Genomic DNA, 71,493 nt, shown 5'->3' with positions numbered 1-71,493 from the left:
TTCTGCTAACTTTGGGTTTTGTTTGTTCTTCTTTCTCTAGTTCCTTTCAGTGTAAAGTTAGATTATTTATTTGAGATTTTTCTTGTTTCTTGAGGTAGGCTTGTATAGCTATAAACTTCCCTCTTAGAACTGTTTTTGCTGCATCCCATAGGTTTTGGATTATTGTGTTTTCGTTATCATTTGTCTCTAGGTATTTTTTGATTTCCTCTTTGATTTCTGCAGTGATCTCTTCGTTATTTAGTAACGTATTATTTCACCTCCATGTGTTTGTGTTTTTTACGTTTTTTTTCCCTGTAATTGATTTCTAATCTCATAGCATAGTGGTCAGAAAAGATGCTTGATATGATTTCAATTTTCTTAAATTTACCAAGGCTTGATTTGTGACCCAAGATGTGATCTATCCTGGAGAATCTTCCATGCACACTAGAGAAGAAAGTGTAATATGCTGTTTTTGGATGTCCTATAAATATCAATTAAATCTGTCTGGTCTACTGTGTCATTTAAAGCTTGTATTTCCTTATTAATTTTCTGTTTGGATGATCTGTCCATTGGTGTAAGTGAGTCGTTAAAGTCCCCCACTATTACTGTGTTACTGTCGATTTCCTCTTTTATAGCTGTTAGCAGTTGCCTTATGTATTGAGGTGCTCCTCTGTCAGGTGCATATATATTTGTAATTGTTATATCTTCTTCTTGGATTGCTCCCTTGATCATTATGTAGTGTCCTTCCTTGTCTCTTGTAACATTCTTTATTTTTAAGTCTATTTTATCTGATATGAGTTTTGCTACTCCAGCTTTCTTTTGATTTCCATTTGCATGGAATATCTTTTTCCATCCCCTCACTTTCAGTCTGTATGTGTCCCTAGGTCTGAAGTGGGTCTCTTGTAGACAGCATATATATGGGTCTTGTTTTTGTATCCATTCAGCGAGCCTGTGTCTTTTGGTTGTAGCATTTAATCCATTCACGTTTAAGGTAATTATAGATATGTCTGTTCCTATTACCATTTTATTAATTGTTTTGGGTTTGTTTTTGTAGGTCCTTTTTTTCTCTTGTGTTTCCCACTTAGAGAAGTTCCTTTAGTATTTGTTGTAGAGCTGGTTTGGTGGTGCTGAATTCTCTTAGCTTTTGTTTGTTTGTAAAGCTTTTGATTTCTCCATCAAATCTGAATGAGACCCTTGCCAGGTAGAGTAATCTTGGTTGTAAGGTCTTCCCTTTCATCACTTTAAATATGTCATGCCACTGCCTTCTGGCTTGTAGAATTTTTGCTGAGAAATCAGCTGTTAACCTTATGGGAGTTCCCTTATATGTTATTTGTTGTTTTTCCCTTGTTGCTTTCAATAATTTTTCGTTGTCTTTAATTTTTGTCAGTTTGATTCCTATGTGTCTCAGCGTGTTTCTCCTTGGGTTTATCCTGCCTGGGATTCTCTGTGCTTCCTGGACTCGGGTGGCTATTTCCTTTCCCGTGTTAGGGAAGTTTTCAACTATAATCTCTTCAAATATTTTCTCGGGCCCTCTCTCTCTCTCTTCTCCCTCTGGGACCCCTATAATGCTAATGTTGTTGTGTTTAATATTGTCCCAGAGGTCCCTTAGGCTGTCTTCATTTCTTTTCATTTTTTTTTCTTTATTCTGTTCTGCAGTAGTGAATTCCACCATTGTGTCTTCCAGGTCACTTATCCATTCTTCTGCCTCAGTTATTCTGCTATTGATTCCTTCTAGTGTAGTTTTCATTTCAGTTATTGTATTGTTCATCTCTGTTTGCTTGTTCTTTAATTCTTCTAGGTGTTCTTTAATTCTTCTAGGTCTATGTTAAACATTTCTTGCATCTTCTCGATCTTTGCCTCCATTCTTTTTCTGAGGTCCTGGATCATCTTCACTATCATTATTCTGAATTCTTTTTCTGGAAGGTTGTCTATCTCCACTTCATTGAGTTTTTTTCCTGGGGTTTTATCTTGTTCCTTCATCTGGTATATATCCCTCTGCCTTTTCATCTTCTCTGTCTTTCTGTGAATGTGGATTTTGTTCCACAGGCTGCAGGATTGTAGTTCTTCTTGCTTCTGCTGTCTGCCCTCTGGTGGATGAGGCTAAGAGGCTTGTGCAAGTTTCCTGATGGAAGGGACTGGTGGTGGGTCCAGCTGGGTGTTGCTGTGGTGGGCAAAGCTCAGTAAAACTTTAATCCACTTATCTGCTGATGGGTGGGGCTGAGTTCCCTCCTTGTTGGTTGTTTGGCCTGAGGTGACGCAACACTGGAGCCTACCTAGGCTCTTTGGTGGGGCTAATGGTGGACTCTGGGAGGGCTCATGCCAAGGAGTACTTCCCAGAACTTCTCCTGCCAGTGTCCTTGTCCCCATGGTGAGCCACAGCCACCCCCTGCCTCTGCAGGAGACCCTCCAACACCATCAGGTAGGTCTGGTTCAGTCTCCTATGAGGTCACCACTCCTTCCCGTGGGTCCAATGCGCACACTGCTTTTTGTGTGCCCTCCAGGAGTGGAGTCTGCATTTTCCCCAGTCCTGTCGAAGTCCTGCAGTCAAATCCTGCCAGCCTTCAAAGTCTGATTCTCTAGGAGTTCCTCCTCCTGTTACGGGACCCCCAGGTTGGGAAACCTGACGTGGGGCTTAGAACCTTTACTCTAGTGGGTGGACTTCTGTGGTATAAGTGTTCTCCAGTTTGTGAGTCACCCACCCAGCAGTTATGGGATTTGATTTTATTGTGATTGTGCCCCTCCTACTGTCTCATTGTGGCTTCTCCTTTGTGTTTGGATGTGGGGTATCTTTTTTGGTGAGTTCCAGTGTCTTCCTGTCGATGATTGTTCAGCAGTTAGTTGTCTATAGTTAATATTCTTAAAGAAATTAAAGAAAATATTACACCACAAAGCAAATATAGGAACTACGAATAAAGGATGGGGAAAAAAAAACTAAAAGCCTGTAAGTTGAATATATGGTTATAAAATAAAACTAATTGAAGAGCTAGAGGATATTTAAGAGCCCTTCCAGAACATAGAAGACAAAACAAATTGTCCTAAAAAGGAGAGGAAAATAATAAACACAGAAGGCCAATGGAGGAGGAACATCTTATAATAGAAGTCCCAGAAAGAAAAAACACAGAGAAAATGTAGGAAATTATCATAGAGGTGATGTAAGAGTCAGGATTGTGAGGGCAGCAGCTGTACCACAACCAAGCTGGATGAGCACACTGTGCCCTGCCTTCTCTGCACAGCAGCTGCAGCCCCACCACAGCTGGTGGGCAAGTGCAGCCCACACAAGGGACACTCCTTGAAGCACCTGGCTCCAGGAGATTTTGTGATTCTGGGCCCCACTGATCATCTCCTAGACAAGACCACTCCTTCAAGGCTGGGATAGGTAGCTGTTTCACCTAATACATATACACAAACAGAAAGAATGAGGCAAAATGAGACAGGGGTATATATTCCAAGCCAAACAACAAGATACATCCCTAGAAAATGACTTTAATGAGGTGGATATAAGCAACCTACCACATAAAGAGTTCAAAGTCATGGTCATAAAACTGCTCACCTCAGGAGAAGAATGGATGAACACAGTGAGAACTTCAATAAAGAGATAGAAAATATAAGAAAGTACGAAACAGAAGTTATAAGTGAACTGAAAAATCCACTTGAGAGCGTTCAAGAGAAGACTGGATGAAGTAGAAGTATGAAGCAGCGAGCTGGAAGACCAAGCAATGGAAACCACTCAGAGCAGCAAAACTTTAAAAAAAAAATTTTAACTGAATATACCCTAAGGGCCTCTAGGACAACATCAAGTGAAATAACAGTCACATTATAGGGATCCCTGAAGGAGAAGAGAGAGAGAGAGAAAAGACCAGAAAAGTTATTTGAATAAATAATGGCTGAAAACTTTCCTCATCTGGGGAAGGAATCAGACATCCAGGTCCAGAAAGCCCAGAGAATTCCAAATAAGATGAACTCAATGAGGGCCACACCAAGACACATTATAACTAAGGTGGTAAAAGTTAAAGGTAAAGAGAGAATCTTAAAAGCAGCAAGAGAAAAACAACTCATTACCTACAAAACCCCATAAGGCTATCAGCAGATTTTTCAGCAGAAAGTTTACAGGCCAGAAGGGAGTGGCATGACATATATAAAGTGCTGAAAGGAAAAAAATTCCAACCAAGAATTCTCTACCCTGCAAGGTAGAGAATTCATTCAGAATTGAAGGAGAGATTACGACTTTTACAGATAAGCAAAAGGATGTCATTACCACTAAATTGGCTCTGTAAGAAATGTTAAAGGGACTGCTCTAATCTAAAAAAAGGCACTAATTAATCATTTTAAAAATATGAAAGTAAAAATTTCACTGGAAAAGGTAGATAAATAGTAAAAGTAGTGAATCAGTTGCTTAAAAAGCAAGTGTGAATGTTAAAAGACAAAAGTAGTCAAATTAACTAAAATTACAATAATTAGTTAAGGGAAGCATAAAATAAAGTGATGTAAAATGTGTCATTAAAAATATAAAACATGGGAGGGTGTAAAAATGTAAAGCTTTGGAATGTGTTCAAAGTTAGTTTGCTATCAAGTTAAAAGAGACTACTATATACATAAGATGTTGTATGTGAACCTCACAGTAACCACAAAGAAAAAACTTATAGTAAACACACAAAAGAAAATGAGAAAGGAACCTAAACATAACACTAAAAAAAATCCAGAAAACCACAAGGACAGAAAGAAAGAGAAAAAGAAAGGAACAGAGAGGAATTTTTTTTTTTTAAAAAGTCAGAAAACAACAAAATGGCAGCAAGTACATACTTACTTTAAAATGATTATTTTAAATGTAAATGCACTAAATTCACCAATCAAAAGACACAGAGTGACTGAATGGATTAAGAAAACAAAACCCATCTATATGCTGCCTACAAGAGGCTCACTTCAGAAGTAAGGACACACACAGACTGAATGTGAAGGAATTGAAAACAGATATTCCATGCAGTTGGAAATGAAAAGAAAGCTTGTGTAGCTATAACCATATCAGACAAAACAGACTTTAAAAAAAGAAGACTGAAATAAAAGAAAAGGGTACTACATTGTGATAAAGTGGTGAATCCAGGAAGAAGATACAACATTTATAAATATATATGTACTCAACATAGGTACATCAAAATATATAAAGCAAATATTAATAAACCTAAAGGAAAAAAATTGAAAGAAATACAATAATAGTATGGGACTTTTAACACCCCACTTATGGCAACGGATAGATCATCCAGACAGAAAATAAACATCAGCCTTAAATGACACATTAGATCAAATGAACTTAATAGATATATACAGAACACTCAATCCAAAAGCAGCAGAATACACATTTTTTTCAAGTGCACATGGAATATTCTCCAGGATAGATCACATGTTAGGCCACAAAACAAGTTTCAATAAATTCAAGAAGATTGAAATCATATCAAGCATCTTTTCTAACCACAATGGTATGAAACTAGAAAACACAAGAAGAGAAATGGAAAAGCCACCCAAAAAAGTGGAGATTAAACAACATACTACTGAATAACCAATGGGTCATCAAAGAAATCAAAGGAGAATTTTTTTTAAATCCCACAGAAATATGACATACCAAATCTATGGGCTGCAACACAAGTGGTTCTAAGGGAAATTCATAGCAATACAGGCCTACCTCAAGAAACAAGAAAAAGCAATCTAACTTTACACCTAAAGGAGCTAGAAAAAGGAGAGCAACAAAGCCTAAAGTTAGTAGAAGGAAAGAAGGAAATGATAAAGATCAGAGTGGAAGTAAATGAAATAGAGACTAAAAAGACAACAGAAAAGATCAGTGAAACTAAGAGCTGGTTCTTTGAGATGATAAACAAAATCAATAATCCTTTAGCTAGACTAACCAAGAAAAAAAAGAGGGCTCAAATAAATAAAATCATAAGTGAAGGAGGAGTAATTATGACTGACACCACAGAAATACAAAGGATCATAAGAGAATACTACAATTATACATGAACAAATTGGACAAATTTGTCCACTAGAAGAAGTGGACAAATTCCTAAAAACATACAATCTACCTAGACTGAATCATGAAGAAATGGAAAACCTGAATAGATCAATTACTAGTAAGAAGACTAGATCATTAATCAAAAAAACTCCTAACAAGCAAAAGTCCAGAACCAGACACTTCACTGGTGAATTCTACAAAACATTCAAAGAAGATGAAATACCTCTCCATCTCAAACTTCTGAAAAAAATTGAAGAGGAAGGAATTCTTCCAAACACATTTTATGAGACCAGCATTCCAAACTCATTTTATGAGGGCAGCATCACCCTGATACCAAAACCAGACAAGGACACTAAAAAAAAAGAAAAGAAAAGTAGAGGCCAGTATCCCTGATGAGCATAGATACAAACTTTGTCAACAAAATATTAGCAAAACAAATTCAACAATGCATTAAAAGGATCATACACCAGGATAAAGTGGGATTTATTCCTGGGATGCAGGGATGTTTGAACATTCACAAATCAATCAATGTGATACAGCACATCAGTGAATTGAAAAATAAAAGTCATATAATCCTCTCAAAAGATGCAGAAAAAACCATTGATAAAATTCAAAATTTATATATGACAAAAACTTTCAACGAAGTGGGTAAAGAGGGAATGTACCTGAACACAATAAAGGCTGTGTATGACAAACCCAGAGCTAACATTACACTCAAGAGTGAAAGCTGAAAGCTTTTCCTCTAAGATCAGGAAAAAGACAAGGATGCCCACACTTGCCACATTTATTCAACATAGTATTGAAAGTCCTAGCCACAGCAACTAGGCAAGAAAAAGAAATAAAAGGCATCCAAATTGGAAAGGAAGAAGTAACACTGTCACTTTTTGCAGATGACATGTAGCTATATATAGAAAACTCTAAAGGCCCCACCCCCCAAAAAAAAACCTGTTAAAACTAATAAGTGAAGTTGCAGGATTCAAAATCAATATATAGAATTCTGTGGTGTCTCTATATACTACTAACACACTATCAGAAAAAGAAATTAAGAAAACAATCCCATGACAATTCCATCAAAAAGAATAAAATACATTAGAATACATTTAAGCAAGGAGGTGAAATACCTGTACCTTGAAAACTATAAGACACTGATGAAAGAAATTGAGGAAGACACAAATAGATGGAAAGATATTCCGTGCTTGTGGATTGGAAGAATTATTAAAATGCCCATAGTACCGAAAGCAATCTACATATTTAATACAACCCCTTTCAAATTTCCAATGACATATTTTACAAATGATTCTAAAATTTATATGGAATCATGGAAGATTCTGACTAGCTGAAACAATCTTGAGAGAGAAGAAAAAAGCTGAAGTATCATTCTCCCTGATTTCAAACTATAGTTGCAAAGCTACGGTAATCCAAACAGTATGGTACTGGCACAAAAACAGACTCATACATCAATGGAACATAATAGCCCAGAAACAAACCCACACATATATGGACAATTAATTTATGACAAAGGTGCCAAAAACTTACAATGGAGAAAGGAGAATCTCTTCAATAAATGGTGTTGGGAAAACTGGACAGCCACAAGCAAAGGAATGAAACTAGACCACTATCTTAAACCATACACAAAAATTAACTCAGAATGGATTAAAGACTTGAATGTAAGACCTGAAACCATAGAATTCCTAGCAGAAAATTTAGACAGTAATCTTATTGAGATGCTGGTCTTAGCAGTGTTTTTGTGGATCTAACTCCAAAGGCAAGGGAAACAAGAGCAAAAATAAACAAATGGGACTACATCAAACTAAAAAGCTTCTGTACAGCAATGTAAACCATCATCCAAACAAAGAGGCCATCTATTGAATGGGAGAAGATATTTGCAAGTAATATATCTGATAATGGGTTAATATCCAAAATATATAAACAACTCAACAACAAAATAACAACCCAATTTTAAAATGGGCAGAAAATCTGAATAGACATTTTCCCAAAGAATCCATTACAGATGGCCAACAGGTACATGAAAAGATGCTCAACATCACTAATTAGTAGAGAAATACAAATTAAGACCGTAATGAGATATCACCTCATACCTGTTAAAATGGCTATTATCAAAAAGTCAAGAAATAACAAGTGGTGGAAAGGATGTGGAGAAAAGGGAACCCTTATACATGGTTGATGAGATTGTAAATTGGTTCAGCCACTATGGAAAGCAATATGGCGATTTCTCAAAAAATTAAGAATAGGACTACCATATGATTCAGCTACTATACTTCTAGGTATTTCCACAAAGAAAACAAAAACGCTAATTTAAAAAAGATATATGCACTTCTATGTTTATTGTAGCATTATTTACAATAGCCAAGATATGGAAACTATGTATCTACTGATGGATAAATGGATAAAGAAGATGTGGTATACACACACACACATACACACACACACACACACACACCCCAAATACTACTCATCCATAACGAAGAATGAAATCTTGCCATTTGTGACAATGTGGATGGTCTTTGAAGGTATTATGCTAAGTGAAATAAGCAAGACGGAAAAAGACAAATACCATATACTTTCACTCATGTGGAATGTGAATAAACAAATGAACAAACAAAATAAAACAGAACTCACAGATACAGAGAACAGATTGGTGGCTATCAGAGTGGAAGGGGGCTTGCAGGTGGGCAAAAGGAGTAAAGGAAGTCAACTGTACGGTGAGGGGTGGTAACTAGACTTTTGGGGGTGGTCACTTATAACGTATATAGATATTGAGTTATGTTGTATACCTGAAACAATAATAATGATAATAATAATGGTAATAATAATAAAAGAAGGATGAGGAGAGAAGTGGAGAGATGGGAAAAGACAATCCTAACTAAATAACATTAGTAGCTTGATCCAGCCATGTCCGTAGCTAGATACATTCCGGAACGTCCCAGCTATATAAGCCAATAAATTCTGTTCTTGTTTTAAAGAAAGAAAAGAAATGAGAATCAGAATGACATTGAATTTTTTTATCAGCAACCCTCAATGATAAAACACAAGGGAACAATACTTTCAAAGTTCTGGAGGAAGATTATGTTAAACCTGGAATTGCATACCTTGCTGAAGTGTCACTCAATTATCTTGGTTAAATAAAAACCTTTTCAGAAATTCAAGAACTCGCACTATTTTTTATTGCTGAGGAATATTCCATTGTATGATACCACCAATTGGAAGTGTTTCCAATTTGAGGCCATGATGAATAAAGCAGCTATAAACATTTTTGTGCAAAAAAAAAAAAAAGCAATTCAAGAACTCAGAAAATTTACCTACCATACATCTTTTCTTAGAAAGTTATCTGTGGTTGTGCTCTAGCAAAATCAATGCAGAAATCAAGAAGGAATAAATCATATGACTCTGGATAGTGAATTCAATCAATAAACAGAAAAGAGAAGTCCCAGGAAGCGAGCTGTGCACCAGACCAGTCTGAAAGCAGCAGGTTAGAGTACTCAAGTAGAGGGGTCTTAAAAATAGGGGAAGGGGGGCTTCACTGGTGGCACAGTGGTTGAGAGTCCGCCTGCCGATGCAGGGGACACGGGTTCGTGCCCCAGTCCGAGAGGATCCCACATGCCACGGAGTGGCTGGACCCATGAGCCATGGCCACTGAGCCTGTGTGTCCGGAGCCTGTGCTCTGCAACGGGAGAGGCCACAGCAGTGAGAGAGTCCTGTGTACCACAAAAAAACAAAAAAAACCCCAAAAACCCCCAAAAAACAGGGGAAGGGCTTGATAGATTGCTGTCATAATTGAAATCTGAAAGAAATTGGGAAGAAAAGTAAGACAGTAATTCTGGGAAAAACCAAACTGGGAATATAAAAGTAATTGGTAATTGTAGAAAAACAAAAACAAGAAAGGAAATATATCAGAGTCTATGACTTTGTTCTGCAGTGAACACTTTTTACATAGTCAATAATTACAAACTATATTGATTTTTAACCTTTAGATCAATCTATAGTCAACACACAGAGTGCTTTAACTATAGCTATGTAAGTATTAACACTGACAATTTAAAAGTACAGTTGAGAGATCCTGGGATATCAAGGTGCAGGAGGGTGTGTGAAAAGCTGAAAGGATACTAACATCCTCATTTTACAATCCAGAGAGTTAAGAGATATTGTTTATATAGGAAGGATCAGGAAATGATTCTTTGAATGTATTACTTAAAGGTGCAAGGGTAAGATGTAGAAGAAAAATTAAAAAGCAGATCATTAGGATAGAGATCAACAATGAAGAATGAACAGAAAGTGGTACATTTTGACGGAATGCCATGCAGTCAATAAAACAGATGTCATTTAGATATAGGAAAATGTTTGAGATATTATTTTAAGTGGAAAAAGGTAGATTATAAATTTTTAGTTATAAAATGTTATCTAGTAATTTCTATATGGTAGGTTTGTAGATTTTTAAAAATACTCCATTCATTGTCTACAGTTCATCCTTTCAAAAGGTTTGTTGGGTGTCTACCATGTTTTAGCACTGTGCTAGGGGCTGGAGTAACAAAAATGGCAGTTTATAAAGAAAATCAAGTCTCTGCCACATAGTTGACACTCCAGCAAGGAAGATACATATTGTACCAGTAAGGATGTAAAAATGTGAGCTTTATGATGGAGGACATTCATGATGTTAGGAGAACATAGAGCATAGGTCCCAAACCTAATCTAGGAATCTGGGAAAGATTCCTCCGAGCGATTACTTTTAAGTTAAGAGGAGGGGGAGGCAGAGGAGTTGTTGTTAGGCAGAAATTCACAATTAGGAACACAGTCTGATCCCAATTACATAAAATACATGAGCTCAGGAAAAATTCTCAAGGGAAACAACAAAATATTAATGGAGATTATATTCTGGAATGTGAGGAATTTTGTATTCTTCTTTACACTTTTCCAGTTTTTCTAAGTTTTCTGTAAGGAGGATGAATGGCTTTGATAATCAGAAGAGATTAATAAAAGTTACTGTTACTAGTGAAGCAGTTAGATATTTGTGCTGTTTGAGGTCCTCTCCCTAGCCCTACCTATGGAAGTTACAAACAATTGCCAAACCACCTATCCACCCTCGGCACTGTTAAAGGCTGTCATTGGAGATGGTAGATTCATTTCAACAAATGTTTCAGTTAGCAAACCTGGCTTACATCTTCATTTGCCATGAACTTTGCTAGTAGAAGCATATGCTGGGATCTCCTCAAAAGTCAGGGAGATGCAGATGGCAGGAATATGCCCAGCAGGTACCTATTATTTCTAATATTTCTTTGTTCATTGGACTGCTGTGCCATCTTTTTAAATTTAACTATACCCTGTATTATGTTCTTATTGAAAAATGCGGTTGAAAGCATGAAGTAATCCTTGTTTTGTGCCCGTATTTCTTGGATTGTGTTTTTAGGTTCTAAAAGCATTTAAATTGGTTCTCCAGTGAATCCTTTCAAGAGGTTATTCCTACACGTAAGATTGAACCTGTCAGTGGTAATTTTTACAGACTTGGGTATTTAGTTTGCTGTACATATAAGTCCTGTTGCAATATGTTATTTCTTCAATCACACATTTGTATCATTATTTTGAGAACCACATATATACTTTATCAAAAGATCTCTTTTTTCCAAAGTAAACTAAGGTGGAAAATCAAATTAATGCAACTTAAGTTGGCAATGCCTTTAAAAATCTCATGTTATAATGACGAGATTCAGCTGACAGGTAAATTGCAGTGTGTGCACAGAGATCAGGTGCTAGGGCCTCAGCATGCACAGAGAATCTCTGTGATCTTATGCCTTAGGAGATTTATCAATATACAAAAGTCGGAGAAAAGGTAACTCAGGATGGGTGTGTGAACATGTTGCTTTACGTAAATTCATCTTCTCACTTCAATTTGTTTCTGTGTCTCTGCTGGAAAAGGTGGTTCAGAGGGTATTGTTATAGTATGGAAATACTACAGCTGGTAGTCAAAAGAACTGGATTCTAATTCTGACTTTTATCACTAACTAGCTGAGAGACTTCAGGTAATTCACTTAACCTCTCTGGTTCTCATTAAAACTAAATGATCTCTTCCAGTCATTTCTAATGTGAATGCTAAGTGATTCGATGAGATCTAACTTTTGGCTAAATTGTGGTGAGTAGGGGCTACTCTGCACAGTTCCTCCTTCGCTGAGATCTAGGCCTTTTGTTCTTCACCCCTAGTCAGAGCCACTTTGCCCAACCAACTGCCTACTCTAGGAAAATCTCACAACAAGGATTCAGCAGTGATGAGGGAGCCATACTAAAACAACATCCTCCATATCGCCCAAGAGGAGAGAGATCTGAAAAGGTTTGGGGTTAGTCAAAGCCCAGAATAAGTTGTATCTTCTCTGGAGGAACTTCCCATGTCTCCCCAGCTAAACCCATGGTCTTATCCCTTTCCTAGTTCTTCTGTATCCGTTAACCTCAACTTCCCCTTTCAAATCTACTTTCACCTCCAGGTTGGTATCCAAGCTGAGATATGCCAATGGGGACAGAAGAGGGTTCTTTTCTTACTGACATAAAACACAGTTTTCCTCTAAAATCTCAACCAATTTCATAATTATGATCTTCTATTAACAACTCACATCTTCCCCAGAAGACACATTTCTTTCTCTGTTCTCTTATGTCAAAACTACATTCCATAGTGCAATGATCCAACTATGGGCTGACTTCTCTGGAAACTGCCAGAATTTCTCTTTCTACCTTCCTTTTGTTTCTAAGAGCAGTTGTGGATTATTATAGACCCCAAAATAGGAGTTGAAATAAGCATTGCATCATTTGTCATGCTAGCTACAAAGGAAGTAGCTACAAAGGAAGTAGCAGAGGTAACCAGGAATGAGGAAAAGGAAATTTCTGATAAACATCTCTGATGGTTATATAGACGCTGAATTGAATCATAGACACCAGAGTTTGGAATTGAATTTTGAATTAGAGGTAACTGCCTCCCACCTATATGATAGTATCGATTTATTTTGAAATTTGAGTGCGGTTTTATAGGCATTCCGTTCTGTGGTACTGCCAGAGAGCATTTATTTATTTACTGGTCTCCCATGCAGCACATTTGAATTTGGAAAAAGAAGTAATTAAAACAACAACAACCTGGGTGCTCGTGATGTGGATAGTATCATGGATATTAATAGTATTTGGAACTAAAATGAATTAGGTTATCTTTTACAGGCTCAATATTCATCAGTGAAAACATGTAACTGACAAATTCAGCCCTGTAATCAAGCAGTTTAAGCCTTTCCCATTATAGAATAGGAAGTTAGAAGGAATGTTTCTGTCATTGGGCTTGCTTTGAGTAAACTAGATAAAGATCGTTTAACTCACTCACCTCTCACTGGTACTTTCTCTAATTTGGAGACAGAAAAGTCCAAAATTAATTTCAGATTCTGAGAGAAGAGACAAAGGAGGAACAGTGAGTTTCTGGGAGAACTTAAAATCTTTCCTGACTGAACCTGGTTTGTGCCTCTTCATCACGGGAGCAGCTCTTGCATCATTTTAAAAAGTTGGGCAGTGTTTCAAGAGACTTATTGGTCTTGCCTCTGCAGACTCGTAATTCCTTCATCTGTTCTTGGGAGGAAAAAGCACTTAGAGGCTTAAAAGCTGGACGTCTCTGCACTCCCATCTCCTTGTTCTTCATTCTTATCCGGGCAGAAAGGTAATGGGACACTTTAGCAAAGGGATATTTTCCAATACTGAGGTGTTGCCTGACACAGCTGGTCAGAGAAGTTAGGTGGGAGAGGGGAGGGGAGGATCCAGAGCCCCCCCATAACTGGTTACTGCTTTCCCCACAAGACCGTGTGTTGATAGACCTCCCTTCCTTCACTCTTTCCCTTCCTCTCCCCTCTCAGTCACTGTCTCTTTCCTGACCTTCAGTTTGGCCTTTCCAAGTAAGAGGTCAGTATGTTTTCACACTTGGGAAATCTCATTCAAGAATTTTTGTCAATGGACAAGTCATAAGAAGCCCTTCCATTTTAGGGCTCATTGACGTCACCAAGGAGGCGATAAATATCTGTTGATATAATTGGATGTGAGATTCAGTGTTGAGAGAGCAAAAATTCTGCCCCTCGTTCCCCGGCAGGGCCCTGTGATTTATGCAGGAGCAGAGGCAGCACGCAATCGAGCTGTCAAGAGAGCGTCAGCTTATTAGGCAAATGCTGCGTGGTTTCTGAAGAGGGTCGACGCTATAAAATCCCACTCCGGGCTCTGGTGTGGAGAAACTCGGAGCCCAAGTCCGTTGAGAGACTGAAGAGAAAGAGAAGAGGGAAAGAAGAAGAGAGTGGGGAAAGAAAGGAGAAGGGAAGAAAACCCCTGAGAAAGCCCCGGAGCCGTTCCTCTGCAGAGCGGCGCAGCGCTCCGCTCACCTGCAGAAGCGCCTCAGAAGGTAGGGAGCGCCTAGACGGAAACGCGCCTCCAACTTTGCACTGCCTGAGCTGCCACGGTGTGCGCCGCGCAGCCAGCTGTCCCTAGGCGTGCTTGTGTGTGTGTGCGCGCGTGTGTGTGTTTACCGACTGTGCCTCAGGATTCCGATAGTAGCTGGGATGTGGCTAAAGCGAACTTAGACGGCTGCTCATCGTTACCCGAACTGGCAGTTATCCCTCGCTGGCTGCGTAAATGAGCCCCCCATCCATCCCAGCCGCCGAGAGAAGGATGCAAGGGCAGGGATGGAAAACGACGAGGAGGAGGCAGCAGTTCTCAGTTCGGAGGAAAACGCTGAAACATCCGGAAAGGGTGGGGGGTGGGGGGAGATGTGTAGAACAGGTGAGATCTTACATTTGTAGGTCTTCTCTAGAGCTCGGGGGATTGGTTTGGGGGACCATTACAAAGGGCACTCAGGGACCGTCCCTTCGTGAGTCTCGTAAGAAGGGTCAGTCCGGCCTGACGAGGGGCTGAGCTTTGGCGCCGAGCCCCGCAGGCGTCCCTTTTCCTGCTCCCCGTCTCGGCCTGCCTCCAACTCTGGAAGTCCGAGTTTGCGCGCTTCAGCACCGCGGACAGCGCCCGCCCGAGCCCGCGAGCCAGGTCTGTGGGTGTCGTCCTGTAGGAAGCCCCCCATCCCCCGAGTGCACCTCTCAGTTGAGCGCAACTCTGATCAACTCTTGCTTTCTCTCTTTCTCTCTCTCGTTCCGCCCTCTGCCCACCTGGGTGCCGCACCTAGCGCCCCTAACATGCGGCTGCCGCTGCTCGTGTCCGCGGGCGTCCTGCTGGTGGCTCTCCTGCCCTGCCCGCCATGCAGGGCCCTCCTTAGCCGGGGGCCCGTCCCGGGGGCCCGGCAGGCCTCGCAGCACCCCCAGCCCCTGGATTTCTTCCAGCCTTCGCCGCAGCCTCAGCAGCCGCAGGCTCGGCCCGGCCTGCTCCGCATGGGGGAGGAGTACTTCCTCCGCCTGGGTAGCCTCAATAAGAGCCCCGCTGCTCCGCTCTCGGCCGCCTCCTCGCCTCCTGCCGGCAGCAGCGGCAGCCGCCTTTCGCCGGACGAGGTGGCCGCCAACTTTTTCCGCGCGTTGCTGCAGCAGCTGCTGCTGCCCCGGCGCCCGCTCGACAGCCCTGCGAGTCCGGTGGAACGCGGCGCCGAAAACGCCCTCGGCGGCCGCCAGGAGGCACCGGAGAGGGAGAGGCGAGCCGAGGAACCTCCCATCTCCCTGGATCTCACCTTCCACCTCCTCCGAGAAGTCTTGGAAATGGCCAGGGCTGAGCAGTTAGCGCAGCAAGCTCACAGCAACAGGAAACTGATGGAGATTATTGGGAAATGAAACGGTGTGTTTGGCCAGAAAGATTCTGCATTTAACACAAAAAGCAAAAATAAAAAATAATGCAGTATTCTGTACCACAGCGTTGCTCTGATACCATTTGTTTATTTTTATATAGCTTGAGACGTAGAGGATGTACAGCAAGAGCGCCCATACTCCTTAGCATGCACAACGTGTATTCACGTGCAGTAACAGCAACATCCTGTAATTTGTACTGTGTACTTATCGTTTCTATTTCCAGGTGTCTTTAACAGTGTTTTAAAGAGAGTATAGACCCAGGAGGAAATGTTTTGAAGCAGCAGACAGAAGTCACCCAATTGATTTTGTTGTGGTTTGAGCCAAAAAGAATGTCATTCTCTTGGGTGGGTGAGACAAAATCTGTAAGCTCTTTGAACCAACTTTTCCTTGTAAACGTTTCAGTAATAAAACAGCTTTCCAATCCTTGGTCAATTTGGTTGTGTAAGAGAATGTTGAATATTTATATTTCTAATAAAAGCTGCAAAGGTAATCATGACTTTATTTTTCCTCTTCATGCTCACAGGAGAATATACCCTGAGCTCCTTACTTCCTCCAAATTGACTTCAGCACAAGAGAAAACAAAACTCCTTGCATTTTATTTTCTACTACAAACACGAACCTATGTCAGTGGCTTACACTGCAACCACCTTGGACTCATCTCTGCACCTCAGATTACTCCTCTGAGGTTAAGTTAAATAATTTGGAAAGTGGTTTCCAGTTCTAAGGCTTGGTAATTCTATAGATGGAAGATTGATTCATAATGGAAATAACATCTAACCCTGATTACCTGTAAGATGTGAAATAATTGGGGACAGTGGGGAAGGAGGAAAAGAAAAGAGGACAAGGGCTGTGGTGGGGCTTTCCTCCAATTAGGGGCCAAAATGCTGCATTGTTTTCCCATGAGAAAGGCTTACTTTATCAAACGATTACTTTGGTACCATTAATTATCTTTTTTTCTAAGCTATTTTCCACTGCTGTCTTCTAGTAGGAGAAACTTAATAGCCCCTCCACTTAAAAGAACTAAATGTAGTTGCTGTAAAATGGCCCTTGGGAACATTTTTTTTATAAAGCACATTTTGACTTTAATAACTTCACAAACACCTCATGTATGTCTATGTCAACCCTAATCACTTTAATTCTTAGGAATATGAACTATCTCTATGCACTTCTAAAATCAAACAGCACACCTAATTAGTTTTACAATGCACTCGCCTTTGGTAGTTTAGTTATAACTTTAAAAATCAGTCGAATGTTTAATACTTCAAAATTAATTTGGATGGATGAGGATGCTTCTTCCCTTGAGACCCTTCAAATTCACTTGATTAGTGGATTAATAAGATGATATGAAACATAATAAATCATTGTAAGACTAAGTTGTTAAAAACAGCATTTATTTAAGAGTTCATACAGAGTAAAGTTAAACTTATGTTTCGAAGGAGGCAAAATTATGGTGGAACAAATAAAGCATAATTTAAATACATATATATATATTTGTACATGTATAATGTGTATTGTGTGTGTGTATATATATATTTAAATACATGCAGTTATTCTACGGTTCAGCAGATTGGTGCCTCAGTGGATACATAAGAAAATAGACAGTTCCTGTTGAAAAGTCTTTTTTAGTTAAAGTGCCTGATATCTGCATATCTAAAACTAAGATTAGAAAAGTGTCCCAAGAAGTGTCCTTGGCCTTTAGCCTTCTGGACTATGAAAGTATCACCAGAGTCAAAGAACATTTCTGGATATCCATTCAGCGACATCTATTGTGGAAAAGAGGAAAGCTTTGTGAAGCATCTCATATCTTTGGTCAATGATTTACCTTTTGTCCATATATTGATAAATCAGTCACTTCTGAATTAACACTGAATTTCACTGACCACCTGCACTGTTAAAGAGGAAAGAGAATAAGAGCTACTATGATTTCACAACAAAAGACAGTGCCTATTAGAGATGAGAGAGTGGTGCCCACATTTTTCAACACCTGCCACTTGTTACTGAAACACACACACACATATCACACCTACAAACCCTTCATAATGTTTCCCACACAATAAAAGATTTGCGTAAGATCAAGTTCCTTTTTTCCCAATGCTTTCTGCAACTGTTTTCTCAAAGCATTGTTTTCCCTCAATGTGTTAGCTAAGTCATCTGGAATTAAAGGATATTTTTGGTAGAAATCCCGTTCAGAGGTCCCTTTCATCACCTGCATACTATTAGTTTTATCTAGGTTCCCTGCTGCCTGTGTGAATCTCAGCCAGGCAGACAGAGGTGCAGCAGTTGGAATGAACATCATTCATTCAGGGAGTTCAACCAGGAAAAGGAGAAGACATGGCGAGCTGGCTGAGAATCAGCTCCATTCCCACTCCCTGAAGCTGCAGCCTGTCCCTGGAGGGAAGGGTCCTCAAATCCAGTCTGCAACAGAAGAAAATCTGCATCAGAGGAAAAAGAGGCCAGTCCTTTTTGAGTTGATCCAGTCACTTTTCTATTGAGGAGAAAGGATAATAATAATTATATAGGACATAATTATTGTTAGGAGTGGAAAACAAGCTCAGGTTATCTTGGCTATGACCAAGAGCCATGAAAGGAATTCACACTCATGATCTAAAAAGGGGCAACAGTAATGCATGCCCCTTGGGAAACAGTACAGGCTATTCTACTTCTTTTTTCAAGTCCACTTGTACATGATTTACTGAGATGAAAATAACATTAAAACTAGTAGGAATTTGGGTTTAGAAAAATCTGCAAAATAAATAAAATCCTGATTTAAATGACTTCACTACATCACATGGCATAATCTCTCCACTGCTAAAGTAAGAATTTCTACCAGCATGTGAAGAATATATATATATATATATATATATATATGTAATTTTTGCAAAACTACAGGCTTAGTTTTGAGCAAATCATGAATAAAGGGACTTTTTTCTTCAGGCAATAAAATCTAATTACTTAGACATTCCTAAAGAGATATCTATCTTTTATAGATACCAGACAGATACAAGTTATGATTTTGAAGTCATTGATCTATCTAATCTCATAAGTGAAATTTATTTAGGATGCCTTGAGTTTAAAAAATAATCACTCAGTGGAATGAGGTACAATCATAAAGAAGTCTTGCTGAAATGCAACTTGATGTAAAAATGCAGACTGCTTACATTGAAGGTACCATGACAAAGAGTTCTTCCTCAGAGAACTACCAAACACAGACTAACATTCTGATGACTTCACTGGTAAAGTTATGCCATGGGATTAGAATGCCACTGATACCAAAGCAATGAGGTAGGCACATGCATTCAACCCAGAAGCCCTGGGTGATGTTACGAAGCTGCTGTATGAATGGACAATACCTGGCACAGGCAAAGCAGAACTTCAGCAAGTATGTTGTTTTGTTGCCACTCAAACTATTTTCAAGAGAAAAAAGAGTACTTGTCCTGCATTTTACCAGATTTTACCCTAAGCATATACTGGGTGCTGATGTTTCAAGTTCACTAAAATTTTCCCAAGTCCTTATGGCTTTAGGGTTATCCTTCCCCCTGCCATGTCATGCCCTGATAGAAAGTTAAGAAGGGCCATGGAATCATATTAGCCACAGTAGAATAAAACTAAAGCAGGTAGATTTCTATAAAGGAATAGTTGAGACATCAAGTGTGATAGGGCTTTTTTTTTTTTTTAAAGAAGATGTCAGGGGTAGGAGTTTATTTACTTATTTATTTTTGCTGTGTTGGGTCTTCGTTTCTGTGTGAGGGCTTTCTCTAGTTGCGGCGAGCGGGGGCCACTCTTCATCGCGGTGCGCGGGCCTCTCACTGTCGCGGAGCACAGGCTCCTGACGCGCAGGCTCAGTAATTGTGGCTCACGGGCCCAGTTGCTCCACAGCATGTGGGGGTCTTCCCGGACCAGGGCTCAAACCTGTGTCCCCTGCATTAGCAGGCAGATTCTCAACCACTGCGCCACCAGGGAAGCCCGATTGGGCTTTTTTTAAAAGGCTGTTACTAGCTTCTGTTGGTAATGCGTTAGCCACTTCAATGTCCTTGAAGTTGACATGGAATAAACATCATCCTGACAGAAGCTGGTGCCTATGCACTCGTGCTGAACTCTTCTCTTCCCCATCATAGTCACCTTACTCTCGCGAATCCTGAAAAAACCCAAGTGATCTAGGCATATCATTAATGTGTAAAGTACTTTTCTCTGGCCATTCTGTATGAGTGAAGAGTGAATTCTGCCTAGATGAACAGACCATCAGGCTTCATTTTGTAGCCTCTTTTCCTTGAAGGCAATTTCTAATCTAGAGGAAACTTCCATGACAGTTGTTCTGAAATATCTGAAGGGTGAAACTAGAGTTGGGTGAGGTATTTTCTGCAGAGGGACAGAATCTTTGTGACACTGCTGGTGGCTTGCAAGCCATTTGCGGCTGCTTTTGGAATCTGTATATATTTTAGTGCTTTTTTTTAATACTTGAAATTAAAATCTATCTTCCATTTTCAATGTTTTAGCTGTTAATACCCTACAGCCTTCAAAACTTGGTATTAAATAGTTTGGGTTCGCTACTTTTACACTCTCATGTTCAGTCAGTTATTAGATTCCAAACAATATGGACCAATGCTGTCTTTCAGAGAAGAAAGGCTGCTGCCAGAGCAGGGGGCTAAGAGCGGAGATTATCCTGAGTATCTTGAGGACCACCCCGCCACGAACCATCTCAGCAAGGAAGTTTTACGCAAAGAGGCTTAGCCTGGTTTTGAATTCCAGTTTAACAACTTATTAGCTGTATGACTCGGGCAAGTCACTTAACGTCTCTGAGCCTTAGTTTTCTCTTTTGTGAAATAGAGGTGACACCCTATCTCACAAGGTTGTTGTAGGGCTGAATAAATAAAGTAATGCACCTAAAGCACTTTGCACACGACTCAGTTATTATTAACTGCTTCATAAATGTCCGTTTCCTCCCTCCCTCCTTTCCTTTTCCTCCCTCCCTCCCTTCCTTCCTTCCTTCCTTCCTTTCCTTCCTTCCTCCCTCCCTCCCTCCCTCCCTCCCTTCCTTCCTTCCTTCCTTCCTTCCTTCCTTTCCTCCCTCCCTCCCTCCCTCCTCCCTCCCTCCTTCCCTCCTTCCCTCCCTTCCCTCCTTCCTCCCTCCCTCCCTCCCTCCCTTCCTTCCTTCCTTCCTTCCTTCCCTCCTTCCTTCCTTCCCTCCTTCCTCCCTCCCTCCCTTCCTTCCCTCCCTTCCTTCCTTCCTTTTCTTCTCGTATTAGCAAAGAGGCTCCTCTGCCACACAGAAACACCTGGGGACTGTTTGTGAGGAACGATATACAACAGCCAAGACGCCCCAGTAAAGAAAGACAATAGTATTTGTGATGCTCATCTTTCCATCATGTATAAGTTTTAGTTCCTTTGGCATGCTGTAATCATGGTTACTCATCACCCAGTCCAGTGTGCCTCCACGTGGCCCAACTTTATATATGGCTCTCTCATAAAGGAAGAATGAGTTAAAAATTTAGAAATCTTTCTATAAGCACAGCCCATTCAATCATAAGCAGACATTTTCCCTACAGCCCTCCCCAAGAGAACTGTATATATGTATTCCTTTAAATAGTTTTCCAAATGCTGGCTCTCCTTCATCACAGGAAGTGCTGTTTCTTGGGAATAATGATGTCTCATTGAAGCTGAACAAAGGACAGAGAATGATAAGCACTGATCTCCTCTACCTGCTTTTGAGTTTGCCCTGCATTCCAGTCTATTCTGAGATGTGTGCCAAGGGGAAGAAGGGATTGTTAGTCCGATATTATTTCTAAACTTTACACACTTTCCTCAGGTAACAAATGAACAAACTTACAACCATCATTTAACACTGCTCTATCAGCATGGGGCTTCAGATACGTTGAGAAATGTGAGTTTTAGTCATAAAGTAAAACCAGGAAATGGAACAGAGGCAGAATTTTCCATCTCAACTGGGAGACCCAGTTCAGTCAAGATCCACAGGAGACTAGCTGAAGGGAATGATATACCTTTGCTTAAAGGAAAGACCATTTTTCTCACATGAACTTGACCAGAAATCCTGGGTATCCATGAACCAGACTCACTCAGAAACACAAAATCTTTTATTTTCCTTTGATTTATTTCCTGTTACTATCAAATGCTGTTTGAAAGGGAAAAAAAAAAAAGTGTCAGATTCTGACGCTAGGCTATCCTTTCCCTGCCCTGAAGAGCAGGTGGTGAGAGTTGCTCCTGCTTAGGGCTGAGTGATGTGTGTAAGCATCATCCTTGTTATGTCCTCGAGAACCATTTCTGGCTGATGGGGATAAAGTAGCACGAATTCTGCCGGAGGCTTGTGGCTATCTTTCTCTGTGTATAGGACAGTTCCAGGTTCTGGCCAGTGTTTGCTTGGCCTGAACTGTGCATGGTATTTTGAAAAAGGCTTGAATGAGTTGCAAACATTAAAAAATTAGGAGCAAGAGTGTGGAGAAATAGAAACTCTTGTGCACTGTTGGTGGGAATGTAAACCAGTGTAAAGTAGCATAGCAATTCCTCAAAAAGCTAAACATAGAATTACTGTGTGATTCTGCAATTCAATAAGAATTGAAAACAGGAACTCACGCAGATATCTGTACAACCATGTCTCCAGTGGCGCTAGTCACCATAGGTGAAAGCAACCCAGGTGTCCATCAACGGGTCAATAGCTAAACAAAATGTGGTGTATACATATCATGGGATATTACTCCATCCGAAAAAGGAAGGAAATTCTGACACATGCTACAACATGGATGAACCTTGAGGACGTTATGCTAAGTGAAATAAGCCAGACACTAAAAGACAGATTCAGTACAATCCCATTTACCTGAGGTATCTAAAGCCGTCACATTCATAGAAACAGAAAGTAGAATGGTGGTTGCCAGGGGTTAGGGGGCGGGGGCAATGGGAAGGTATTGCTTAATGGGTATAGAGTTTCCGTTTTGCAAGATGAAAAAGTTCTGGAGATTGGTTGCATGATAGTGGGAATTTACTCAGTGCTACTGAACTCAACACTTAAAAATGGTGGTTAAGATGGTCATTTCTATGTTATGTGTTTTTGACCACAATTTTAAAAACACTATTTTTAATCAGGAGATTTCCCATTAAAATCTGGATTAGCAGGTCCTCTTGGCAAAGCAGAAATTTAGCAACCCAGAACCTACAGGAAGGGCTGAGCAGCACGGTCACTTTGGGCTGGGATGCACTCTCCCACAGAGTTTTCCACAGTGCTCACCACTCCCTTTTGCCTCCCCTGCTGCAAGGCTGTTTTCAGCGGTCATTTGCCACTGTGCTTGTACAGTTGCTATGCTCAAAGTAAGTTAAGAGGAAAGCAAACAATATCATGTATTATATTTGTGCTTCTATCAACGTTTTTTCTTTCACCTCACCTGCTTTTTCATTAATCGTACCTTCTTGGTCTCTAAAGGCACACAAGCTTGTTGCTCTTAACAGAAGGTTAGTTTTTAGTAGGCAGGTGTCAAAGAAAAGAGAGGATAATACTCAGTGGAGTCTTTGGCTTGATTTTTATGCTAAATGGGATGAATATTTTTAAAAAGCCAACATGCTTCTTGTGGCGATATTCTTGACAATCAAAGCGTGGAACTGCCTTCGGCGTTTCACTGAGGCCAAATGTGTCCCTGGACACTTAGCGCAGGGGATATAACTGGGTGCCGTTTTGGAGGAAATGCTCTTGTTTGGGCTTGGGGGCAACACCAGTAGCCCCCTTTACCTAAATGCGGCCCGGCCCACTTGATTCACTGACTGAACAAAACGAAACAGACGCTTTCCGGATATTCACTCTGGCATAAGACAGGGTAGCCACATTTATAAGAGGCATTATTTTTTGCTAGCCTAAAATAAAAGAGTGAGCTGTGTGCCAGGTCATTTTGATGAGTAACCAGTGCCCTCAGGCTGCCTCTAAGCTTCCCAGGGCCTCTGTAAGGTGCCAGCCTCAGTCCTTCCCCAAATGAGCATCGTGTACACCACCCGCGATTCTGATCCATTACAGTGTAACTGTCCTGCTTTCCATTCCCTCAGGCTTATCCAAGTGATAGTAACTGATTGGATAAACTGAATTGCAACTGAGACATTAATGGGCGCTGATGGCTCCAGGTCCACCCCTGCCAGATACCATTTTACCTAGAAATGGCCCTGCCTCACCCTGAGGGCCAGGCTGTTGTGGACGTGTCAGCCACGTGCCCAGCACGCAGGGAGGTGCTGGGGGCAGTGAGGAAACTGTGTTCAGCCCCACACCTGGGCCCCCCCACTCCTCTCTGCCGCCGTGAACGCCAAGGACAAATTCAACCTGATGGAAGGATCTGGTTACCATGCATGTTAAATGCCAGTCTTTCTAGGTCAATCCAAAAGAAGCCTTGAGCCTCCACAGTGAAAGCCATTTGCCTTAAAGGAATGTGGGTGAGAAGGGTAAGGCTAGACTTGAGGCCACTGAGTGGGCGACCACCAATGTCTGTCCCGCACCTGCTGGGCTGGGTCAGCGAATCAGAGCCAGATGCTGGAAACAGGTGTAAGGAGGAACGCCGAGGTCAAGGGTAGAACGTTTATTCAGAAAGATTCAACCCAAGCATTGGCCTGCTCCCTGCTTAGCCTTCCTGAACCCCAGGCCCTTGGAGAGCTTAAGCATTATGGATTCCAGACTGGAAAAGAGAGTACAGCCAAGACCCTGGGCCAGTCATCAATGCCTGAGAAGTGACTGGGGCGTGGTCTGTGACTCACAGCCAGGGGTCTAAGCCCTGGAAACTCGGCTGGGCAGGTCCATCATGGGCAATCCTTTCACAGGAATGCAGTCATCTCTGCTTAGTGGCAGAGCAGTCAAGGTATGTTAGGAAGGCAGCACGGAGCTGTGACAATACAGCACGCTCTCCGCAGACACCAGAGGAAGGAGAAAAGAGGTACCCCTGGCCCCACCAAATGAGCCCTGGAAGGAAGACATTCACTAAAGAGCATTTTTTGCCCTTGGGAGAATTTACAGTTCTGCACACTGAGGGATGGAAGGGATGGATGAAGGGAGCTGATCTCGGGGCTTCGTTGCCATTAGCTGTCTCCCTCTTGCTAAGTTAGGGAAGATCAGAAACCAGGACTATGAAACGAGAAGAAATGAAACTCACTCACTTTTTCTTAACCTGGAGGAAGATGTGTGGTGTGCTCTCTTTGGTCTGTTTCAAACATGGTGTCTAGGAATTGATGGGGTCGGTGGGGAGCAGGAAGGAGAAGTGAAAATGCTGATATCACAGTTCTGCAAAAACCTACAGGCAGGGCTTCCCTGGTGGCGCAGTGGTTGAGAGTCCGCCTGCCGATGCAGGGAACACGGGTTCGTGCCCCTGTCTGGGAATGATCCCACATGCCGCGGAGCGGCTGGGCCCGTGAGCCATGGCCACTGAGCCTGCACGTCCGGAGCCTGTGCTCTGCAACAGGAGAGGCCACAGCAGCGAGAGGCCCGCGTACCGCAAAAAAATAAAAAAATAAACCTACAGGCAGCCCTCTTCTCAGGCATGGACCTGACATTGTGTGTCCGGCACAGCGTGTGTGTGTTCTCAGCCTTTCCGAAAGGAGAACAGAATTACAAAGGATGCTAATTAGATCATTAATTCCTCACAAACGGGACTTCTTTGCCTTGTGTGGGGGGAAACAGGCAAACAGGTTTTCAAGAGCCGTGGGAGGCCGATGGTATTGCTGTGCCCAATTCATGGACAAGAAAGCATGGGATGGTTGAGCAACTGGCTCAGAGTAACGCTGTGGGTTATGCTGAGACCATAAACCCAAGGAGAAAAGAGGCAGCGAGTGCGGCTGAGCACGCGAGGCTCAGGGCGCAGGCTGACACCACCCCAGGACGTCAGAGACAGGGAGGCAGGTGGGTCAGCAGCCTGGGGTGCAGATGAAGGACTGGTGCACTCATCTGCAATGTACGTGCACATCACCGCAGGCAGTGGGGGCCAAGAACCGACCTCTCTATGCCCGTGTGTCGTGAGTGGTGCGTCAATGCAGAGAACCCTTGGTCACACTATTTTTGCCTCAATCCCATCCACCCAGGTAGAGTGGGGATTCAGCCACTTTTCCTAGATGTGGGCACGGCCTCCATTCTTCTGCATGCACACAGTCCGTGGTGGTGGACAAGGGGTCACTGGGCACCAGGCTCCCAGCTGCTCCATGATTTGGAGCAGGTCACTCATCCCCTGTAATCCTCCACTAAAACATGAGGAGGTTTGACAATTCTTACTGTGCAGGGTTGTTGTGAGGTTCGAATGAGAGAACCTGTCCAAGACCTTGCCCATTAGTTACAGTCATTACCACGTGGCCCTGGTTTCTCACGATGGTGGATTCCTTCTTTGCTTTGTTGGTTGTAGTGGGGAAAAGGCCTGGAAATCACTGAGATACATAAATAAAGATAGAAAAAAATCCACAGGATGTACAACACTAACAAGCGTCTTAGAATCAGAATAATAAACATTTAAAGAATACGGGAAGCAAAACCCAACTAGCTATGTCATAACAACTCCCCCAGTGCCTGCGTTACTGTTTTCAGGAACCGTAGAGCTGTAGGCGCAGGTGGCCGGGGGAAATGAATTCATCACGCTGCTCACAAACAATTTACATTACATTTCTTTAAAACAGATACATCCAGTTTAGCTTCCTATTAAAGGGACTTTTACTAAGGAAGCTATTTGATCCTGAGAAATATAGCCTACAGTTTCAGTATAGAAATTTTTTTTTTTTTGGCCCTTCTAGAAAAGTCCCCAAATTGACAGTTATTAGGATGTCACTTTCCCAGCAGGAAAAAAGGAAAAAAAAAAAAAAACCCAGAAAGAGAAAATTGCAGTTGCAGGATACAAATGAAAAAGCATTAATAATATTCATATAATAGTCTCATTAAAACTGACTTTTTTTTTGCGGTACGCGGACCTCTCACTGCTGTGGCCTCTCCCGTTGCGGAGCACAGGCTCCGGACGCGCAGGCTCAGCGGCCATGGCTCACGGGCCCAGCCTCTCCGCGGCATGTGGGATCTTCCCGGACAGGGGCACAAACCCATGTCCCCTGCATCGGCAGGTGGACTGTCAACCACTGCGCCACCAGGGAAGCCCAAAACTGACTTCTTTAAATAAAAACCTTACTCCAAAATTTTTTCTATGTAAAAATGCCTGCATTTCATTATCAGAACTCTTATAATTTCTGGGACTATTAAGTACTGGACAATGTTATGCAGTAACTGTAGGCTAGTCCTGAGTGCTGATTGGTTGTCTCTCTATTTTTACCAAGTGAAATTCCAGCATAGTCAGGGTTCCTGGCTTATCAGCGATTTGATTCATAAGCTTGAATCTCCTAATTTGTAAAACACAAGCAACTGCTCTCAGTAGGGGTTTCTATTTGAAAATAATTTGACACCCTGAATCCCTCAATTCAATTTAGAGAACATAGTTAAATTTTCATTCATTTCAGTTTGTTTTGGAAAATTAAATAGATCATTTCAAAGAACATAGGACCTATAGTCACACTCATGGGAAATCATATTCTTGGTCTCCTGCTTTATTTTTTAAAACGTTCTGTGAAATTAATCTTGCTCAGAAAAGAAGCTTTCTGGACCTCTAGCCTCAGGCATCTCTCACCTCTCAGTCCCTAGTGGCAGCTGGAGTTGATATTTGCCCTTCAGCTCGGAGTGAATGATTTGGTCTCAAAGGTTATTTGCATGAAAATTATTTTATCTTTTTGTGTGTGGCAGCTCGTGGGGACCCAGAGCTCCGCACACCTGCTTTTCCTTGGAACGTTGGCTATTGTTCATCCCAGTTTAAGAAAATATTAATATTTTCAAGGGGACTGAATCTTGGATTCATGAGAAATTTGCTAAGATCTCGGGTCTGGGGACACATGTATTGGTTTCTGAGACTCTAGGAAATAAACTCTGGGCTTTAAGAATCTTGGCTAGTGCCATGTGTCTTTCTTTCCTCCTTCTTGCCTGCCTTCCTTCTTTCTTCTAAGAAATGTTTTTTATTTTCCCCTGGGAACACCTTTATAACCTCACAGGACAACATTTATAGAACCAGGGTTGGGAACTAAGATGGCCATGGGCTGGTTTTCCTTGGAGATACTTCCCGCACTGGACTCCACATATCCCTTTTGCTATTTTAGAGTGAAGAGCCCAAAGGTGTGGGTAACCCACATTGTCCCTGTTGTTCTGTCTCTGAGCTCACGATATATTCGATAGGAAGCATCTGGGAACACTCAAGACAGGAGGAAGGACCATCTGCACCTTCTTGTCAACACTTGGGTTGGGAACCTAGGACCTTCTCAGCCAAGAGGACAAGCCCAGGGTTGGAAGTCCCTGGCCCACGACAGGGTGGCCTCTGCAGTTCCGTGGAAAGTGGTGTAGCCAGGACAAGGAGTGAACTGGGGCAGAGGCATGTCATTAAAATGTACAGACATATTAGCTCATAAAGCAATTTACATCTAAACTAAAAATAGGGCCCCACAGACCAGTGAAAACTAATCATCAGACTGTAAAGTTCAGCCTTGTCACTTAAAAGCATCAGGCACCGCAGCCATCGCGGCCCTTGCTATGCATGGCCCTGTGCGTGGCTGTGAAAGGAAGGGGAGACCGGTGTGTTGGATTTAGGCCGTGAGGTCTTCCGTGGCCAGCCGTTTGGAACGTCTTAAGGATTGTCAGCATCTTCCTCCTCCAGGCTCTCCCCATCGGCCCTCTAACTTTTCTACCCAACCTTAAAAAACAGTATTGATCTATGAGAGTGAGGACCTCTCTGTATCCATTCAAGCAAGCAGACACAAAAAGAGTTTTTGTTTTTTTTTAACACTTATCTTGGGATAAATTCTTCAAGAAAATATAACAATGCTAATACAGGCACCTAAACAGAGTTTCAAAATACATGAGGCAAAGCTGATAGAACTGCAAGGATAAATGGGCAAATCCACAATGAAAGTCACAGATCTCAAAATTCCCCTCTCAGCAATCGATCAAAGAAGTAAGCAGGGAATCGGTGAGGATAGAGTGGAGCTGAACCACACTCTCCGACCCTGTGGACATTTATAGAACGCTCCAGCCAACAACAACAGAAAATACATGGTTTTCAACTGCACGTGGAACATTCACCAAGTTAGCTCATACTTGGGGCCATACAACAGATCTTAATACATTTGAAAGGATTGAAATCATATAACAAATATTCTCTCTCCACAATGGAATCCAACCAGAAATCAAACGGAAAGCAATCTGGAACGTCTCCATCCAATGAAATACTGCTCAGGAATAAGAAGAAATGAGCCACTGATACATGCAACCGCACGGGTGACTCAAGAGCGTTATGCAGAGTGAAAAACGCCCGTCACAGGAGTCTACGTATTGGATGTTTCACTTATACAATCTCCTAGAACTGGCAAAACTATAATGACAAGCAAAACAGCAGCTGGGATGCAGGAAGGAGATCAACCGCAAAGGCACGTGAGGGAACTTCTTGGAGTGACAGAAATACTCTACAGCTTTACTGTGATAGTGGCTACACGATGCTACGTACTTGTCAAAACTTATTGACCCGTACACTTAGAATAGGTACATTTAAAAATTCACATCATCTGTCAGCTCTTCATTCACCTACTATTCCGTGACTACCTTTACTGTGTACATTCTAAGTCTTTGCTCTACTGAGCAATGAGGCCTAAGTACCTTTAGGTGGACTTAGACATGGACTTTGTGGAGTTTATGGCATCTCAAGGGGTAATCACGGCTGTGTAAACATTCAGCTAAATGGGTGCCTAGGAGGAGATTTGGAAACAGTTTGGGAATTAGGGATTTATGTAAGAGCTTCAAGGCAAGAAATACATTTTGAGAAATGCAATGGGCTATCTATTTCACTGAAAATCTATTATTGTTATTGTCGCCCAGAATGATTTGTGTCAGGCCTAAGTCCATAACCCTTCCAGTGAAAACATCCTGAAACAATTTATAAAATTCTTAGTACTAGATTTTTCACTTTCTAATGTTGTGTAAATAGATGAATCCTTTCATCGAGTAGTTGCTTCCTTTTCCTCATGAGAAAACTAAGGCTCAAAGAAATTAAATGTCCAGAGTCAGATGCAGAAGGAACAGGACAGGAACCTAAGTCCTGTCTCTTGATTTCATTGATCTTTCCTGAGCCCCAAGCCTTAGCGGAGTTTCTATCCAACTTGTTTGTCTATTTTCAGACTTGAAGAATGGAATGTGGAAGGTGGATATTCTATCCTTGCAACTACAAATAGCTACGATATGGTGAAGGCTTTTAGGGTCTCTGACAACTACAGCTTCATGCTCTGGTGAACTAGATAAGCTGTGGTTCTTTACAGAAGTAGACGTGGCAGAGATTTTAATGTCAACAACCCCATCTCCAAAGCAACTGGCTTTCTGCAGGGGTGTGTGTGTGTGTGTGTGTGTGTGTGTGTGGTGGAAGTGGGGCTGGGGTCCTCCGACCTTGAGGCAGCTGCCATGGTCCAGAGCAAATGTCAGCCAGAGCAGCTGCCAAGTTAATCTACCAAATAGGGAGACATTTCTCTGGAAATCCCTGTTCCCTGTACAGCTCTCATCAAGTGGTTTGAATAAATTCTTCCAACCAAAGCCACTAAGCCTCACTGGGAAGGGAGGAAGGGCAACACGGAGGGGCTTTCAATTGTTGCTGCTCCCACTTCTGGAAAAATCTAATGGCCACACATATGCCCAATAAAATGCCCAGTTATCCGTGAGGGTGGGCGTGGTCCCTGTGTTAACACTTGGGTGTGATTTGCATGTAAGTGGGTAGGAAGAGAAGGGCTGCAGAGGAAGCAGCTTGGACAAGGAAATCACCCAGGAGATGGGGCTCACAGAGACTGCTTTCCAAGGGCAGCCAGCCTCATCACAGTGTACTTCCCATCTTATTATTGCCCTGTCTTCTGAGGTTGACTAGGGCGTGGTGCAATTTTTTTAAAAATAAAATTTAAAATTAACACATGAAGTAGATCAAATGCTATTTCCTCCAAACTCTCTTTGCATTGACTGAGCATACAGCAGCCCTGGTCTAGAAGGGTGGGAACTTAGGGCCATTTTGCAGCTAAAGACCAGTTCATGGGATTTCCCTGGTGGTCCAGTGGTTAAGACTCCACACTTCCACTGCAGGGGGCACGGGTTCGATTCCTAGTCTCCTGACTGGGGGAACTAAGATCTCACACGCCTTGCAGTGCGGCCAAAAAAAACCCAACAACCAAAAACAATTCATCTATATGGGCTTTGCACAGTGTGATATAGGGCTGAATCCAAACCTTGTTGAGAAGTTAGTTTTTCTTTGAGAATGAAGGTGGGGGAGGCAACATGTACCTCTTATCAAACAAAAAGCAGAATCCCGGTTCACCACCGGTGCAGAGTCAACGTCTGTTTTTTTGCCATGGCCAATTTCTGACACATAATCTGCCTACGTAATTAGGTGAAGAGAGAAGGTATGTGATAAAGTAGAGTTAACACAGCATCAGAAATCACAGGCAGCAAAAGCAAGGGCAGGCTGTGCGAATGGCCATGAGGAAAGCACCTGGAAACATTTGCCTTCTTAAAAGGTGTGCAGTTCCACTGATGGGGCTGAAGTGAGTTTACAGATCCACCAGATCCTTAGATGCTTCTGAAATTCTAAGGCAACCTCGTTTCCTGACAGGGGACCATATGGTTAAGAGAGGTAAGGCTACCAGTGAATCAAGAACTTTTGTGTCACATCCTAAATGTTCAGAGAAAGACTAATGATGAAGTGTGAAGTTCTAACAAGCTAACACTGCATTGGACAAATATTAATCTAGTGAGCTGGGTTCTGAGGTAGTGAAGGTGAATCAAACCTGCGAAACCTTCACAGAGGTGGGGAATTTGATCTCTGTCCATCTGTCCATACCCTCTTTCGGGCAGGGATCAAAGAGTGGTCCTGCATCATGAATAGGTTCCCTTCGCTACGTGAAAGGCCCTTCCTCAAACACCAGGAATGACACAAGCAAGGTTCTTTGAAATAAGAAGGTCAGTTCACCCTATCCACCCCGCCCCACCTGCCTCAGCCTCATGACAGGCATGTGAATGACACAGCATCCATGACATGGGCTCAGTGGATGGCAGACAAGAAGCATGACTGTCCCCCTGCAGCCTCAGAGAAGCATTACACAGATATATGGCGACAAAGCCCCAAACCTGAATTCTCAGAATGTAAACTGAACTCTTCAGACAATTATTCAGATCCAGTTGTTTAGGATATTCCAATTATGCATGGAGTTTTCTCTCTCCCCATTTGCCCCACTGAGTCCATAGCCAATACTTCCTCCCCTGCTTTTCACCACAAATAATGACAGGAGGAGGAGTTATGCACCTGAGCGGACGATAAGGACACTCAGAACATTCTAGGGTACACAGGTTTCTGGCTGACTGTTAGACACTGGGGTGGGTCCTACTCACACACAGTTATAGACATGACAGGGACCCATGGAGAGCCTACTGCCATTGCTGAGCAGACAGCTAATGAGGCAGAAAGGAGCTATGATTGGAGCTTCCAGAGGAGTCAATGTCAACCAGGGAAAAGTCAGCAAGCCAGAAATAGCTGAGTCCTTTCAGCACTAGTCACCCCGAATCACTTCTGAGCTACAGGCACAGGGAGCTGGGTCTCGGGTCCAGCAAGGTCATTTACTCAAAAGCACGTGGGGTTTGAATCTTTAAATACGATTCATTAAAGCTGATAATTTTCAAAGGCTGCGAAAGGAGAAAGATGTCAGTCCCTAAGCAAACCTTCTAACAGTAAAATCAAGAAAAGGCGTGACCATGAGAACGTGTATCAAAAATAATGTGCTGTTTGCTGGCTTTATGACTCTTCTTTGGTTCTGATTCTTTACGGCCAGTAGATGAACATTGGCCTCTGGCTCCTTATGCACCCAGATCTCACCTGGCTGAAATGTCCCTGATGTTGCTGTCCCCGTGGCACCCTTCTCTCAGGGCTCCCCTCTCCCAGAAGAGACACTGTAGAGTCTGAGGGTTCAGAAAGAACTAGAAGTCACCTGGCCCACCTGCCCATCAATGCAGTTACCTGGCCACCTCCTGGGCACCTCTCTGGTGAGGCAGATGAAATGCTGCTACATAATCGATGGAAACCCTGCGTATTCCTGAATCAGGCCTTTGCTGGTCCTCGATCTACTTGGAGAGCAGTGAGTCCTCACAGCATTACGGACGTCTTTTGAAACTGGCCTCCCCTAATGGCTATTCTGGAGGGTCCACTCCCACTGGATTACTGAATAATTGCCCACGGAGTCTCTGTTCTGAGTCAGGATCCCCCTCCATGCAGGATTAGATGACGGAGTGATTCTCCTCAGGGAGGTGCCTCAGGGCCACGAGTACTGTCTAAGAACTTGGTTCTTTTTAGGTGGCTGAGCCTCAGAGTTGGGGAGAAATCCATCCCTGGGCCTATGGAAGAGGAACATGTATGGAAGAGCTACACGAGATGTTAGTCAAGGGAAAAGAAAATATTTCCTACCCATTAAAGTAAAAATCAAGCACTGAATCTGACGCCAGATGTAGTGAAGTACAAGAAAAGCCAAAAGTGCTAGGCAGATTGCTAACTCCTGCGAGAGAACAAGAAGAAAGCTTCACTGATATTATCACAAATAATATTTTTCAACATCATTTAGATCGATTTTCCATTTTCGTTTGGGGCGTTCTCCTATTTCAGGTTATTATCGTATTACTGTTTTCAGAAAACAGCTCCTCCTGACTCAACTTCCACTGAATATGTAAGGAATCCCATAAACTTTCTAGAAATAAAGTTCCCATCAATTTTCTAGAAAACTTTCCACTCCATTTTTTTAAACCTAAAAACAACCACAAAAGGTTTCCTTACACCAAACACTTAGTTTTGTCATTTTTCATCTGTGAAAATAAATACATGGCGCAAAAGCATGTTCATCTGTGAATTTTCCAAAAATCATTTCCATTTATTACCTCATGGAAATCGAGGTTCACTTGAGCAGATAGTCAAGAGACTAATTTTATGATTTCTGAAAAAAATGCTATTTGTTGTTCATAATCACCTGATGACCCAGGAGCACAGAACTCGAGCAAATTTCTCTGCCAGCCCCATGTCTGGGCAACACTCACATGCACACATCATGTAAGAATACTCATGGGTATGGAGTAACCATGAACATTCTTCCATGTGAAGAAACTGCAAGATTTCTTCTATGGAATCTTGGAGCCATGCAAACATCTAACCCAGCATTAGGGAGAAGACGTGGACTTCAAACTTGCATTATAAAAAGAAAAAAAGAGGTATTTAATGACCCTTTAAAAAATTCCAAAGGAAGAAAACCTGTGCTTTTCTGCTCCCAGGAGCACATGCTTAGGAAGCCCCAGTTTAATTAAGCCAAGACTAACTTTGCCCAGCTGTCACTGGCACACTCCCAGAACCCATGAATCAGGTTATTTTGTCCAGAGTGGACACAGAACTCAATTGAAACGTGTTCCTTGGGGGTTGTTGGGAACGACACAAAAGCAGGTGATTAGTCTTTAGAAGCTCAAGGAGGATGCAGAAAAGGCCGAGCAAGGTCAAGTGGCCTTTGCAGAGGGGAGCTAGGCACACCAGCCAGTCACTGCAGACAGAGCAGCTTTCACCTGCAGGCCTAAGGGCCGGGCTCGCTTGCATCCCTCCCCTGGGAAGCCAGGTGTGAGGTCGCCACGCATGAGCAGAGTGAAGTCAAATTTGTGTTTCTTGTGTTTCATGTAAGGCTTAGAGAAACAAGCCAACACGGGGGGGATGAGTTGTTTCTGTTTTCCCCAAGGCCCTGGGTTCTCTCTGCCCCTTTGGAAGCCCTTCCTTCTTGCTGTCATCCCGGCTGGACCCCGGGCGGCACGGGGGGGTGGTAGCATTCAGACACCAGAGCATCGACACTAACCTGAGAAGTAGCCGCAGGTGAGCTAGTTTCCTTACCACTCACTGCCGCCCTCTCACTGGCTGCGGCTTCTGCCCCTTCTGCCTTCTGCACATTCGGGTCCTCAGAACCTGAAGGCCCTACGTGCCCCAGACCTTCGCTCCCTGGGGTGGAAGGGGGGTTTGTGGTGGTTTTCCGCGTTTGGCCTTTATACCAACTAGGGTAAAACAAGGGATCCGCAGTGTCCGTTGCTGCAGGGACTGGAGTTTCAGACTCTGTGGTCTGCTGAGAGCCAGTGGGTACAACCTCCCCCTTCATAGGACAGATACATTCAAAAGTAAAAAAAAAAAAAAAAAAAAGAAGAAGAAGAAGAAGAAAAAAAAAAAAAGGCAGTTGATTTTAGTTCCCTTGCGGTTTGAAAATTGATAGGTCTCTGCGCAGTGCCCTATCTAGTGCAGGTTTCAGCTCACCCCACCCTCCGCAAGCACTAAAGGCAAGAATGCAGCTAGCAGCCCTCTGTCTCGGCATCTGCACGTGCCCCCTCTTCTTTTCTGTGCTTGTCTTTCAGTATAGATGGTGGCCTGGGCAGGCAGAGAGCAGAAGCCTAAAACAAAGGTTGCTGATAGAATATCAGATATGGGAGAAAGGGCAAATTCTTGACAGGCATTTATTTAATTTTATGTTATATGTGGGCCCCCAAAACCTCTTTTCTAAAACCAAAAATTGATCAAACCCAACTCTCATTTAGTTACCATGCCACTTTCGATTTCAGTGCAATTGGTATACCCAGAATTTCAAGATTCTAGGAGCTATAAATAGTATTTTAGCCCAGTTTCCTATGGAGACAGAGAGCATAGGATATAATTCCATCTCTGATTTCCCTCTCTGAGGTTTTGTTGCTATAGATAATTCCGATCCACTTTGAAACCAGGACTTGTTTTTCTTTTTAATGCATCTTCATTGTCTACAAACTCAACAGGTTGGGATCTGTCTGCTAAAGGTGTCATGCAGTCAGTACAGAGGCTTGAACACCAAACAGTGACATCTTAGAAACATAACGTCAGTCAATCAAGTACAATATCTGGGATGAGCTAATTTCCTAAGAAATTTTTAAAAACAATTCTGTCAACACATAATCTCATCAAATGACAGATACACAGAAAACTAAGCTTCATCTATTTGCTCATGGAACAAAAGCTATAGCTCTGTTTCAGGGTAAGCAACAGGGACATAAACTAGCACGAGTTCTCTGTTTAGTTCCTTTATTACCTACAGAAAATTCAAAGTTCCAAAAGTATAACCATTTTTATTTCTCAACCCATATCCTACATCTGTACTCAGTCCTCATGAGATCAGCTCTCTGTGAACTACCATGTTACACACACACACACACACACACACACACACACACACAATTTCCAAAGAGTGCCTCAGATTTGAGGGTGTCATTGGTGAGAAAATCATGTGAAACTAAGTCTTGCCAACCAGTTCTAACCACAGAGAACCTGCCAAATCACCTAGAGGACTTTCTCCCTGGCACTGCGACTGCCCTGAAATCTTTTGTCTTCCACATACTAGTGTCTGGCATAGAGTTTCCTTTCCTTGAGGTAGAATAAATTGTTCAGCAAGGAAGCACGCATGCGTGGCCTGTAAGGAGCTCAGGAACGGTTACCTGTGTCACCGGGGCATCCGCAGCGGGTGGCAGGGCTGGGGGAGGCTCTGGGGCAGCCTGGAGCTCTGAGGTGGGCGGACGGGACTCCAGACCTTTCTCTGGCGTTTCATCTCCTCCTGATGACTCTGTTCGAACATCTTCCGCCTCTTCCACTTCTACTACGTCTTCTCCCTCTCCCTCCCCTTCTTCTCCTCCTTCTTCATCTTCATCTTCTGCTAAGGCAATGCATTTTCGTATCATTATGATTTTACCAGCGCGGCCACGAAAAACACTACTGGCCACTATTTATAGCTCAGGTTAAGGTCAGGGCTGGGGAAATCCTGTCCATCAGACACTTAACTGTAGCCCGAGTACGCCACGGGCGGGGGCGGGGGCTCGCGCTTCTAATTAAATGTGGACAAAAGTGAGAAAGGTTCCAATCATCACCATCCTCCTTGTTCCCCTCGCCAGTACAGAGCCCTGTCCTCACCACCGTGCACCATCCACCTGACCCCCGGAGGCTGTCCTCATTTTTATCATGCTCTGTCACATTCGCAAGCTCCCAGAGGGCTGGGACCACCGTCACTCATTTATCTCTGTCAAATTAAATGGAAACACGACTCTCTTCCCTATGTCAGAAAACACCGGCCCTGTTTAATTTATCACATTCTTTGTTCAGTGAATGCTGACTTTTGCCACAGTTAACGCCACGACTCTTTTCTTAACCCACTGATCTTAGTATTTCCTCAGGCGATATTAATGAGAGACGATATTAAGGCTTTTTTTTAAAAGATTCATCCCGAAGATTTGCTTCTGAAGTTCTATCTGTGGGCACTGATACAAGTTTATGGCATTATAGTGGTCGAGCCAAGGAATCTCATCATCTAAATGGGCTCCTCTTTTCAACTCTTTCATCAGGATCAATTTCCAAGCGTGGCATTTCTAGGCCAAGTGATAGGGATGTGTTTAGAACTCATTGAGTGCATCTGATCACATAGCCTCAGTTTTACTTCCAGGTGTGACTTACGCTATGACCCATTGCTTTTCTTGCCCTCTAGAGTTTAACTGAAAGTGCTACAATGTCTAATCCAAGTGTCTACTATGTTTTATTTATATCTCATCCTTAACCTTGCACCTGATGACACTTCACATTATTATCATTATGGCTTGCACCTTGTGTAGGGTTGAAGTTGAGATATTACCATCACCATCGATGATTAAATATTTGACAACCCAGAGTTAAATACCTAATACCAGAATTATAATAAGCACTGTGATATGCAAAGCTAAATAAACACCGTCAACAAACTATATGATCCTGTCATGAAATCGAGCTTCACGTTGGATTATGATCCTTGTAAAGTTGTCGACATCCATTGAGGAGATGATCCTGATCCCCCTTTCCCCCCACTGAACCCATCTGACGCTTTCACACACCTGCAATTTTGGCCAAATGGTCACAAGAATAACAAACCTCTGTAAAAATCAATTCCGCGCATTACTTTTTCTTCTCTACTGAGGTTGACTGCAAAGTGGTTCAAGTTCTCATAACCATGTTCTATTTTCTCCATCTGAAATGCCTTCGATGCTTCAGAAATTCTGCAACAAAGACAAGTTGCCACTTTCTGTCACTGTGTAAAGTTTGATAGCCTTGGGTAAAAATGAAAAGTATACTTTTTTTCATGAAATGAAAACTACTTACTTTTGTAACAGGGTTTTGGCATTCTGTGGAAGCAAACGAAAGACAAGCCTACTTAAATTCATTTCATCAAAGACGGTGTTGAGATTTAATTCTTTCCTTTGCTGACTCTGAACGTCTCCTAGCTTAGTTTCTAAGTGCTGTAAAGAACTGCTGTTTTATACCAGAACCCTTTCAATTTAAGCAATGCCATGGTCCTTTAAATATATGCTTATGAAATAGTTTAAACAGATGGAGATATAAGCACATATATTTTGGTTGAGAAGATAGATCAAAATGAGATGTACAGAAAATAACGAAAATGTGATGACAGCTTTTCAGGATCATCTCCCCACCGTCTTGGTTTGTTTCCTCAGGGGCCAGAGGGGTACTTACCTGCAGAAACACTGCCATTTCCGGCTCATCCATGAACTGTATTCCTGACTCAACCAACTTTGACACGTTCTCCAAATGGTCAGAATACTTTTTGATGAGAGCACGGACATGTTCCAGCTTCTCCTCTTGGGTTCGGGTGATGACTTGGGTCATTTCGTTCTTCCTCTCCTCCAAGATGCCATACAGGTAATCAAACTTCTCACAAAGTTCCTGTTTCTGTTTTCTGCAGCATTCCTGTTAGTTGGGTTAGCTAATGTTAGAAAGTGTTCAAAAGAGTGTCTATCTGGAGAAATCACCTGGACATTTCGGGAGAAAAGAAAATTTACTTACGTAGGATATTTTTTTCTTTTCCCTTAGCCTGTCCCTTAGGTATACATACCCACTGTGTTGTTGATGTGTTGAAAATCCCATTTTTATCATATTTGATACTTAGACCATCCCAAATCAATCAAATTGGCTAAATAGATGGATGATTTTTTGTTTTTTGGGCCGCATCACATGGTTTGTGGGATCTTAGTTCCCCGACCAGGGATTGAACCCAGGCCATGGCAGTGAAAGCGCCGAGTCCTAACCACTGAACCACCAGGGAATTCCTTGGATGATTTTTCAGTCTTCTGTTATTTATAAGTGGAGAATTTCACAGAAATTAGGACAGATTTGGTTTTAAATTATTTTATATCTTCTTTGGAATGAGTATATGTGTGTATTTGGAAAAAACCATGGTACTTCCTGATTAGTACCCTTCAGACTCTCTCTGCTCCATCTACATTGCTATTGTCCTAGTTTCAGTCCTGGAGCTGAAGGATGTAGATTCTGGAGCTTCCCAATGGCCTCTGTATCTGGGGTTCCCTCCTTCCAGTCAGCTCACACACTGGAGCCAAACTCGTTTCCCTGGCGTACAGCGCTTCTTCTTTACTGTGACTCCCCACTGCTCAAAGAATAACGTTTGACTTCATAACGAGCTTTCAAGCCTGTCCATGACCTGTTTCCACCTCTCCTTCATAATACTCTACTATCCTCCATCACATATCCTGTGTCCAGCGAAAAATGAACCCCTCGCTTTCTTTGCTCGTGCTATCCCCTCTGTTTAGAATGTTTTCCCCCAATTCACAGTTGCAAACTCTAAGCAATCTTAAAAGGCACTGTTGGCATACCGCTTCTTCCATAAAGAATCTCTATGACTGAATGTCATCTTTTAATCCTCTGAAATCCTATAATGGTTACTATGTATGGCATATACCTGTAGCCACCAGGTCCTCTATGTATCCAGTACTGTCCAAGAGAGGGAAATACTGGATCTAGTCTTTGATTCCTAGAGAGAAGGTTTGCATATGAGGTCAGGCTTGTGCACTTGCATTGTGTGGCTGAAGCATCTCCCATTCCATCCAGCTCCCTTTACTCTGAATCCATGTGTAAGCCCTAATTAACTTTCCAGTTGGCCTTGTCATTGGCCTTTTGGTTTTCCAAGTTCCAGTAAGCTTGGTGTGTGTGTGTATAGGCCAATATCCTTGGACCCGACCATCTCTGGGTCCAAGACCTTTACAACTTAGAGCAGGTTTTGAGCCATGATGATCCAACCTAGGTCTCCTGCCTGGTAGGGGCTTCTTGTGAATCCGGCCATTTATCTCTGACATCTCCAACCTTTTTGTTTGTTTTTTGTGGTACGCGGGCCTCTCAATTCTGTGGCCTCTCCCCTTGCGGAGCACAGGCTCCGGACGCACAGGCTCAGCAGCCATGGCTCATGGGCCCAGCCGCTCTGCGGCATGCGGGATCTTCCCGGACCAGGGCATGAACCCGTGTCCCCTGCATCAGCAGGCGGACTCTCGACCACTGCGCCACCAGGGAAGCCCTGACATCTCTGACCTTTGTATGACCCTTATTACATGTTTTTTCATTTTAGTAAACATTGGTCTCTTTGATGTCATGTGTTGCTTTCTTCCTTTCTTAAATATCTAAACTATGGTCTCCTTGAGGATAGAATCTGGGTCTGCCTAGGACACATACCACTTTGGATAGTAGATGCTCAGTAAATCTCCATTGAACAGATTTTTTAAATGATGTTTTATCTTCCCACAATTTATCTACTATCCTCAGAGTAAGCAGGGGAGGATGACCCAAACCAAATTGTTGATTATGAAGATACTCCTCAAATGTGCAAGAAATACATCCCTCACCCTATTGGCTCCTTTGGACGCAGTCAATTCTCATCACAGTTTCCAACCAATTATAATTATAATGCACAAAGGAGAGCCAATGGTTCAAATTATTTTATTAGTGAATAATAGCTGTTGCTGTCATCCACCCATCCATTCATTCATTTAACAAACAGTTCTTAAGTGGGACATTTGTGTCAACCACTCTCCAGGGCTCTGGTGATCCAACAATGAATTAAACATAGTTCTTGTTCTCAAGGAGCTCACAGTTTACTTAATGGGAAAGACTATGGGCCAGTAGTAATAGTAATACGACCTAGCAGCCTGAAAAATCAAACTATGTTAGAGATTCATACCAGGTTTTATAGAAGCATAGAGGTGGGGCCTTAATCAACCTTCTGTGTGGGCGGGGACCATTTGAGGGGAGCAGGGAGGGGTTGCCTCAGAAAACACTTCTTAGAGGAAGTGGTGCCCGAGTTTGGCCGTAAAGGATGAGTAAGAGCAGAGGAAGTACAGGGAGGGGATGAAAATGCTTGCGGTCCCGGCAGTTGTCAAAGTAATAGGACAAGGGCCCACGCAGAATGTCCAGACATGGAAATTGCTGGACTTGCCAAATTTCCATCCATTTTTTAGCCATTTAGCTTGAGATTTGGACCATTATGAGGCCTAGGAACTGTAGCCTGTTAGTATCTTCCCAATCAAAATTTCTTCCATTGTAGAACTTACTGTTCTAAGCTTATAGGCAACCATGTGCCCACTGCATTTCTCAAATATGCCTTTGATGTCCAGAAGCTCTGCTGTTTTCGGTGATCATACATTGGTTTCTAGCTTATTTTTCTAAAACAAATTGTGCACTTGAAACATTTATAATGAATACTATATTAAGATGTATTATTGGTAGAATATCTTTGTTTCATAAAAGTTTTCTTCTATATGATTTAATATGTGTGAACATTCAAGCCTGTGAAAGCCAGTGATTTGCAGTGAGAGCGATGTGAAGTCAAGCGTCACAGCTAGTGTATTCTGTTAAGTCAAATAAAAATTAGATCACTTATTTCAGCCATCTAAAATTTACTTAGTGGTTTAAACAGGAAAACTACTTTATTCTTATATTGTTTTGAATTCCAAATATTATTTTATTTCTACTCTGCTTTTTTAATGATTTGTACTATATTGAACTTTAATAAAATTACTGTCGTTTTAATAGCAACTGTCATTTGCTTATACTTTACAGTGTAGGAAATACTACCCCATGCATAGTATATGCTTAATTATTATTACATGACTACATAGTGTGTAAAGCACTTATAATATTACCTGGCACATAGTAGGCACTATGTCAGTGTTTGTTAAATTTAGATTCAATTTTCCTTAATTTGAGCCATTCAACTGTAGAATTTTCAAGCTGCACGGACTACCAGAAGCAACCTGCTCCAAACTAACCATTTCACCTATGTGGAGACTGAAACTCGGCAGAGTTAAGTCACTTTCTCAAGCCATTTACTGTTAGTGCCTGGTATAGAGCCAAGGTCTCTGAACTCCTGGGTCCTTGCCACTCCCACCACACGGTTGTGATATACTTTAGAGTAACTTGGAAAAAAAAATGTGTGACCTGCTTAGGTACTGAATATATACCTTTTAACAAATCTACCATGCTGAAAGTAGGCTTTTAAAGGCAAGAATCCTCAAATTGTTTCAGAAATATATTCATTATAATTCTTTCAACAAAATTCACTAAGTGCTTACTATGTATCAGGCATTATAAGATCTAAAAGCTGGCCATACTTTCCCAGTGTTCAGGGGGATGGTAGAAAAATTATCGTATTTTCTAATTTCTAACAGAAAAAAACACTTCTGTTTTTTCTCTTGCTGAACTTGCCTTTAATATAATTCTATGCAAAATATGTAAGAGTTGGACAACTCTGTTTCTAAAAGAGGAAAAATGCATGCTCCTTTTCTGGAATTATGAAATTGGTACTTTGGTACTTACAAACTTTTAGAAATTCACTTAAGATGTTCAGGTTACCCTAATGTCAGATTAGAATGAAAAAACAGAAATACTCCATGAAATTGAAATTCTTCTGTTTTTCACGCATACTCTTTGAGGTAGAAGCAATACACGAGATACTAACGTGGTCACCCTTCAATCTTTCTAGGCTAGGAGACCTTCAAAAGTGCGGTGAAAGTCAGTGAATTTCAAACAGCTCAGTTTATCAACTTGTCCTCCGAGGTAATTAGGGAACAGGTGTATATGCTCTAAGAAAAAAACAGAAACAAAAAACCACACTCTCAGAGGCCAACTTGCTACTGACAGTGATTGATTACTCTGATATCAGTACCTACTGTGCCTTTGTAAGTGTGGATCTGAAATGCTTTTAACAGAGTCTGTCTAGCAACATAAAAATGGAATGGAAAAAACGTGGACCTCTGCATCATCAAAACCTCTTCAGAGAGTACACTTTAAAGGATGATTGTTGCCTGCAAAAGCATGATAGCAACCATGTTTATCTCTTCTGCACAAAAACTTCCTCACCTCAAAGATTTCTCCTTGCTTTTATCATGCCTTTCATTTACTTGAGTAAAAAGGCATGTATCTTTAAGCCCAGTTCCAGGCTGTGTACCTCCCCCCATTTCTCTGTATACTAATTGAATCAACATCTATACATTCTGAACTTTCAAGTTTAGTTTTTCAAATATTGTCCATTTTATTCCTTTTGATGCCTGTAGTTCCTATGTCCCCTCTATGTGGGGTGTGGTGTTGGATGTGTGTGTGTGTGTGTGTGTGTGTGTGTGTGCGTGTGTGTGTGTGTGTATGCGCACACGTGTTTCTGCATGAGTGTGTTTAGCAATTGAAGTAACTTCCATCATAAATGCACTGGTGTTGGCCTCCAAGTGTACTGTGATGCGGAGCCTCTGACTGCACCATGGCCTTCCTCCTGGGGCTGCCAAGACAGTTATGTTTATACTGATTTATGTAGAAGAACAAATTAAACTTGTCTGTCATACTTTAATGGAAATAAAATCCATCCCATCTCTAGGGAGAACCCAGTATGGAGGCAATATACCAAAAAGGGGTGATTTTATAAAAGGAAGACTAGTTTGCCCACATTGAAATGGTAAAATGATGACAGGTAGAATATTAGTTTCTAACCAATGCCATAATATCTGGATGAAAAGGAAAACATTGAGTAGTCATTTGGTTGTTTCCTTAGAAGTGAGTAGATAACCTTCAACATTTATCTTAAAAACATTGTTTAGATGTTGCCTTTATAGAAATGTTAAAACTGACAGATTCTAATTTTTAGCCATCCTTATATTTTAGTGGCAATAAGAAAAAAGAAGATACATGACTACAAAGAGAAGTTTTCATGGAAAAAAAATCAGCGATAGATGATCATATACTAAAGAGTAGATAGCCTGCCAAGCAAAGCACCGTTATGCGGTTTTATCATTAGATTTTCCGTGGTTCACCCTTTCCCCAGGCACTTATTACTCTTTGAAAACAATCTTGTTTTTTGTTGTCTTATTGTCTATCTCCTCTACTGGAATAAAACCTTCTTAAGGGCAGGAACATTTTCTGTTTATCTCATCTTTATCTATTTCCCTGCATTACATGTGCAGAATATGGCATATTCTGCATATATGTTTGAACGATTGGATGAATGAATGATATATGAATTGTATTTAGGAATAGTCAGCCCTCACTCACAAGTTCCTACTTTGTTCTGTTCCCAAGACATAGGTGTTTAAGTGGATACTCCAAACCTCTTCTTCTTTCAACACTCAAAACAGCAAAAGATAGCTAGGCAACTTCAGGGAAGACATTTAACTCAGGACAGTTTTTTTTTTTTAATGTGTACAAGAAGGGATGGGATTGGATGATTGCTAAGGTCCCTTCCCACTCTACAGTTTCAAGGCTCTACAACTTCAGGTAAATGTGGAGTTATTTGGAGCCTTTAGACTATAAAGTGCCTCTTTATATATGTGAAATGCCTTTTTCCACTCATGGCAAGTTTCAGAGTGGTCATCACAGCACTGAGATGTGAATTACACATCCTAGCCCAGCAATGCCAGTCCCAGGTTTGGAATGTGCCAAGGCCACCACAGGAAACCTAAGACAATTGTGACCACTGCTCTTACCATGTAAGGAGCGTAGCTCTGTGACCAAAATAGAGCTGAAGATAAGCTCTGAGTCCCATCACTTGTCAGTGAGCAACTGTGGCTCTACTCGGCCCATTCATATCTACACCACATTCCTCAACTTTTGAGACACCCTTGTTCGAAACGGCAGCTCTGGGTCTGGAAGGGCCCACTCAGCTTCATTTGACATAGGGTACTTCCAAATTCCCTTCATTAAACCAAACAGGGTTTCCTTCCCTTTCCCCTCAACACCCCTGTCCCCCCAAAAAAAATCAGACAGTAGATTAATAATATTAAAGAAAGAACTATATTAAGGTAGGAAGATTCTCCTGAGGAAGCCTTCATTGGTAAAGCCCAATTCCAATTACGAGCACATGACAGAAGCCCCATGAGCGCAGACTAGGATGAGAACCCAGGTCTCTGACAGGCTGCCCTAGAAAAGGGGCAGACAAATTAGAAAAATATCATCCCTCAAGGCACACAGACTGGAGTTCAGCCCCTCCCCCGTCCACTCAGTGTCTCTGTGCAGGGCTTAGTGGAAGAACTCCATTCAATGGCCATGGGTCTCAGGACTCCCAAACTTAATGCTCTTTTCCACCATGTTGCATTACCACCCACTTCGTGTTAGAAGAATAATTCTGTTATAACTTATGGCATTTCAATTCTTATTCCTGGGTTTCTTGGTATTAGGGGTTCTCTGGACTAGTCCAGATCATTTAGAAGATCCTTGAGAAATCCTCTGAAGGCTGAGGGTCAGGTGAGCCTGCGCTGACTTGAGCCCCATGGTGCAGTGAAAGCGTGAGACCAGACCAAGGCAAGCTGAGCAGCTGTTTCATTCACTCCCGTCTGCTGTCGGATAATCAGCATGTTTCCTGGAAGGGGCTCAGCCTCCCTTTGTTGCCAGTATCTCGGGTTATCACAAAGCCTCAAAGAATAGAGCTAATATCTACTTCCATTCATTTTCGATCTTTCCCACTGCAGGGAGTTGCTTCACCCTGCCATTGTAATTGACCAAGACCTTGAGGTCTTATTCCGACACCATTTAAAAGATGCTCCAGATGCTCCAGTGGTTCAAACAATTATCAGCATCATTATATTAAGTGTACTCTTTCCAAGCTGAGAGTGACAGCAATACAAGGTGACACGTACGGAGCCCCCAGCATGTGCCTCTTAGTCATCACAGCAGCACTGTGAAGGTTTATTAACCCCCCTGTACCACTGAGGGAGTTGAGGGACGGGGAGAGGAAGTAACTTGACCAAGGTCATATCATTAAATGGCAGAGCCAAAATTCAAACTCTGAAATCTGTTCTTTAAGCATATGTCATAATTCTGGCATGCTTATTAGAACGATTCTTACTCTAGTCATACTTCATATTTGTAACCGCATGGACAATGTCTCAGAGCTGTTTGGTTAAAATCATTGATTTGGAAATATAATGGATTTGTTGTCATTGCAAAATCATTGGAGGATTTTATTAAAGGTGCCGTTTTTCAGATACTGGAAATGCTCAAGATCAAATAGTTATGATTCAGCTTGTAGCTGTTTCCCCTAAACGGACGTCCACGCAGAACAACATTATTTCTAGGCCGATCTGCCTCGGGACGGCTAGTGTGAGTAGCCTTCTCTCTTGGGTTTCCATTGACCTAGGATAAGCGCCGTTTGGAAAGACTACAAGAGGGAGGTTACGTTTTCTAGGGATGAGGAATGAAAGTCAAGCACGTTTTTCTGGAAGCAGAGAGCTCCCGAGGCAGTGCAATTCTCCACCCCCGACCAGCAGTCCCCCTACTCTGTCCCAACCCATCCCAGAACAGCTCCAGGCCTGGAGAGGCAAGTGTAGCTTTAGATCTTGCTGGGCTCGTCTAGAACAGCCCAGAAGGCCCTCCAACAACCTGCAATCACAAGCTCTGAGAACGTTTCAGGCTGAGCCACCTCAGTCAGGAGGGCTAAGAAGACTGCAGGTTCCTCCATCCCCCATCGGCCCACAGCAAAGAGGGAATGCCACTCCTCCCCAGCTCAGTTCAAATTCCCTTTTGTGACTGTGGTCCGTCTCAAGGCCACTCTCATCATCAATGCAAACTCACATCAACTGCACACATTGTGTTTAAAGGATTACAAGGAGTCCCCGGCGTGATTTATCCTAAGCGCAGCAGCTCTCCAGGGCTGATCCTGGGCCGGCTGCCTGCCCAGGCCAGCCCTGCAAGACATTACATGATTAGGGACAAAATTAGACATTTGCAAGGGCAGGTGTCAGGGCCCCGAGTGGGAGGCCATGTAATTAGGAAGGATAGTGCCCACCCCAGGGGCTGCTCCATTTCCTGTCCCTATGGAGCTCTTCACCAATCAGAAAAGAGAATTCTTCAAAAACAGCTCCCCACCCCCTGGCTGGGAGCCGCTGATGGCTTCTCGGAAAATGTTTCCAGGCAGGTGATGAGCAGAGCCACAAAGGGAAACAACCACCCCAGGCAGGACAGGAGACAGAGGAGCTCTGTGACCCTGACCCCTGGTACAGAATTCACCTGCTTGGCAAGGTAGACCCCAGTGCGCTTCGCTGCCCTGCCCTGGTGCTTGGCCTGCTGATAGGACCCTGGCTCTGCGGGAGGCCACATAAGCGATTCCAGGTGCACGATGGGGCCATTTATAGCTGTATCTCTGTCCTCAGGGCCTCTTCAAATGGAGGGTATTTGCATCAAGTAGGAATCATAAAATAAAATCAGAGACCTCTGGGGGGCTCTGAGCCAATCCCTATGTTTCCAGGTGAGCCACTTAAACTGATCTGAAAGAACTGTGCTTATCTGAGCCCTATTCATTCATGTATCCTTTCTTTTATTGGTTATTTAAAAAATCTCAGGCTTCCTTTAGAAAAATGTGAAATACAGGCATATATAAGGAAGGCCTTGAAAATCACCTGTCATCCCACTATTCCCTGCTCTTACACTTTTGGTTTCTGGCATGTTTTCCCCCTATGAGTACAGGCATTCTGTCCTGTTTATATACCACGTCTTCATCTTATTTCCTTAAGTTAAAATCCCAGGGGTGAATGAAATGCGTAAAGGGGATGGACTCCTCCTGACAATTTGCTGACTCATCTTGAAGCCTCCTGGGGCAAAATTACACAGCTTCCTCTGGGGAACTGTGAAAATACTCCTAAAAGTGTGTACATTGGACCGATGTTTTTATCAGTAACAATAGGGGTTGTAATCCTGACCTTCACTCTCAGGAAGTTCTTTCTGATATCTACAGTTAATCCCTTCTGCGGGCTTAACTTCAAACCTGTTCCTTCTTGTCTTGTTCTCAATGAAAGAACAAACAGCTGCTTCCCACTGTGCCCCTGACAGGCCTCCAGGAAGAAAACCTGTTGTCAAGTCTCTCCTCGCCCTCTGTGTCCTCCTGTGCTGCCTAAGTGGAGCAGAGCCCTTTGCATTTGCTCAAGGCCCAGCGTGCCGCACAGGACTTTTGTCGTTTGTGTTCTCCAGCCTCAACGTCCCCGACAGAAAGCCTGTTCCCCTGACAGAGGACTCTGATGAAGGTGCGAGCAGAGACCAGCATAGAGATGACCTCACTTGTCCACAAGCAACACATGCCTATTTATACACTCGAGACTCAGTGTGGTACCACACTGAGTGCTGATTCATGGCCTAATGATTAAGTTGTATTTGGCCTTTACTGTGAATACGTAAAAAGAAAAAAAGTTTATATTGTCCACTTCAGAATCTCTTTGAGCTCTTCAAGAGAAAACTGTCCTTCTATAAATGGATTCCAGATCCATCATGAATCTTTTCAGGAATGTGAGTATGGGGAAGAGAGGAGACTGACTTTAATGATGTGTGAATCTAAAATGAGATGATTTCGGCCAACATCTTGAAGTCATCATCTAGGAACTGGCCTTTGGCTTTTGATAGAATTTGCCTTTCAAGCGATAGAATGGTAAGATTAGAGCATTTATCAGGCACTCATCGTATGCCAGGCGCTAGGCTAAGCACTGTTTATGCTTACTTAACTCCTCACGGTTAACTCTATAAAACGGGTACTTTGCCCTGTTTTTCCAGGAGAAAACTGAAGGAATGAATGTACTTGTGAATGGATCTTAAAACATAACGTTTAGTTTAAAAAAAGTAAGAAGCAGAATGAGAAGAACAACAAAATACCGTTTATAAAATTAAAAGACATGCATATAAAACAACACACATTTTGTAGGAATACAGGTAAATGGAACATTAAACATGTTAGAGTAGTTATTTACAGAGAAAAGGAGTGGGCATAAATAGATAACAAGAGGGGCCGTGTCCACAGCAATAAAGACAACATGCCATTAGCTGAGCAGTACAGGCTTCTGAGGTCCAACTAAAGCACAGCCCCAAAGCTTAGAGCAGGGAGTAGTAATAAACTGCTCCAGGTTAAACAGCCAGAGACCTGGACTCAAACCCAGGTGGCTTGCACCTGCCCCCATGCAGCAGGGCTGAACTAACCTGTGGACCTTCAATTCTTGGAAAGACATCTGCCACGTGGCAAAACCCCTTAGGCTTCAGCATCTATACAGTTTATATTTGATCTTGAGAAAAAGTGGATTCCCAGTATTTCTGACATGCCAAACCTAAGTGTGAGCCATTTGTTCATCAAGTTTTTAATTGAGTGTTTATTATGTGCCAGGCACTGGGCCAGACAGAGGGCCAGCGGAGATGAAGGAGCCGGGACTCTGGCCTCAGTGAGCTCCCAGATACTGACCCCCTCTCTCCCTGCAGGCAGGCAGCAACTCCACTGTTAGAGCTTAGATATGCAGCTCGAATCTGCACATGACTTTCTAAAGCACCAGCTAGCATTTCTTAAGACCGTTTAGATTTCCACAAAGAAACTGTGCTATGATGGTGGAAAACACTCATTGTCACTACTGGAAACTGATTTTTCTTGTAGCCAATCTTTCAAAATGGGTTGCCCAAGAAAGAGCACCCGTAACGACCACCTTGATAAATGTGGTAAGATCTGCCTTGTTGCCTCATGTGGTAACTTCTCTTTTGTGTGCCAGGAGGTAAATATTTTAGAGACACGTCAGGAAGGAGGTCATCCTATATGGAAAGACTGAAATGTTGGAACGGGGATTTCTAGGGTGGTGTTGAGGAAGCCACAAAACCCCAGGGGTTCAGGCACGGTTTACACTCCCTTGAGGCCACCTGACTCACCTCGATCGTTTTGCAGGTGTCCTCCAGCTGGCTGATCACTCCCTGGACCCGATCATTGCTTCCCACAAGGACAGCAATGCCGTCGCTGAGCTCAGACTAACGGAGAGAAAAGAGGGATGCAGGGTTTTAGGGGCTTTCTAGTCAGCACTGACTGTGAGTTCATCTTAGTAGTGTCCTCATGGGTTCTTAATTTAGGGTCCACGGAACCCCCAAAGGGGGAACAGTGAGGCTGGGAGGCCTGAGAACCTCCTGATCTTGTAAATAAAATTCTGAATGGATGTGTGTATAAATGCATTTGTCTGGGAAGAAGTGTCATAGTTTTCATCAAATTCTTAATAGAGACTGTGACCCTGCTAAAAACATTAAGGACACCGAATTATAGGCCATAGAGAATAGCACATTCAGGGTAAAGAATTCTAAGAATTGTTTATTGAATGAAGACCAAAATGTGACATCAGGGGCCCAAAATGAATTATTTGTCTAGTGCAGGTCAGGATCAGTTTTGCTAGAGAAAAATATTCATTTATTCAACGTACACCTACACGCATCCTCTACATGCTAGACGCAAACAGATACTCATATTCTAGACCAAGTCATTACAAACTTAAAACTGTAACGTTCAACTGTTTCCAGAAAAATATTTCAACTTGAACTTCCTCTCAGGGCTCTTTGGACCCCGAAGCGATTCCGTTGTTCTTACTTACCCCCTCGCAAGGCTGGCCTCTGGAGCACAAGAAACACTGAATGAGTGGGACTCAGGAAACCTACGTGCTTGGTCCAACTCTGCCTTCAACTTCTCTATGATATTGGGCAAAACATGTAATCAATTTGGACCTTCATTGTCTCACATATAAAGTGAGGAGACTGGACCAGAAGAGTGGTTGTAAAACATTTTAAAGCTGCAGAACCCTTTCTTCAAATGGAAGCTAATAAATAATCCCAATAGGTAAAAAGTGAGGCTGCTTTGGCCAAACCGGAGCGGGATGGAAGCTCTGCCAGCCTGCCTCTGTCCATCCCACATGGGCCTCAGGGCTCTGAGAGGAATGGTGTGACACAGGTACCATTCAGTTCTAACAAGTATGACTTGGGGGGGGGGCAGGTAAAAGGGAAACGGGGGATAAGTCTTAAGTGGGTTGAAAAATAAATAAATGTTATGGATATCTTGCTAATTCCTGCTTCTTTAGCAGTTAGTACTCACTGGTTGCAACTGGTGTTGCCCAAAGTTTGGTTTCCAAATTTAATTCCAACTCTATACTGTATTTGGTGTAAAACACTGACCAAATGTGGACTCTCTGATTCTTACAGAAAGAAGCCGAGATGTGGAGCTTCTCAAATTCTAGATGCCAGGACTTGGTTGCAACTCTCTGAGCACACAGCCCCACAGTTTATTTGCATCAAATGGATAAGCTTCTACTTGCCTGTGGGTGAAACCGGATTGGCAGGTGAGTGATAAGCTGGGACATCCTGTATTTGGTCAGAATGAGGGGTCTGAGGCCCTGGGGTGAGGGCATGGATGGTGCCCTCAGTGCTGGCCTAGGTTGAAAGGCTAGGAGGCCAGTTTAACCCAGGCTGGAGGGCCAGCCCAAGGGAACGTGTAACGCAGTGTCATTCATTGTAATCCTACCAACTAGGAGTGCTCGAGAAAAGGCCTTGAGGAAGGCCAAAGGAATCTTTGGTTGGTGAATGAAGAAAAATGTTCTGAGTGGAGTAAAAAGTTATCCTTTTATTACCTATAGTCTGAACCTCAAATAATGTTTGAGCAGCTTGAGCTCGGACCGAGTCCCATAACAATGCACATCTTCAACAACCTCCAACGGGCGCAAACACTGCGACCCTTCTCCTCCGGACCCCTTCCTGACTCTCTGCATCTCTTCCCTCCCGCACCTTCCCCACCAGCCTGCAGGGCATTAAGCGCGTGGAGGGTGCGCAGCATCCCTTCCGGCTCTACGCTCCTCGCCCGCCCAGCCTCAGTGCCCTGTGGCCCTGCGCATTGGGCATCTCTCCTTGGGGGGCAGCGAGTCAATGACGCAGGCACTTGGAAGGGGCTTCGGAGGAGGGGTGGAAAGGCCTCTGTTACCTTCTGCCTCTGGAACACGTGAGTGAGGGGAGCCACCTGGCAGTCCTTGTGCGCCCCGAAGACCTTGCACAGAGAGCAGGTGGGCACTTCGCAGTTCAGACAGTAGATGTTGATGCGCTCATCTTCGTGCTCCTCACACAGGGGCTGGTCGGACTTCTTTTCTGGTCTGGGAGGAGATACGTGGATAAGTGTTAGCTCCGGTTGCGGCAGAGCTGAGCCGGGTGGCCCAACGGGGTGATCAGCATTGCATCCTACCCCTCAAGACCCTGTACCCACAGCAACCCTACCCCAGCAGACTTCCAGAGCCCCTTTCATGCGCTCGGAGCCCTCCAAATTCTCTACGGGTTTATCAGCAGTGTCCTGACAAATTTCCAATCAGCCTGGGGTTGGCTGGAGACTGTGGAGACACATGGAGACTGTGACCTGTAGCATTTGCCAATTTCTCTGGTGTGAGTATTCCCCCCATTGGCCGATTTCAAGGTTTAAAAACGGGCTAGTGCAATTCCTGAAAGCCGAGCACCGGATTCTTTCCTCAGGAGCTGCTTCAGCACCATCTCTACATGCTCACAAGTCTCTCAAGAGAGACTTTACAATTACGGGTAAAGAGGATCAGGTTTCCGATAAACAAAATGTCAAGTTTGCACCAGCTTTGGGGAGGCCCATTTGCCCCACCGCTGCAGCCTCTGGCCCCGGCAAAAGGAGTGAGCGTGGAGGTGGGCTGGGGGAGCCCAAATCTCTGATTTTTCATCTCGGCGCTGGTTGGAAGTAGTTGTGTGTAAGTGCTTTTTTGATTTGTTTGGGTCTCCTCCTGCCATTAGCCCAGAAAACTAAATGTACGTGACTTCCTGCGGACTCGGCAGTGGTTAAGAGTGGGTAGTATGTGCTCAGTGAATGTGAACAACTACACTGAACACTTTAGGCAATAAGAAAAGTGCAGAATGTTGTTCTGGGACACGGTGGTACCCCGGAAGTCCAAACCTCACAGACAATCCGCAAGTTTCAGTTCTCCCAAACCAAACCAACCAAAACTTCTCAAAGCTGCCCAGGTCATAATGGAGCGTTGGGTTTGTATGTGCTTGTGAGATTTGCACTTCCGGGGTACCACCATGTCCAAGCAATGAAGAAGCATGAGAGAGGTAGTGACAAATTATTGCTGCTCAAGGATAACCTCTTAGCTGCGAAATCACCTGGAGAGCCCAGGTTCACATCACGTGGTAGGACCTGGTATATTTCCCTAACCATCTTCGTGGTTTAGGTGTTAGAATACGTCAAGATCAAAATTATGTCACCTCGTGATGCTATAGGCTCCCTCTGGAGATCATGGGGGGAAGGGTGGTTTTAGCCTACTTATACGAAATCTGGAATTTTGATATGTCCTATTCAAAGACTGAGGCTGTTAATAGTTTTCAGAATTGTTTGGAAAATTTAAATACAAATCCAAAATCTTTCCTCATTTTCCCAAACACAGGATTATTTAGAAGCATCTCAGATTTGGAACTGAACTTTTATTTTATTGAAGTATAGTTGATTTACAATATTGTGTTAGTTTCAGGTGTACAGCAAAGTGATTCAGTTATACATATATATATTTCCAGATTATTTTCCATTATAGGTTTTTACAAGATATTGAATACAATTCCCTGCTCTATGCAGGAAATCCTTGTAGATTATCTATTTTTTCAATATAGTTTGTTTAATGCCATACTCCTAATTTATCCCTCTCCCCCTTCCCTTTCCCCTTTAGTAACCATACATTTTTCTATGTCTGGTGTGAGTCTTTTTACGTTTTGTATATAGATTCATTTGTATTATCTTTTAGATTCCACATATAAGTGATATCATATAATATTTGTCTTTCTCTGTCTGACTTACTTCGCTAAGTATAATATTCTCTAGGTCCATCCATGCTGCTGCAAATGGCAATATTTCATTCTTTTGTATGGCTGAATAATATTCCATTATATACATTATGGTCTATTTCCTCCACTGGAATGTGAGCTCTATGAGGGCAGGGGCCATGGTCTGTCTCCTTTTTTGCTGGGTTCCCAGTGCCAAGAACAGTGCCTTGCACAGAGTAGGTGCTCAGTACATATTTGTTGAATGAATGAGAAGTAAAAGGGAATTTGCCAGATTCGTGGACAGTGTTCCCTGTGCTCTAACATAAAATCGCTCATCTGGAGAAGGCGTGGGAACTATGGGGAAAGCTTAGTCACTTGGCTCTCCTGAGTGGCAAAGGAAAAGACCAGACAACATCCTGAAGGCTCCACCTATAAATGACAAAGGCCTCCAGCGGTTATCTAGAGACTAGGAGTGGTGATTCAAAGGCTCCTCTACCTCTAAAACCTTCCCTCCCCTGTACCTCCACCTCGTAATACATGTCAAGCAAGTGTCCAGAGCACATTAACTGGGAGATGGCACAGCTTATGCTGCCGCGGCCCCTCTCCCCCAGGCATTTCCCGAGGGTAGCCTGCGTCCCACGTGCTGCTCTGATGTTAGCAGCTCTGACCAGGGACGATATTGTAGAGCTCAGATATTTGCAGGGTATGCAATACTGAAAATGTGGAAACAGCCATGGGCTCTTCATTTAGTTGTCGATTGTGATTACTTTTTCATGATGCAATACAGACCAAGGACTGCCTGCAATATTCCTTATTAGGTTGTTATTGTTCAGGTGGCAACACAGGCCGAGAGGCATCCCCCACTTACAAATGGGTGTAGAATGAAAACCTTCAGACACCTTACGCCACATAACAGACTTGGGACAAATGTGGCATGTAGAATAAAGACGCAAAGTCAACTTCATGAGGTGAGGGAGTCCGAGCTCTCAGTTGTGGTTCGGGTCTCAGTACCAAATGCTGGCTGTGGCCCCCAGCCGTTCCGTGCAGGCTAGTCTCAGGGAGTCTGTAGCCTGTTCCCTCTGCTCTCTGGGGTTTCGGGGACCATCTTCAAGTTTCCTGAAGGATGGGCATCTGGTGCTGATGATGCATTTCAGGCAGTACTTTGGGTTTTTTTAAACATCTTTATTGGAGTATAATTGCTTTACATTGTTGTGTTAGTTGCTGCTGTATAACAAAGTGAATCAGCTATATGTATACATATATCCCCATATCCCCTCCCTCTTGTGTCTCCCTCCCTCCCACCCTCCCTATCCCACCCCTCTAGGTGGTCACAAAGCACCGAGCTGATCTCCCTGTGCTATGCGGCTGCTTCCCACTAGCTATCTGTTTTACATTTGGTAGTGTATATATGTCAGTGCCACTCTCTCACTTCGTCTCAGCTTACCCTTCCCCCTCCCCGTGTCCTCAAGTCCATTCTCTACGTCTGCATCTTTATTCCTGTCCTACCCCTAGGTTCTTCAGAGCCATTTTTTTTTTTTTTAGATTCCATATATATGTGTTAGCATACGGTATTTGTTTTTCTCTTTCTGACTTACTTCACTCTGTATGACAGACTCTAGGTCCATCCACCTCACTCCAAATAACTCAATTTTGTTTCTTTTTATGGCTGAGTAATATTCCATTGTATATATGTGCCACATCTTCTTTATCCATTCATCTGTCAATGGACACTTAGGTTGCTTCCATGTTCAGGCAGTACTTTTACAGTCAAACTGATCTCAAAGTTTAATCCCAACTCAGTTTCTCCAAGTGGTGGCCGTATGGCCTTAGGCGAGTTCCTTCAACTCTTTCAGGCTCAGCTTTTACTCATATCTGAAAATTGGACTAGGAGTCTTCTAATTAAATATGACAAAATGAACGCATTTATTTATTTGTTTCCTGCTGAAATCCCACTAAAATGAGAGTAAGGGAATAAAAAGGTATAAATCAATAAGGACAAAAAATGAGCAAAATAACAGCAGAGGAGAGATGCAACCAAATGTGGGAAACTGGGAACAGCTGGACGAAGGGACGTGACCTGTTTGAAATGCATCTTGGTTCTGCTGGGAGCCTGCAGGGTAAAGGCGCACAGGACAAGCTGCTCAAGCTTTACAGGCTCCCCCTGCAAAGGCCCTGGGACTGCAGAGGCCAGGCACCCAGGAGTGCAGGGCAGGGGGTGGGACTGGAAAGAGGAGGACTTTTTGCACACTTTAGGGGGTTACTTGAGGATGTGCTCCACAAAAACAGTAGAGTAAACCAACAAAGAGGACGACAAAGGATCCAGGAAACAAGGGCTTCAACCCAGGGGAGAGTAAAAGAAAAGTAGAAGGTAAAGCCAACCATGCAGGGGCTCAGCCCTAATTGTCTACAGTGAAGTCAATAGATAAGGTCTAAAACTGAAAAACCAAAGAATAGGAGCCTGCTAGTAGCAGACACACATCACTGGGTGATAAGTGGCAGAAGAACAGCTGAAAGAATTAAACGTGGCTGACTCTGGGGAGTGAGACTTGGGGGCAAAGAGAGAGTAGGGCACGGAATGCAGCTCTCTTTCGAGGCTTTGTAGTGAGATTGGAATGTTTAAAATTATGCATATGCATAACTTTGAATAAAATAGTCGTGAGAATTAAAGAATTACATGATTCATGTGTATAACACCCTGAACGGTGGCTGACGCATATTCAACACATATTGGTTTGACTTGCTGTATTTTAAGGTTAATTATTATGTTCTTTTTTTTTTTGGCCGTGGGACATGTGGAATCCTTGCTCCCCGACCAGGGATTGAACCCGTGACCCCTGCAGTGGAAGCGCGGAGCCCTAGCCACTGGACCACCAGGGAAGTCCCGTTATGTTCATTATTAATATTAGTGAAATTAGTTCCTTCTCGCGTCACCGCCCCCCCCGGCCCCCGCCCCCCGCAAGCTCTGGCTAGCTCAGCACCAGGCAGAATTCTAGATAAGAAGGCCAGGTTTTATTGAGACCTACAATCTCTAGCCATTCTGCGGGAGGCCAGAGTTGACCAGCCCCTGCCCTTTCTGCTTCCACCTTAATGTGGGCCAGGGTTCATCTCACTCTGTATTTCAAAGTTATTCCAGAGTCACCTCACATACCCTGAGGCTTAGGAGTCTGGACTGGTAAATCTGCCAGCCCTCAGGGAACAACTGGGTTTATGTCCAAACATGTGCCCGAGCTCTCTGTACAATTTGTGGTTTTGCTACCAATTAAAAATGTCCCAAAGGCAAGTCTCAGGTTCAAGAAACAGCAGCATAAGAAGAATCTGATAATCACAAAAACACCACTAGGCACTCAGCTGTGAGCTTCATTGTTAGAGATTGGTTCATTGCTTTTAATTTGTTCACCTAGGCACTAGTTTTGGCAGATGCATTGCATAGACTTTAAAGCCAGGATGTGTCATGTAGTGTTACGCTACAGATTTTAACATCTCCTCTTCTCGGGATTACATAACCATTATTGTTATTATTTCACATCATTCAAGCTCTCACTGTCGCAAGTAGCAAAACAGAAAATTATGGCAATAAATAGAACGTGTAAGAAGATTTATGGTGTTGCTTAAACATCTGGTACTTACGGAGCAACTGCTCTGTGCGAGGCACTGTCGCAGGCACTGAATCAGTTGTTATATAAACAGCCTTAGTAATTAGTTGGTTATTAATTGTCTGGTTAACTTTTTTAAGAGACAGTGTATCTATTTGCATCTTAAAATAATGAAATAAAATGAGATCAGATCTTAATTACAGCAGCGGTACTTTCCTTCTTCTCAAGAGATTTTGGAAGCGAGGGAAATGGCCCACTCTGTATCTCTGCAGTATGTCATCAGCAATTCTTCTTCCCAGTACCATCTATATCCTGGCACTATCTAATTTAGTTTTGAATCTTAAGCAGAAATGAATAGCCATAGCAATTATAATAATTATATGTTCGATTTAGAGAACAGCTTTCCTTCTAAGAGCACAAGGCTCTTCGAGCCCTGCAGATGTCCCGTGAATCCGTGTCTCCTACTAGGAAGCACAGTGAGATCATTTCTAGATGGTCTCAGTATTGCTGTCAAGCGCTATGGACTTGACTGCCTTGTGTACAGTTGAAAAAGGGCTCCTCAACACCAGCACTTCTAGGAATGAACTCCCCCTGTGTTGTCTCTAGGAAAGGAACTCTGTAGCCAGTGTGATTCGATGAATAAGAAGCCCTTTTCAAAAAAATAAAAAATGACTGATGTATATGCTGCGTGCATGCCAACAGTATTCAGGAAGAATAACCTAGAGAATAGGGAAACATAACCTGAGCTCCAGCCTTTTTTTTTCCTCCCCTGTCTCTAAACTCTAAGTTGCTAAATCCCAGGAGTCTACCTTGCTTTGCTACTTCCCAGAGTCACTACCATGACTAACTATGTCAGAGGATTTTGTTTTTATTATTATCCTCTAGATAATTTTTACATGAGACTGTCCGAACTAAGAACAGGCCGATTTGGGGAGATGCCATTTCTGTTCATTTTCTGTCGTTTTGCACTCTAATTTTTCTGCTGTGTAGAATCTGGAGCTATAAAGAAGCTGTGTAGTGCAGAAACGTCTACGAGGGATGTAATACAAGGCTGGGGGTAGGGCAGCATTATGCCTCTTTCAATATCACCATCTGGACTGGATTAGCGTTAATGAGTTACTTCATTCTGAAATTGATACAAAAGCATGGGCCCCAGCTTCCTTCTCTCCTCCCAAGAGCAACTCTCACTCCCATTGGGAAGGACTGACTTGGAAAAACATTTTCCTATAAAACAATTAGCCCCTGATTGGTAAACAAGCATTCAGTATAGCGACCCACTAAAACAAACAAACAAATAATGAAGACAAGCTTCAGATGTGTCTGACACACAGGAGAACCCTACCTGGTGGACTCCTGCTTGTAGATGTCAATGATATTTTCCACCAGCAGGTTCCTCTGAAGCCCGTAGATCCCATGTCTGTCCAAAACCACTTCGTGTCTGCAGGATGGGCAACGGAATCGGCCCCCAGAGGCCACAGTGCTACCTCCTCTTGTCGGCAAGTACGGGTTAGAGGCCTGTTCTCGCCAAGCAAGAAAAGAGGAATTGAGTAATGCCACAGGTAGCTTTTCAGAGGCTTCCCTTCACTCTCTGTTACACTAGGAACAACATCAACTCCAGCTTTCAGCTTGCTGTGAGATCGTCCCTTAGGGCATTATCAGCAAGTGGTCCTGAAATGCAGGGCCAACACTTATCCACCGTCAAGTGCCATGTACCGTCTTCAGCATGAGGTGATTTTCCACCCAGCATTTTCATAACCAAAAGTTCCAGCCAGAAACTCCAACATTAATGTCTTGGGCAGTAATTCATTTACAATTTTGAGACAGATTCAGTTTTTTTTAAACAAGTATGATTCTTGGTATTGAAATAAAATTAGATTTGAGAGTAAGAAGGAGGCTGACAGCAAAGTACAAAGCAAATCACTTTAAAACCTTTTTTTTTTTTTTAACAAATGCAACCTTATACAGCTTTCTAAAGAAATTACCTCAAAGTTAAGCGCTTGATTCGGAGAAGAGGGAATCTTTTCTACCCCCTCCATTCCAAACAAACCTACCTGGAAAATGTCACTGGCACATTTCCTACACAGGTTATGCTGGCAGGGGAGAATGACCACGGGTTTCGTGAACATCTCTAAACAGATGGGACAGATGAGTTGCTTCTCCAAGTTATCCATGGTCTGCTGCTCTTTGGAAAAAGACTTGTAATTCAAAGATGCGCTCATCTCCTGGCCGTCCCTGTGTGCTCTGCCAGGGAAAGGGTGCTTCGAATGGTTTCTGCAAGTGATTCCTGGAAATAATTCCAAGGATTGTGTGATCAAGTGTCCTTTACGTTTCTTTCCGTGGAGGACATTGTTTCAGGCCCAGGTTCAGAGTGGGGCTGGAGCTGTTTTTAGCAGCCGAGGGTCACATGACAGCAGACAGACTTGTCCGTATAAGCCAGTGACAGGAGGATGGATTCTGACAGGTGACAGAGAACAGGGGCCAACATTTCCACCCCAGGGAGTGAAGAGAGTGGGTGGGAAGGAGGATTACAAACCCCATTTAGACGGGGTTGTGAGGAGAGGGAGGTGAAGCTGACAGTTGTCAACAACAAATGCAAATGTTGGTGCCCAGTCGCTGAGCTATGCCCCCTGTGAGCAGTCAGCAAGGGCTTGGTGATGGGCTTCTCCAGGACCAGGGAGAACATAGTCCAAGAGTCTCACTGTATAATGAATGCCATTTCTGTCTTGAGAATTTAGGAAGCAAGTCACCAAAAGTAGCATGATAATACTATCCTAGGTGAAAACAAACGAAGCATGTCTGCTTGGCATGTCATTATCCTGGCTTCACAAGGGTAATCAACTAAAAAGACTTGCTTAGTGTTAAATATTTCATCTTTGTGAGGGTTGTGAAATGGGAAAAATTTCAACTTAAAAACTGATTTCAAATCTTTTCACCATAAAAGTATCCACAAAACTTTAAAAAAATCCAAACACCAGTTGATCCAATTTTTTTAAAACAAAGTTGTATAATAAAGCTCTAGTATGCCCTTTTCTCTTTTTCCTAATCCTCCTTCATCATATACACCACCACCCCTACACACACCTAGAAACACAAAGAAAATTTGGCAATCTTTAAAAATTTTAGTTTGCGCCAATCAGTAATGAGGTAGTAACTGGCACATGGGGTGGCAGACCCATTATTTAATTTTGCCATATAGTGGGGGACAAATATCAGTGCCATTTTCAGTGGAAGTGAAAATGGAATCCTGCTTCCACACCTGGGTTTTATCTGGTCTGAAATATCTGTACCCCTCTGCATTTGTCTGTATTTACCAAGTTGATTTTTTAAATGATAGTTTCCCTGGTCATTTCTGAGAATTCTTGGTCTGCTCTTGAGTCATCAATTTCAATTCTGATATTGGCCAGGATTTTGTGAAACAACTGTTTCATCTATATGTTTTATTTAAAGATTTAAAATCAGATCAAAAATGAAATAAGAAACACATGTCTATTTTTTTATGTGATGAATTTGCAGCTTTATTTCTCCTTGATTTAAAACACCCCATACAATGAACACATTTTGTTAACACAGCCCCAGGGTGCACTTAATTACGAGTAAGGAGTAGATCGTTGTGACTGGTTATGTGTGCCCTTAGTGCTGTGTGCACTGAGAGTTTATTGAGAATCTAATAAGCTCTATTAACTAATAATAAGTTATACATATTCATAAACATTTCAGGGATCTTTGGAGAATTTTGTTATTCCTTTCAATGTCTGTTTAGCAACTACAGTGAATAAGGGAATTGGTGACATTGTTTTACTGAGTTAATTCAGTTCACCTAGCCTAGACAGTTAACTGTGTTTATTGTACATGGGCTATGGAGGTCTGAGCAAAATAAGAGAGCTGTTTTCTAAGAAAGATGAAGTTTCTACTGTAAAATATCTTGCAACCTAAGGAAGAGCACTTAAACTAATACTATACACTATAGGCAAGCCTATCCTTTTAAGAGGAATTCATTCTTTCAAAAAATATTTGTTGAGTGTTTATCATGTGTCTTGAAAGACGAACAAGATACAGGCTATTGTCCTCAAGGAGCTCAGTCTAATAAATAGTAGAGATAAGACACGCATATACAGAACCACAGTACATATGTGTACTGTGGTACATATACAGAACCACAGTACAAAACAAAATGGGATAAAGAACTTCAGGGACTTCCCTTGTGGTCCAGTGGTTAAGACTCTGCGCTTCCGGGTTTGATCCCTGGTCGGGAAAGTAAGATCCCCATTCCGTGCGGCACGGCCAAAAAAAAAAAAAAAAAGTACAGAGAATTCCAGAGTTGGAGGAATCAGGAGGGCTTCATGGGTGGGGTGGCCTTTGCACGGATCCACTGAGGAACCTAGACGCCAATGGGCATGTCGTTCTGTGGGCCGTGGGGCGTAGGTGGGGCCTCCAAGAGAAGGCACAGAAGCAGACAGGAGTGCCGGGAACGCTCAGAGCTGTGGTGCTTCAGGCTGGAGTGCAGACCATGCTTCTGGTACGTTGGCAGCCCATGAATACTGGGCTGAAGAGTTTCTACCACTTAATAAATTAGGCAACAGGAAGTCGTTGAGAGTGTCTCACAGGGACATTTCCCTGAGAGCTGTGCATTGGTGAAATTAATCTCAGTGCTGGTTGGGATAGGTCAGTGTGAAGGTGACCTGGCTAAAGACCAGATGGGAGGTTGTTGCCTAGGTGAGAGGTCATGACGCCCTGGCCCTGGGTGACGAATGGCAGTGGGGAAGGAAAGGAGGGAATGGACTCTGGTGGCTATGAGGGGAGAATCCTCAGGGGTGACTCAGGTGCCTGAGCCAGAGCAACCAAGATGATGCAGTGAGAGGCTGCACAGGGAGTCAGGAGGTCCAGCTCCCATGTCCACCTCACCTGGTGATCCAGGGAAAGTGACCTCACCTAGTTGGATTTCAGTTCTTTTATCTGTGAGTGGGCTTCATAACCTAACTTAGCAGTATTTGTAGAAAAAAACACTCTGAAACTGCATGAACATTGAGAATCCCCAGTTGAATTATTTGATGGAGAGTTGAACCCTACCCTCTCCTTTTATTCTCTGCTCCTTCTTGCTCTCTGCCTTTCATTTTGTCTTAGAACTGCCCCTGGAAGCTACAGAGGAAGCTAGCAAGAAGCCCACAGGAAAAAGAGCCAGGTTGATGGATAAGAACCACCTTCCCTTCTTCATCATCTTTCCTCCATTCCTGCTCCCCCAGCTCTCAGAGACCAGCCATCTATGGGGTGGGCATGTGAGTTGGGAGTGGGACACGGGGGTAGCACTCTGGTTCCTAGGGAGGAACCAGAAAATTTTAGTCTGCTCCCAAATCATTCAGAGTCTGAGAGATGGCAGAAATTCTGGAAATGAATCAGAATTGAAGTCAGCTTCAAGGCTCTGGAATCTGCCGTGGACCTGGGCCTCCACAGAGATGCGAAAACCAGCTTAGTCTCCTGAAGGTACCCTGGACTCTCTAGGGGTGGTGCGTGACTTCCTCCCCTCTCCTACCCACACCCTAGCACAGGGGGTTGAAACCAATCGGGGTAATTACACAGGAAGTTGCCATAGTTTGAAGCACCAATTTCCCCCCATTCTTGAGTCCTACCATACTGTGGTACGGGTATGTTTAGACACATTGAGAAGCTGAAGCAAAACCACCATGGCTCTCACCTCCTCCAGAAGTTTCCCACATCCCCCAGATAAGTCAAAGGAAGCAAGATGGGTCCCTAAGAACCTGAGTTTACGCCCACGGTGGACTTGACACTGAGGGGTGACAACAGAAAGAGAAGACTCTTGACCTCTTTCAACCTCTAGCTACCAGGCCAAATGAACCCAGACTTCAGCGTCCACGGAAATGTAGATCTCAGTGTGTTCTTAATCTCTGGGAGGGAGAAAATGAGGTTCTAAAATCCCTTACTTTAGTACTACACCACCACAACAAACATAATAAATATTTGAAGAGTACCAATCATTTCTTAGGATAGCTCTCTAGAGTAGATGATATTATCTCCATTGAGCCAACTGTGGCTCAGGGAAGTTAAGTAGTTGCGCAGAATGATACCTTTTGACTCATCCACTAAGCTACCCCACCCCATACTCTACAGCACATTGTCCATTAGAATTTTCTGCAATGATGTAAATGTTCTACATCTGTGCTGGCCAACCTCTAGCCACAGGTAGCTATTGAGTACTTGAAATGTGTATAGTGCAACTCAGGAACTGACATTTTTTTTCATTATTTATGGCAGCGTTGGGTCTTCATTGCTGCACGTGGGCTCTCTCCGGTTGCAGCGAGTGGGGGCTACTCTTCGTTGCAGTACACAGGTTCCTCATTGCGGTGGCCCCTCCTGTTGCAGAGCATGGGCTCCAGGTGCGCAGGCTTCAGTAGTTGTGGCACATGAGCTCAGCAGTTGCGGCTCACGGGCTCCAGAGCACAGGCTCAGCAGTTATGGTGCACGGGCTCAGCCGCTCTGCAGCAAGTGGGATCTTCCTGGACCAGGGCTCGAATCTGTGTCCACTGCATTGGCAGGCAGATTCCCAACCACTGTACCACCAGGGAAGTCTGTGAATTTTTAAGTTTATTCAATTTAAACATATGTTTAAATAACCATATGGGACTGGAGGTCACCACATTGGACACAAGTCCTAGAACATAAGATATTAAAAAGCCTTTGGGGGGGAAAAAAAACCCTTTGGAGAAAATTGAAATGTATATGAAGGATTCTCTGGCAGGAACTGGCTTCCTCTCTTTTGGTGGGTTTTATACTTTCTGGTTAGGGTGATATGAAACTCCTCTAACCCCAGAATAGTTAGAAAAGCAACATCAACTCTAGATTCCAACTTGCAAAACAAGACAGAGAACTCTGGGGAATAGGAGGCATTAGAAAGTTCCCAGAGAATCAGTGTCAGAATAAGTATACTTCCCAAGGATTCCAGAATGTCCTCAGCATTTCATTTACCCATGTTCTTTTTGTCTCTTTAACATACATAATTGCAAATCCAGGTACTTGAAAATAATCTAGACTTAGCTCCAGGAGCTAGCTAGCCATTCATCAAACAAAATAGATGGAAAGTGGAGCTAAAGGGAAGTAAAAAATAGATATAGTTTGAAGCAAAGCAGTGAGGCAGAGTGCAGCCCTGGAGGAAGAGAAAACAAGAGGAACTGGAAGGCTGATCTTGATTTCAGCTCATTCTCTAAGGTAGAGGAATGAGAATTCTTCTTTCTTTTACCCACCAGAAGTGAGAAAGTTGGCGTTTGACAAAATCGTCAAAACAAGCAGAGAAGCACCAGACTGTGTGGTTATGGAGGCAGACAGTAGGGGTTGCTGGAGAAGAAGGTTTAGTTAGACTGGAACACTAGGTCATGAGTGGACTCAGACTTTCAGGTCAACTCCAGCACCAGTTAAGTCTCCTGAAAATCACTTTAATTCCATGCCAAAACAAAAGCCAATGCTTAATAGTTCACAGACCAGGTCCTCTTAAACTAAGACAATGAGGTTGTTAGTTTTTCCCTGCAGTATTGATCCATCATCCGTCCATCCATCCGTCCGTCTTCTTACACCAAGGACTCTTGACATCTACAAAATGCTTAACATTTTCCTTCGGTTTACATTGTCAGTTTTTTCAGTTTGGCTGTTTTTCTGGCAATAGGCAGCTTGAATATGTGATTTTAAATTTTTTAGTGAAAAGAAACATTTTACAAAAGCTAAACTAAAAATGAAATTAACTAACTTGAAAAGTACTTAACAGAAGCGAAGTGGCATTTCTTTCATTAGATAGTTTGCAAACTTCTGGCTGAAAGCTTTTTTACTTCTTGATAATTAATCCTTCTCCAAATCTGTTGTTTATAAATTTTACTTCATCATACATATCTCTAAGGAAATGTTAGAAAACTAACATATTGTACTTTCCTCTGAACATTTCTTGGCATAGTTCACATGCCAGAAATAAACAGTGACAATCCCTAAAAGTAGCAAATACTTTAGTGTAAGGCCTTCCCAATGGCCATGTCTGAACTCCTTACCTTGGCTCCAAGATCAGGGACACTTGGCTCCACCCTCAATGCACACAATCTAGTCTTACCTCCCCTCCACCCCAGCCTACTAACTGATGTCTCTGAATTTACTCTTGCCTTCTGCAATCTGCTTCTCATGTGTCACACTCTATTTAAATCCCATTAATGGTCATATTACCCCTAGGGATAAAGACATTAATCCTCACTGTGATCCCTAAGGCCTGGCATGATTTGTCCCCTACCTACCTCTCTGACCTAACTGTACAATAGAAATAAGATGTGAGTAACAAATATGAGCCATATATAAGATTTTAAATTTCTAGTAGCCACATTAAAAAACAGAAACCAATGAAATTAATTTTATTAATATATTTTATTTAACCCCAAACCATATAAACTATTATCATTTCAACATATAATCAGTATTTTAAATAATGAGATAGTTTTATTTCTTCCCTTCCAATCTGGAAGTCTTTTACTTCATTTTTCTTGCCATGTTGCACTGGCTAGAGACCCCAGAATGGTCTTCCTTGCTTCTTTCCTGATCTTAAGAGGAAAGCATTCATATTACTAAGTTTAATGTTAGCTGTGTGTTTTTCATTGATGCCCTTTATCAGGTTGGGGAAGTTCCCTTCTCCCTGCCTTCCAAGTTTGCTGACAGTTTGAAAAATCAGGACTGGATGTTGAATTTTGTCGAATGCTTTTTCTGCATCTACTGAAATGATCGTGTAGTTTTTCTTCTTTAGTACTGTACTTTAGTACTGTACTTTTTTTTCTTTAGTACTGTACTTTAGTACTGACAAATTACCTTGAATTTTGAATGTTGAACTAATCTTGTATTCTTGAAAAAGACCCATTTGGTCATGATGTATTTTCCTTTTTATATATTGTTGGATTTAACTGGCTAAAATTTTGTTGAAAAATTTTGCATCTATGTTCATGAAGGATATTGGTCTGTAGTTTTCATGTAATGTCTTTGCTTAGTTTTGGGATCAAGATAATGAGGGCTTCATGGAATAAGTTAGACAATGCTCCCTCCTCTTCAATTTTCTGGAAGTTTGTGTACAATTGGTGTGATTTCTTCCTTAAATGTTTGGTAAAATCACCACTGAAAGCATCTGGGCCTGGTGTTTTCTTTATGAGAGAAATAAATGAGTTAGCACATGTGAAGTAACTAGAACTGTGCTTGGCTTGTCAGAGGTGCTGAATAAATGTTAGCTTTTAATGTTTTAGAATTCATCTATATTTTCAATTAAAGTAATAAATGGTTATTACAGAACTTAAAAATATTTTTAAATTTTAAGGAAGAAGAAATCACAGTAATCCTACTAGCCAAAGGTCACTAGTATTAACATCTTAATGCATTCTTCAGTGTTTCCTACAGGTAATTCATGCTTGTTTATACTGTTATTGTTTATATTGCTCTGTGCCTACTTTATTCACTTAATATTCAATTATTAACATTTCCCAAGTCAGTAGAAATTCTTAATAAATAAAATTTCAAAGGCTGTACTATTACATGGTCATACCATAATTCACTTAACCATCATTTTGTATTTTTAGAATTGTTCTACTTTCCCTGCAGAGGAAATCCAAGCACCTCTTTCCTGCACTTTCATATATATTTATATAAACACTCGTGTAAACTCTAGAATATTCCCTCCAGGCCTTCCCTCTATGGTGTGCTAATAACATACACTGATAACAGCTAATGTTCATTGTGTGTTTACTATGTGCCAGGCACTGTAAGAAGGGCTTTACATTAAAAGTAGGAACCATTATTATCATCCCTATTTTACAGATGAGGAAACTGAAGTACCAAGATGTCAAGCAACTTGCCCAAGGTCACCCAGATAGAGAATGGTAAAGACAAGAAAGTCTATCAGGTTTCGCAGCCCACATGACTAACCATTAGGCAATAGTGCCTCTCAGCTTATATCTATAGACTTCTTATATGAATTCCATTCCACACCTGAGTTGTTGATCCTGAGATATTGTTTGAGTTCTTGCCCAGCTCACTTGTCCCAAACATGTGTTCTCCACCTGGATTTGGGGTACAGTTGCTAACAATTCCTTTACTTATTACCCGTTTCTTGCTCTTGTAGTTATTATAGTTTCACTGCCAGCTCCTCCAGCCCACCAGCTAGAACACCCATCATCCCAACCAGAAATTGGGACATATCATCTGATAAAAGGATTCTTTTTCCTACTTTGTAAATTTGTTTTCACGAAAAAAATGATGTATTTTAAGTGAATCATTATACATTCAATAGAGACTTTATTGAACAGAATTTAAAATAGAAGCTGCCCTAGAAAATGAAAGACACGCCAATAAAAAACAACAGGTTGTACACATTGGTAACAAAAATATACAGGTTGTCTAGAATCCTAAAACGGAAATAAAAGTATTTTCACTTCTCAACTGTAATCCTCATAAAAGGTGTTATCTCTGCCTTTGTCTAGGTCTATATTTTGTGTTGACAACTGCAATATCGTTTCAACAGCTTTTTCATGGCTATATTCTAGAAAATTAGGATAGAGAGACTTCATTACCAGAAAAGACTTTTTGTGTGTTCTGCTAAATTGAACTTTTCAATGAGTGTGTGTATTTGTGTTTGTTTTTGTCATGTCTAAACATGTCTAAACAGACCACACTCAAGAGCAGCCCGAGCTAGAACTTTTCTCCAGTTGATTCCCTCTCTGTGGTGGTCTCTAATGAACTCTCCAAAGTTACTTCCCAGGAGGAAAATGGCGTTAGAATCCTCCTCCAACAAGAAGCCTCTGGGTCCAGGGTCTTTTCCACTTCCTCACCTGTCCTCAGGTACCCGCCTTGCTTTATCACATCCGTCTTGGATCTGCCAGGAGCCAGGCACCCCACAGTATGCAGATGAGATGGACCAGAATAGTCCCCGCCTCCTCAGCTCAACGTAAGTTTAAAGTAGCAGCGTCCTTTTCTAAGTTCTGTTTTTGTTTTTCTGTCAGGTCCCTTTAATTCTGCGCAGTTTAGACTCAGATGGGTCCCTGTAAGTGCAGCCATCAATCACAAATCACAAAAGACTCAGAGTGCCGACAGACGTGGTTGCAATCTGTCTCCACTTTTGGAGAGAAAACTAATTTCGTGAACTTCACAAAGTAAATGGGTCTAAAATTTTTAAATTAGAAAAATTATCCCCTCAAGTACCCTCGTCTGGGAAGTTTTAATAGCGGTAACCTCAAGCTCGCCCAACTCCTTTCAACTCTTGTTCGAGTTGAATGAGAATCAAAAGAAAAAGGACCACTGGAGAGCGGGAGAAAAACTGGAGGATGCGGGCATCGATCCCGCTACCTCTCGCATGCTAAGCGAGCGCTCTACCATTTGAGCTAATCCCCCACCGCTGGCCACGGCTGCTTATCTCTTCCTCTAGAGAGAGAACAGAGCGTTTAGAAGCGAAGATAAATATTCTTGACCACATTCTTGTCCCTGTTTCATGGTTAAGGCCAAAGTAACAACAACAACAACAAAAAAAGCCTCTCTCCTTCGAGCCGGAATCGAACCAGCGACCTAAGGATAGCTATGAGACACCAGTCTACAGTCCTCCGCTCTACCAGCTGAGCTATCGAAGGGAGTGAGGGGATAGGTCCTCAACCCATCTTCATAACTTTTAGTCATTTTTCTAGGCTTCGTGTGTTTTCTACCACGTTGCCTTCGTGATTCCCAGGTTCCTTGGGCACGAGATCCTCCTTGGGGACCTCCCAGCTCCTCACGGCAGCCGCCCCGAGCGTTCGCATCGCCGACCTTGCATGGGCTCTGAGGACTGGGTCAGGGGCCTGGCCCCTGGGAGCCGGCCGTTGGCCCGGGACGCGGCTTAGCCGTGTCGGCACTCAGGGGTTCGGGAAACGCCAAAGACGCTTTAGAAACAAGCGAAGGCCGTGACCCGGCAGCCTCCCCGCTGAGCGCAGGCTCAGTGCCCCGCTCACTCAGAACTCGGACCGCATGTCCCTGTTTCCGGGATTCGCAAAAGATTCACACCGAGGAAGCTACGGGTTTGGACCTGTTATTTGGAAAGTAATGTATTATCAGAGAAATCCTTATGCGGAAAGGACCATAAATCATAGGAAGCTCGACAAAAACGTCCTTGTCTCCTTCGAGCCGGAGTCGAACCAGCGACCTAAGGATGTCTCTTAAGGGTATTAACTACAGTCCTCCGCTCTACCAACTGAGCTATCGAAGGAACATGTAGGCCTGGTGCCCCCGCCCCCTGAGATTCAATAACTAGGAACCAGAGCGTGCTCAACCCTTACCCAGAGATGAAACTGAGCATGCGTAATGGAGGGAGTGGGGCGCGAAGGGAGTACGTGCCCGAATGTTGTTTTACGCGTGCGCAGAAAGACTACCCGGCTGTGGCTCGCGGAGCCTGACTGCGGTACAAGTGAGTTCCGAACTCTCGTGTCAAGACTCAAGACTCCTCCGCGTGTCTGTCGCACTTTTTCTTTACTCCCGGTGTTAGGGGAGTTACTGTCGGGTGTGGTTTCCCTATTCTGTAACCTTTATGTCTCCTCACCTTTCGTGTGAGGGGTCCGTGGTGCAGGGCGATGCGTCCGACTACGAATCAGAGGACTGTAGGTACGATTCCTTCCAGTCTTGGCGTTTTTGTCCCCTTAGTTTTCAAAATCAGAGACTTTTACTACTTTGGAGTTCTCCCAAGCACAAATGCCGAGAGTTTACCACACCTCGAGGGCGGAGAGCCACCAGGCTTGGTTTCCGATGCCGCCTGTGGAACTTTCGAGATGTTGAGATGTTGGCGAACACTAATAACGGGACGCCGGTAGCCGGGCGAGGAGGACGGCGCGGGGCAGAGCCGAGGAAAGGAGGGGCGGTTCCCGCGGGCTCCAGGTAGGATGTGGGGAGGGAGCCCCAAGGTCAAGCCCGCAGTTCCCAGGACAAAGCTGGTTAATGTCGCGGGGCTGCGTCTACCATGGCTCAGCTCTTCAGGTCTTGGAAGGATTTGAAGACGTTGCAGTCACCCAGTTACTAAATCACGCCAGCCATGCCCGACAGTGCAGAGGGAGCAAAGTTATTTACAAGGTTCTTTGGAGCCCGCTCCCATTTTACATTTCATTTAACAAACCCCTTCTTGGTTGTCAGCAGAGCAGAAAAACCGTCTAATGATTTGGGTTCTGCCCTCAAGGGCCTTTCAACCAAGAGGGCATAATGTTGGTTTGAGCAAACTGAGTTTTTATTTTGAAGTTATTAATCTTACTTGTGGAATTGGGTTTAGAATTAGTTCTTAAGTCTCCCCAAGTAAGGTAACAGCTCCCCAAAGTAAAAGTTTTAATACAATGTGAGGATGAGTTAAGGAAGAGAAAATGCGAGGTTAGGGAAAAGGGCTAGTCATTAAGTGGGAAAGCGGCTTCCTTAAGGCCACACAAACATGGTTAAAAGGAGTTAAAAATTTAGAGGGTGGGGCAAGCACAGGCTATTTGAACGAAATGGTGAGCTTTATTTTTGTTTCATTTTGCCATTTTTCTCACGTAACAAGCTGGTAGCTCTTTAAAGTTATATAGTGTCTCCGAGAGTTAAAAAAATACTATCTCTGTGAGAGGCGGGGGAGATGTGTCGCACCCCTCCCCCGAAGTTTATGGAAAGAACCTTGTAAATTAGGCTAAGAGGAAAGGGCCTTCATTTTATTCGTACTGTCTTATTTTATAGGGTGGCAAGTCAGGCGTTTATTATCCGCAGAGGTCACTGTGGTGGCCTCCACTGTGGTGGAATCCTGGCCCCTTGGTGTAACCCCTTCCTGATGCACCCTCTTCCAAAACAGCCAGCCAGATAAGAGTGACGCGTTCCAGGAGGGCCAAGATGTTTCTTGATTTCTGGCCCTCTTACTTGTGATAGAAATCCACACAGAGCTAATGTAAGCAAGTGGCATGTATTACGGTGATACAGGAGTGTCCCAGGGAAACCATGGAGGAGTGGTAACTAAGCCTCCTTGTGGTTTTCCTCAGCGCCTCTCAGCTTCTCTCTCTGCTTCTCTAGTGCACACAGTTGGAAACATGGTGCTGCACCCCTCCATCCCCACTACCCTAAAAATTCCTGGCCCTTATCCC

General features: G+C 42.9%; 2 protein-coding genes and 3 non-coding genes across 6 annotated transcripts; 1 reads left to right on the top strand and 4 right to left on the bottom strand.

Moving 5' to 3' along the window:
- Positions 1–15,170: 15,170 nt before the first annotated feature.
- CRH (corticotropin releasing hormone) lies at positions 15,171–16,253 on the top strand. The gene has a single exon (XM_065895627.1). It carries the CDS (start codon positions 15,175–15,177, stop codon positions 15,754–15,756), a length of 582 nt encoding a protein of 193 aa, XP_065751699.1. The 5' UTR covers positions 15,171–15,174; the 3' UTR covers positions 15,757–16,253.
- Positions 16,254–18,063: 1,810 nt separating this feature from the next.
- On the bottom strand, positions 18,064–59,592 carry TRIM55 (tripartite motif containing 55). Of its 2 annotated transcripts, XM_065895097.1 has the most exons (10): positions 59,425–59,592; positions 58,716–58,888; positions 51,943–52,108; positions 49,866–49,961; positions 38,397–38,630; positions 38,025–38,047; positions 37,797–37,921; positions 36,344–36,555; positions 34,696–34,983; positions 18,064–18,186 (listed from the first exon to the last, which is right to left on the bottom strand). In XM_065895097.1, exons 1-10 carry the CDS (start codon positions 59,590–59,592, stop codon positions 18,064–18,066), a joined length of 1,608 nt encoding a protein of 535 aa, XP_065751169.1. The 2 variants fall into 2 exon arrangements, with proteins under 2 accessions (XP_065751169.1, XP_065751171.1); XM_065895099.1 differs by lacking the exon at positions 34,696–34,983.
- A 9,111-nt stretch (positions 59,593–68,703) lies between these two features.
- Positions 68,704–68,776, bottom strand: TRNAA-AGC (transfer RNA alanine (anticodon AGC)). Its single transcript has one exon. It is a non-coding gene; the product is annotated as a tRNA-Ala (tRNA).
- Positions 68,777–68,919: 143 nt separating this feature from the next.
- Positions 68,920–69,009, bottom strand: TRNAY-GUA (transfer RNA tyrosine (anticodon GUA)). The gene is given in 2 exon segments: positions 68,920–68,955; positions 68,973–69,009. It is a non-coding gene; the product is annotated as a tRNA-Tyr (tRNA).
- Positions 69,010–69,526: 517 nt separating this feature from the next.
- On the bottom strand, positions 69,527–69,617 carry TRNAY-GUA (transfer RNA tyrosine (anticodon GUA)). The gene is given in 2 exon segments: positions 69,527–69,562; positions 69,581–69,617. It is a non-coding gene; the product is annotated as a tRNA-Tyr (tRNA).
- Between the last annotated feature and the right edge of the window lie 1,876 nt (positions 69,618–71,493).

This window comes from Phocoena phocoena, chromosome 17, assembly GCF_963924675.1.
Source record: "Phocoena phocoena chromosome 17, mPhoPho1.1, whole genome shotgun sequence".
NCBI lineage: Eukaryota > Metazoa > Chordata > Mammalia > Artiodactyla > Phocoenidae > Phocoena > Phocoena phocoena.
This window is presented reverse-complemented; position numbering and strand designations above follow the sequence as displayed.

Coding starts and splice junctions, on each gene's coding strand:
- CRH (XM_065895627.1), top strand. CDS start 15,175: ATGCGGCTGCCGCTGCTCGTGTCCGCGGGCGTCCTGCTGGTGGCTCTC.
- TRIM55 (XM_065895097.1), bottom strand. CDS start 59,592: ATGAGCGCATCTTTGAATTACAAGTCTTTTTCCAAAGAGCAGCAGACC. Junction 52,109..58,715: donor TACAAGCAGGAGTCCACCAG/GTAGGGTTCTCC, acceptor ATCTCCTCCCAG/ACCAGAAAAGAAGTCCGACC. Junction 38,631..49,865: donor ACACCTGCAAAACGATCGAG/GTGAGTCAGGTG, acceptor CCCAACTAACAG/GAATGCTGCAGAAAACAGAA.